General features: G+C 37.0%; 5 protein-coding genes across 6 annotated transcripts; all 5 read left to right on the forward strand.

The window, feature by feature from the left end:
- The first annotated feature begins 7,361 nt into the window (after window positions 1-7,361).
- Window positions 7,362-12,407, forward strand: LOC136224682 (UDP-galactose/UDP-glucose transporter 5B). The gene is made up of 11 exons (XM_066013090.1): window positions 7,362-7,812; window positions 8,164-8,277; window positions 8,429-8,521; window positions 8,709-8,774; window positions 9,880-9,978; window positions 10,109-10,188; window positions 10,704-10,816; window positions 11,278-11,366; window positions 11,682-11,768; window positions 11,870-11,938; window positions 12,029-12,407. Exons 1-11 carry the CDS (start codon window positions 7,705-7,707, stop codon window positions 12,143-12,145), a joined length of 1,035 nt encoding a protein of 344 aa, XP_065869162.1. The 5' UTR covers window positions 7,362-7,704; the 3' UTR covers window positions 12,146-12,407.
- Window positions 12,408-18,441: 6,034 nt separating this feature from the next.
- Window positions 18,442-20,557, forward strand: LOC136223446 (11S globulin seed storage protein Ana o 2.0101). The gene is made up of 3 exons (XM_066011442.1): window positions 18,442-18,845; window positions 19,466-20,186; window positions 20,269-20,557. Exons 1-3 carry the CDS (start codon window positions 18,647-18,649, stop codon window positions 20,420-20,422), a joined length of 1,074 nt encoding a protein of 357 aa, XP_065867514.1. The 5' UTR covers window positions 18,442-18,646; the 3' UTR covers window positions 20,423-20,557.
- A 3,060-nt stretch (window positions 20,558-23,617) lies between these two features.
- On the forward strand, window positions 23,618-29,579 carry LOC136224442 (DNA repair protein RAD51 homolog 4). Of its 2 annotated transcripts, XM_066012777.1 has the most exons (11): window positions 23,618-23,706; window positions 24,214-24,311; window positions 24,481-24,560; window positions 24,651-24,766; window positions 24,872-24,953; window positions 25,207-25,341; window positions 25,422-25,514; window positions 25,599-25,689; window positions 28,053-28,123; window positions 28,428-28,583; window positions 28,848-29,579. In XM_066012777.1, the coding sequence occupies exons 2-11, from the start codon at window positions 24,224-24,226 to the stop codon at window positions 28,884-28,886; spliced, it is 951 nt and encodes a 316-aa protein (XP_065868849.1). In that variant the 5' UTR covers window positions 23,618-23,706; window positions 24,214-24,223; the 3' UTR covers window positions 28,887-29,579. The 2 variants fall into 2 exon arrangements, with proteins under 2 accessions (XP_065868849.1, XP_065868848.1); XM_066012776.1 differs by lacking the exon at window positions 23,618-23,706 and having other exon boundaries at window positions 23,951-24,311; window positions 28,848-29,578.
- Window positions 29,580-31,228: 1,649 nt separating this feature from the next.
- On the forward strand, window positions 31,229-33,028 carry LOC136224441 (cytochrome P450 93B2-like). Its single transcript, XM_066012775.1, has 2 exons — window positions 31,229-32,141; window positions 32,420-33,028. The coding sequence occupies exons 1-2, from the start codon at window positions 31,251-31,253 to the stop codon at window positions 33,026-33,028; spliced, it is 1,500 nt and encodes a 499-aa protein (XP_065868847.1). The 5' UTR covers window positions 31,229-31,250.
- A 20,802-nt stretch (window positions 33,029-53,830) lies between these two features.
- LOC136221628 (pentatricopeptide repeat-containing protein At1g07740, mitochondrial) lies at window positions 53,831-55,685 on the forward strand. Its single transcript, XM_066009022.1, has one exon. The coding sequence runs from the start codon at window positions 53,923-53,925 to the stop codon at window positions 55,315-55,317; it is 1,395 nt and encodes a 464-aa protein (XP_065865094.1). The 5' UTR covers window positions 53,831-53,922; the 3' UTR covers window positions 55,318-55,685.
- The last annotated feature ends 16,062 nt before the right edge of the window (window positions 55,686-71,747 follow it).

Below are 71,747 nucleotides of genomic sequence, written 5' to 3' on the forward strand. Positions count from 1 at the left end.
GGGTCAGGCTCATTCCGTGCAAAAAAACATAAATTTCAGGTCCAATCCAATCCGTTCAATTTTTTTTTTAAATAAGTCTAATAATTTAATGGGTTGGAACTAAAAGTTTAAAAAATGAAAAAACAGTTAATCCAAAATATTAAAATCAGTGTATAATTAACTAACGGTGTTCACTATAAGGCTTATTACTAATTGTTAACTTATTATAAATTATGGATCAGAATTGTTTCTGTTGGAATGAAACAGGATCCACCTAAACGGTATTGAACCCCAATTTTGATAAAATTTTGATTATAACAAAAGTTATAATTAAGGAATTAGATCTTTCATGGTATTAAAATTAATTAATTCAATGAGTTTATGTGCTAACAATTTTATTTAAGTGCTTAAATTGTTGAATAAGGCATTAGAAGCAATATACACAAATTAGCTAAAAGTCCTTAAAGAAAATAAAGGCCCAACCGAAAAGCCCAGAAGCAAAACCAGAAGCCCATGTTGTAAAAAACCAGAAGCCCATGTTGTAAGTCAAACAAAAGACTTTTCTAATCTGGCAAAGTTTCAGAAGAGAGAAGACTCCGTCAGAAACCCATCTTGCTGCATTCACCAATATGGAAACGCCTAGTCTATAACCTGAGGATTCAAAATTCAAAAGAGATCACTGGACGCGGTTCTCAACGGTCAACAATTCTTTGAATTCAGAAACGGCTAATTTCCTTAAATGGCAATATGGGCACAACAGTAAGAAGCTGCTGAGAAGGACAGAAGTTGTTTCTTCGTAACAACTATCTTCTGATTCAAACAACTAATTTGAATGCTCCACCTATAAAAACCAAGTCCAAGCTCCAAATTCACAACTGATCATCAAGCTTAAAAGAGATACATTGGAAAAGCGAAAAACAAGAGCAAAGAGCTATTGAGATTTGATTTTTTTTTATTCAAAGTTTTTTTTTTTTTAACTAAGTCTTGTTTAGTTGTTCTAAAAAAATAAGTATTTTATTTTGGGATAAGGTACCAAAATAGGTCTATGGTTTTTGAAAAGTATTAATTTAGGCTCTACGTACAAAATAGCACCAATATAAGCTTAATGTTTAATAAAGGGTACCAATTTAGACCTCGATAACTGAACAAGGCACATCATTGATATTATTCCGTTAAATTATGTCAATTGTACGTGAATGGAGAAATCAGAACTTAACGGAGTAATAAGAATGACGTGTTCAATCTGTTATCAATGCCTAAATTGGTACCCTCTTTTAAACGTTAAGTTTATATTAGTGTTATTTTGTACGTTGAGCCTAAATTGACACTTTCTCAAAAACCACATGCCTATTTTTGTATCTTACCCCATTTTATTTTTGTTACTGGGATAGTAGTGGCTAACAAATAAGATTTTATTGTTTCCTTTACAATCTTTTTTCTTATTGCATTGTAAGCCTTAAAAAGACAATCAATTTGTACGTTTTCAAATGTGCAAAATATTGACAAATTCAATAAAATCTTTAACACTATTTTTCTTATTATTTCTTTCATATTTTTTCTTAAAAAATCCAACAAGAGCAAATACACAAAGCGCTTTCATATTCGTGTAATCATGTAGAGAGAGATTAGTTCAAGTATATTTCATATCTGAATCTTTCTATTGTAAATTCAGAAGCTCTGTTGTTGCTTCGGTTATAGGCATCAAAGAGTGTTGTAGTAAAGGACATTACCTTACTCAAGCTTAGACTATATTGTAAAAGGTTTGTGCTCTACCTCCGAAAGAGTTCTATAGTGGATTGAAGCTCAAAAGAAGGTATTCTGAGGATTGAACGTATGCAGAAGGCCGAGCCAGTATAAATCTGCTGAGGAACTTCTTTTCTTTCCATTGCTTTTTACTTTCTCTGAATATCGCATGCTCTAACTTTTATCTCACATTTTATCGTTGTGAATATTTCGTCCATATCGTAAATATCACCTGCCTAAAAGATCTTTAAAGCCTCTATTAAAAGAGTTGTCCTCTTAGTGGAATTATAAGAAACAAAATCAATCTTAGTAGATTGAAAACCTCAGTAGACTGAAGTTTCCTCTGATTCCGAGAATTGCTCTCTGTGTTGCAACTGACTTAAGTAAGAAAAGGTTTAAAGGTTTAAATTACCCATTATATTCATCCCCCAACAGAACTAATCTGTCGTATTAAGGACTAATAAGTGGTATCAGAGCAAGTGCTCTATCTCTAAGATACAACTATCTTGAGCTAACGATCCCCTAATGGCTATCAATAGCACACGTAACCTGCCTGGTAATGAGACAACACAAATCCTTCTAGGAAGTCTGTCTATTACCAGACCTCCTCTGTTCTTCGGTTCAAACTATACATTCTATAAAAAATAGAATGAAGAACTTTGTCCAGGCTCAGAGTATGAGTGACTGGTTGGCAATAATCAAAGGCCCTCATATCCCTACTGAAATAGTGGATATTACTAAGTTAGAAGAGAAATGGAATGATGATGATCTAAAAAAACTCCAAACTAACACTTCAGCTATCAATATGCTTCACTATACATTAGATGCTATAGAATATAACAAGATCTCAGGATGAGACTGCACAAGAGATCTGGAATAAGTTGGAGATTACCTATGAAAGAACCAACAAGATTAAGGAGTCCAAGATCAATCAAAATATGAGGATGTATGAGCCATTCGAAATGTCAGAAAGTGAAGGCATTTCATATATGAATGCTAGATTCACTAACATCATCAATGATCTCAAACATCTAGGAAAGGCGTTCTAAAAAAAAGAACAAGTGAAGAAGATCCATGAAACCTTTCGAAAAGCTGGTAAGCCAAGAAGATGGTTGTTGAGGATGCTCAGAACTTGACCACCTATAAATATGATGAACTCATATGATCTCTTCTCAACCATTGATATTATTCCGTTAAGTTATGTCAATTGTACGTGAATGGAGAAATCAGAACTTAACGGAGTAATAGGAATGACGTGTTCAATCTGTTATCAATGCCTAAATTGGTACCCTCTTTTAAACGTTAAGTTTATATTAGTGCTATTTTGTACGTTGAGCCTAAATTGACACTTTCTCAAAAACCATATGACTATTTTTGTATCTTACCCCATTTTATTTTTGTTAGTGGGATAGTAGTGGCTAACAAATAAGATTTTATTATTTCCTTTAAAATCTTTTTTCTTATTGCATTATAAGCCTTAAAAAGACAATCAATTTGTACGTTTTCAAATGTGCAAAATATTGACAGATTCAATAAAATCTTTAACACCATTTTTCTTATTATTTCTTTCATATTTTTTCTTAAAAAACACAACAGGAGCAAATACACAAAGCGCTTTCATATTCGTGTAATCATGTAGAGAGAGATTAGTTCAATTATATTTCATATCTGAATCTTTCTATTGTAAATTCAGAAGCTCTGTTGTTGCTTCGGTTATAGGCATCAAAGAGTGTTGTAGTAAAGGACATTACCTTACTCAAGCTTAGACTATATTGTAAAAGGTTTGTGCTCTACCTCCGAAAGAGTTCTATAGTGGATTGAAGCTCAGAAGAAGGTATTCTGAGGATTGAACGTATGCAGAAGGCCGAGCCAGTATAAATCTGCTGAGTAACTTCTTTCCTTTCCATTGCTTTTTACTTTCTCTGAATATCGCATGCTCTAACTTTTATCTCATATTTTATCGTTGTGAATATTTCGTCCATATCGTAAATATCACATGTCTAAAAGATCTTTAAAGCCTCTATTAAAAGAGTTGTCCTCTTAGTGGAATTATAAGAAACAAAATCAATCTCAGTAGATTGAAAACCTCAGTAGACTGAAGTTTCCTCTGATTCCGAGAATTGCTCTCTGTGTTGCAACTGACTTAAGTAAGAAAAGGTTTAAAGGTTTAAATTACCCATTATATTCATCCCCCAACAGAACTAATCTGTCGTATTAAGGACTAATAAGTGGTATCAGAGCAAGTGCTCTATCTCTAAGATACAACTATCTTGAGCTAACGATCCTCTAATGGCTATCAATAGCACACGTAACCTGCCTGGTAATGAGACAACACAAATCCTTCTAGGAAGTCTGTCTATTACTAGACCTCCTCTGTTCTTCGGTTCAAACTATACATTCTATAAAAAATAGAATGAAGAACTTTGTCCAGGCTCAGAGTATGAGTGACTGGTTGGCAATAATCAAATGCCCTCATATCCCTACTGAAATAGTGGATATTACTAAGTTAGAAGAGAAATGGAATGATGATGATCTAAAAAAACTCCAAACTAACACTTCAGCTATCAATATGCTTCACTGTACATTAGATGCTATAGAATATAACAAGATCTCAGGATGAGACTGCACAAGAGATCTGGAATAAGTTGGAGATTACCTATGAAAGAACCAACAAGGTTAAGGAGTCCAAGATCAATCAAAATATGAGGATGTATGAGCCATTCGAAATGTCAGAAAGTGAAGGCATTTCATATATGAATGCTAGATTCACTAACATCATCAATGATCTCAAACATCTAGGAAAGACGTTCTAAAAAAAGAACAAGTGAAGAAGATCCATAGAAGCCTTTCGAAAAGCTGGTAAGCCAAGAAGATGGTTATTGAGGATGCTCAGAACTTGACCACCTATAAATATGATGAACTCATATGATCTCTTCTCAACCATGAGATCTCTATGAAGAACTTCGAGGTGAAAGAATAGTCAGAAGACAGAAATCAAAAGTCAATAGTACTGAAATTTGACTCAACATATGAGAGCTCAACTCATGACGAAGAAATGGGAGTGTTCACTCGAAACATGAAATGAATGTTCAAAAAGAGTGACAAGTAAAAGAAGAAGACATTCAGAAGGTCTAATGGACCTAAGAGACAGTACAGTTATAACAAGTTCAAGAACGAATCCAGCAAGCCTGCCACATGCTTTAAATGTAATCAACCAGGGCACATAAAGTTTAACTGCCCAACTCTCAAGAAGGAGAGGAGACATGCCAAGAAGGATATGGTAGCCACATGGAGTGATAGTGAGGAATTCTCATCCTCCAATAATGAAGCCTCTAAAGTTGCTAATATATGCTTCATAGCTATTGAAACTGAAGAACCCAAAGCCTCTAAGATAGGTGGGTCATCCAACACTACAGAAGATAAAGAACTTGACCAGATTATTGAGGTAAGTCCCTCTTCTGAACTTTGAGAAAAAATGGTTAACGCACTTTGTGATCTTTATACATTAATGAAGAAATATAACAAAAATATTAAAGTGTTAAACTAGAGATGTGATGAAATAGGAAATGATAAACTTGCTGATATCTGATACCTTTTGGAAGACAGTTCTCAACAAGATGAGAATGTCAAGGTTCTGATGAAGAAAGTGAATCATCTCTCTGAGGAAATAAAACTCTCAAAAGAGACATCACATTACTTCAGAGTCACCAAGTGACTCATAATGTTAATAGCCACCATAAGTATTTCAAAAAGAAACCTTCCAGAGGATGGAAAATCAAAACTATATGTTGCCTGCAACTTCTATAGAAAGAGAGGTCACACTATTGAATGGTGTTGGAAAAAAGGTCTATTATGATGAATATGATCTAAAACCTGCTAAAACTAACACCAAAGGACCCAAAAAGATTTGAGTACCCAAGAAAGATTGATTGCAATGCAGGTTGGCCTAAGATGTGCACAAAAGTCAAAGATGTGGTATATTGACAGTAAATGCTCAAGGCATATGATTGGAGATAAAACTCAATTCATCAAACTTGAGCATAAAAGAGGTGGAAACGTAAAAACTACTTCGTGGTTATGAGCTTTCTTTGTGGGTTTTCCCCAATCGCGAAGATTTTGCTTTGCAATTGGCGAAAATAAACTCTTCACTATCATTTTGAACTATTTCTAAGTCTTATTTCGTAAAATATAGCTATAGGCTAGCCAAAAAAACACAACAATATACTAAATCTTAAACCAAAATTGCAAAAACTGGAAAACGAGAATACATAACCCTAAAACCTTTCAAAATCATACAGTAGATACATACCTTCTTGCCGCTTTTTGCCATTGAAATCGAAGAGAAGAAACACACAAAAGAAAGAACTTCGATTTCACAGAGAATCAAACACTTCGAATTCGCAAAGAGAGAGAAAGAGAGGAAGAAAATTCTAAGTGTTATATATATGAAGGGTATTATGGGTAATCCCTAAATGAAATAGTCTAGATATGTAGTTTATTGTGTAATGAGTTTAAATATATAAATTGACCTCCAAATTAGTCCAGTTTTGTAATTTACCTTGAAAAAATTTCATATGATTTGTTGGAATTCCGGTTAAAAACTTTTAACCCTTGACTATGTTTTTTCCGGTTTTATGAAATATGATCTGTCTAGTTTTACAGAAATTATTAGAAGCACTCGATTTTCCATATATATTTTGACATGTGTAATATGAACCCACATATATTATAAGAAACATTATTATTTTATTTATTCAGTGGAGTCATAGTGCAAGTGTCTTGATATGAATTGAAGGTACTCCAAATGATATGAAAGATCGTGTGCTTAATATAACAACTCCTACTCTTATTCTTTTATAGGCTTAATACATCACAAGCTCCCTGAACTTGTCCATAATAGTAGATTGACTCCCTGAACTTTGCAAGTGTCTCACTAGCTCCCTAAACTTGTCCATAAAAATTGATTAGCTCCCTAAACTTTGCAAGTGTCTCACCAACTCCTTAAACTTGCTTATTTTGTAACAACTAAATACAAAAACCATAATACTAACTCGGGTTAAGGTGCAAAAATACCCCTAACGTTTTGGGTCAGGAGTAATTTTACCCCTAACATCTAAAGTGGTATAATTTTACCCTTAAAGTTAGTAGACAAGAGCAAATTTATAAAAGATTCATGATCGAGAAAACAGTTTGATGAATTATTTATCAAATTAACCTAATTTATCAATGTTAGGGGTAAAATTGCTATTGGCTACTAATATTAGGGGTAAAATTGTACCATTTTAGACGTTAAGGGTAAAATTACTTATGATCCAAAACGTTAGGGGTATTTTTGCACCTTAATCCGAGTTAATATTATGATTTTTGTATTTAGTTGTTACGGAATAAGCAAGTTTAAGGTGCTAGTAAGACATTTGCAAAGTTGAGGGAGCTAATAAATTTTTATGGACAAGTTTAGAGAGCTGATGATATGAAATAAGCAAGTTTAGGGAGCTGTCGAGAAACGTGTAAAATTTAGGAAGCCAATCTACTATTATGCCAAGTTCACGCTTTTTTTATAAGTTGACCATCACTAAGTCTGCTGACGTGGCTTTCTTATTTCTTATTATTATTGTTTTATCTAATTTAAAGGAGAAAGAACCAAAAACAAAACAGAGAAGTAGTCGCCGGAGAAACCGAGAGTCTCGCCATCTCTATCTGTCATTCTGTCTCATTAATCACCCACACACTTCACTCTCTTCCCTTTCCTTTTCCCGCTCCAGCTCCTTAGTTCCTCCTCTCTCCCGCCATTCTGATCTAATATCTCCGCCTCCGTACCCCCTTTCCGTCACCCCTCCGGCGACCCTCCCACTGCTCCGCTTCTCTGCCTTTCTTTCTCTTCCTTTTCTCCTGTCTGTGATAGCCTTTGTTGCTTATTGCTATTTTCTCTGTTTGAAAAATTCCTTCAGATGTTGTGTTGAATATATATTGGTGGATGGGGCAATGGCCGATTCGTTATCTTCCGCTGGTGTTGCTGACAATAAGCTGTGGAAAGGGGTTATCGCTGTGACTGGAATCATGAGTACTCTTGTGATCTATGGTGTTTTGCAGGTATTTTTATCTTTATTTCTATTTGGATATTCTTTTATATATTTTGTTCATATGCAAACGAATTAGCTTTTCTGCTCAGAGAAGTATGCTAAATTAGTGACAATTTTTTTTTTCTCAAAAAATTGTATTTCCCTATTGGTGGGAGATTTGTAATGTTTTGTGCATTTAATCTTTGGATATCCGATGGTTTGACTATTGAAATCACTTCGGCCATGTAGAAGTTTGGAGCATGTTCTATGGTATCCAGATTTTCCTTCTTTTTGTTATGCTATGACTAGGAGTGATTTTGCATTGTTCAGAATCAAGATACGATTTTATTTCAAATGTGTTAATTGGAAATTAGTTGTGCAGGAAAAGATCATGAGAATCCCCTATGGGTTAAATAAGGAGTTCTTCAAGTACTCACTATTTCTTGTTTTCTGTAACCGCATCACAACCTCTGCTGTCTCTGCCATAGTTTTACTGGTGAGAAGTTTCTATTGCTAGATTATTGTCTTATATTATTACTGACTGAGGATGCTTTAAGTTGATTATTATCAGACATTCTCCACTGTATTTGTTAGGCAAGCCGGATGGGTTGAGTTAGAAGCTTATATTTTCTTACTTTGTCTTCTAGGGAAGTAAAAAGGCATTGAATCCTGTTGCTCCAGTTTATAAATATTGCCTAGTATCAGTATCCAACATATTAACTACAACATGCCAGTATGAGGTATGGCATACATTTTTATCATCATTACATCAACTTGTAATTCTGTGCTTATTCTGCAAATCAGCAAATGCCTTCCTTGTAAAATATAGTCTGCTAAACATACTTAAGTCATACATACAGTAATGAGATATCAGAATCCTGAAAATATGTTTATTTATCTTTTGTGATGAGAAGAGCTTGTTCGCAGGCCCTCAAGTATGTCAGTTTTCCAGTTCAGACACTTGCAAAGTGTGCTAAAATGATTCCAGTCATGGTAAGTTCGATTTTATTTGATTATGTAACTTATCTGCTATGTCAGTTATTTCAAATCATTCTATGTGCAAATTGTTTTATTTTTCTCTCTGATTAGAGAGAGAAGCACTTCCTGTTATTCCATTCTTCGTTTGAGTTTGATCCAACTTATCCTGATCAAGAGATGCAGAGTAAGGTTTTTGGGGTGCGGGAGAAAGGGAGCCTTGGCATCCCTAAACCATCAAACATTCTACACATAAAATATTAATTAGGAAGGGAGATTTTTTTTTCTTAGTTCATTGAGCCTTTGTCCTGCAAAAAGCAGAAAATCACTTCAGACTTTGTTGAATATTTCATATTGCTTAATGAGGGAGCTATATGGCTCTTTATGTACCCTAGGCAATCCTCCTCATTTGAGATACCTTTTGGGGTGATTTAAGCCTTTGTTTGCATGGTATTAGAGCCTTGTAAGTTGTATGTAATCTTGGGTCATCCACTGATATTTGCTTCACGCTCCAAATGATTTGGGCGTGAGGGGCTGTATTAAATATTCCATATTTGCTTAACGAGGGAGCTATATGGCTCCTTATATATGTGAGGCAATCCTCCTCCCTTGTGGTACTTTTTGGGGTGAGTTAGGCCTTTGTTATAGACTGTCCATGATGAGTGCTTTGAGATAATGGAAATTGAATGGGTTGTGTTCTTGTAAGTGTAATAGACTAGTAAATTGATGAATCGATTGTAAATTGATTTCTTATTGATCAGATGGAAGCTAATGCCAATTATTAGGATAAACAACAACAACAACAACAAAGCCTTAGTTCCGAAATGATTCGGGGTCGGCTAACATGAACCATCATATAAAACCGTGAAATTAAGTCGTGTCAGCGAATTATTAGGATAAAATGCTAGTTAAATTCAAACAATCCTCCACTACCACATATGTCTTTCATCTTGGTTTTTGTAAATGGGTCTGCAGTTTTACTGTTAGAGACACGGTTAGAACATTTGGTAATGATATAGAATTTGCACTATTCAGTCATGGCCTCATAAATTGTTTTTATATATGCAGTGGAGGAATGTTTACGTCCTTTGCCTTTTTTTTTTCTTAAATAATTCTTTTACAGATCTGGGGCACTGCCATTATGCAAAAGAGATACAAGGGAATGGACTACTTGGTAGCGTTCCTGGTTACTTTGGGTTGTTCCATATTTATTCTATTTCCGGTAATAACTCGAGTCTTTATCTCCATGTCATTTTTGTTATTAATTATTGTAGCATCTGTTTATGTACTGTTCTTCATTTTTGAATTCCAGAAAATATACTGATCTCCATTTGTTTTGCTTTCAATTTTAGGCAGGAACTGATGTTAGTCCATACAGCAGAGGAAGGGAAAATACGGTCTGGGGTGTTAGCCTCATGCTTGGTTATCTTGGGTAATGATTTGAAATGCTTTTCTTATTATTACGAGTATGCTGAATTTATCTCCGTTGCTAAGTTGACTTTCTGTAACAAAAAGATACAAATCAATTTATTCTGGATCAATCAAGTATATTAATTGATCCTGCATGTGAATGCTTTCCCCTCTAGCACTAAATGACATTTTTAAGTCTAGCATGTTAATGTCTGATGATTTGGGAATGAATAAAACCTATATGCTAGATTGCAGAAAATCAATGGGAAATTGTTTGCCGTGTTGCATTATTACAAAAAAGACGATACAGTTTCTTTGAAATGCATAACACCTTGGGTTTCACAGATGTAGAGAATTTACCTTTCTTTGTGTATTTTCTATTCAACTAATTATTGTTTTGGATGGACCAGTCATAGTTTCTTAGGCTAAATAAATAGAGTTCATAAGCTTATCTTTTGAATGGTTCAAGGGAATGATCTAGGAAAAAGCAGATACCATGATGTATTGCACATTGACATTGTTCTTGATGTCCAACAGGTTTGACGGTTTCACAAGCACATTCCAAGATAAGCTATTTAAAGGTTATGATATGGAGATACATAACCAAATTTTCTACACTACATTATGTTCTTGTGTACTGAGTTTCACAGGTGAGCTTTTTCTATGATGCCCAATCTTTGTCTCTTTTTCGTAATAATCAAGTATGTCTTTCATTTATGTCTATACCATAATCATGTTATGGCTATTTTCATGTTTCTAATCCTAACAGTGATCCCACAACATTGTTTTGCACATAAACCTGTAGATTCATTCCTCCGTATCCAATTACATTTCATGGTATAGGTATAATGATAAATTATCATTAGGTTTGGTCGAGCTGCAGTAATTTGTCTTTGAATCTATTAGTTCATTCACATATTCAAATTAGAGCCTTCATTTAAATAACTATACAAATGCCACCTTAAGATAAAGGGCTCTGGTATCATGTTAAACTTTGATTTCAAGTGTATAGTTTTTCCCTTTGGGGAAAGTGTGGTATTTATATTGCATTTACATTGAGAAAACATACTTTTGTTCTGTGATGAATGTATTCAAGTTATTCCATATGTAGGACTTTTAATGCAAGGGCATCTACTTCTAGCTGTAGACTTCGCTTATCGCCATAGAGACTGTTTCTTCGACATTGTGTTGCTTTCCACTGTGAGTAACCTTTACTTAGCTTGGGTATTTTGGAATTTGAACTTTGAAGCACTCCTACCCTTTCTGCAACTTGTGTATGCAGGTTTCCCTTGTCTTCCCCCATTTTTGTTAAATATAAGTCTTAGGAGCGGCCTCTTGCCAATTAAATTGGCAAGGGAAGGCTTGCCCCCAATACACCCTTGTGGTGGGACCCCTCCCCGGACCCTCGCTCAGCGGGGACGCGTAATGCGACCGGGCCGCCCTTTTTTTTTTATAAGTTACTTAGCAACCTTATGTTGAAGGACCTAATCTGAGATCTGATGTCTTTCCTCACAGGTAGCAACAGCTAGTCAATTCTTTATTTCTTACACTATTCGCACATTTGGTGCTCTTACATTTGCGGCCATAATGACTACAAGACAGGTAGAGTAAAATATTCCAAAACAAATTTGTTTTGTTCTTTTACTCTTTACAAATATGCAGTTCTGACAAATGGTGCCTTGTGATTCCTGCTTGTAATCCAGTTAGTGAGCATTATGCTGTCGTGCGTGTGGTTTTCCCATCCATTGAGCTGGGAACAATGGATTGGAGCAGTAAGCTCTTATTCTGAGCCTTGTTTAAAAATTATCGTTGTTAGTTATTAGTAGTCTTTAGGTACTGATTTTGACACAATGATGAATCAGGTCATTGTCTTTGGTTCGTTGTACGCCAAGACCTTATTAAAAACTGCACCTGCAAAACCCCCTCATGCAGAAAATACACAAAACGGAGCTTCGAGTCCTGTAAAGTTGAATCCTTGATGGCCGGAGATTTCATGTATTTTCAACTTAGTTCAGCGGCAGCCTCTAATTTTACGGCGATTGTCGGTTGTTGTTTGTTGTAGATGTGAAACATTGATGATGAAAAGACTGAATCCTAATCTAGATAACATCATATTGATATGAAGAAATAGAGGTAGCATAGTTGCAATTTACTAGAAAGGAAAATACATGAAACTCCCATTTTTGTGTAGGGAGGGAGAAGAACAATTTTTATATATTTGATCAAATTCACATAAACTTTTTCCTTTCCTTTTTGTTTCACTTTGAAATGTAGAATGAGATTACCCAATTTTGTTTTGTTTTCATTTTTAAGTGTATAAACATTACTTGACATTTTTACATTTATCCTTTTTCCATTTTTCTTTATATTTTGATTCCTGGTAAAATCAAATAATGAACATAAAAATCAGTGAAACCATGAAAGGCAAAATCAAGAAGTATCTAAGATTAATATTTTGAAATTCCATTCGATTTGTTTTGTGTTTGAAGGACGTCTATCAAATTATTAAGTAGGTACAAGCTAAAAAGGCATAGATAAAACGTGGAGAGGTAGATAGGGCTTTGTTTATTATGATGTTACATTATGCGGTAGGTTTGGTAAGGTTGACACATCACATGGCTTAATTATTCTTTTTTCTTCTTCTTCTCTACGTTATGATGGATGACCATGTGATTCTCTTCATATTTTTTTAGGCAAGCAAAAATAATAATAAAAAAATGATGAAATTCATTATTTTGATTTAGTAGCAAAAATTGCATCAAGATTGATTCATGGGGGCTAAAAATATTTCATATGCAAGAAGGTTTACAATGGAGGTACTCTAAGTATCAGATCTTTAGCTTACAATGGAGATACTCTATCATATCTTTAGTGTAGTTGTTGTTAAGGTATGCATCTATTCGGTTTAAACCACATATCAAATCGAACCGGTTGAATTCAGTTTTTCGGTTGGTTTTTTTTTGACATTTCTGTTCGGTATCAGTTTTAATTTTAGGGGTATTTTGATATTAGGTTCGGTTTGACAAAAAAAAAAAAATGTAAAAAATCCGAACGGCACCGAATTACCCATATTCTCTCGCACACCTCGTGAATTGACACTCCCATGTATATAAACAATGCATTGTGAACAGTTAAAATGAAGTTAGCAAGTGTTTTCCATTTAAAGCAATATAATATAATGTGAGTATGATGAGATTGATGAGTCATAATACCCTTCCAAGGCTTTGAAGAGCATAGTTCAAGACAATGTTTTCACGATCCTACATTATTTCGGAGTATTGTTGGAAATTTACAATATCTCACGTTTACTCGGCCTCATATAGCGTAGTTCAAGGCAGTGTTGCAATTGGGAGATAGTCCGTGTTTTGATGATCCTACATTATTTCAGAGTATTGTTGAAAGTTTACAATATCTCAGATTTACTTGGCCCGATATAGCGTTTGCGGTAATAAAGTTTCACAATTTATGCATTTGCCTACTAAATTACACTGGGTAGCAGTTAAACGCATTGTGTGTTACACATATGGTCATGGTTTGGCATTGTGTAAAGGACCTATGGGGAGGTGGCACTGTTTCTCGGATGCAGATTGGGGAGGTGGCAAGGATGATCAAAAATCTACAACTGGCTATACCGTATTTTTGGGCTCCAATTTGTTGTCATGGACTTCCAGGAAGCAGGAAACAGTTTCCCAATCATCTACGGATGCAAAGTATAGATCGATTGCCACAACAACTTTTGAGCTTAGTTGGTTACAAATGTTGATGAAAGAAATTGGTTATCCCATCAATCAACCGCTGATTTTATGGTGTGGTAATTTAAGTGCAGTTTATCTGTCAGCGAATCCTGTGTTTCACAATTCTACCAAGCATTTGGAAATCGATTTTTATTTTGTTCGAGATCGTGTCTGTTCTAAGTTACTGGTGATTTGATATATTTCGACTACAGATCAAACTGCCGATGTTTTTACCAAACCATTGGCAAGAGGGCGTTTCTGTTTCTTAAAGATAAGCTTACAGTTCGTGCCCGACCTGTACAGCTTGAGGGGGTAATAGAATGTAATTGTATAGGAAGTAAACTGTTAAGAATTAGACTTGTAAGTTGTATAGGGAGTCTTAAACCTGACTTAGACTTGTATAAGGAGTCTTAATCATATTCCATGTAGGAGTCGGCTAGGGTTAAAGTATGATCGGCCGAACATCTTTTATATAAATACATGTGTAATCTTCATTGTTTAGATCGAGATAATATATTTCCCCCAATATTTACATTGTTTACAAATAATATATACGAATCCTATAAAATTCAGAAGGAAGCAAGAACATCTCACACATGTGGTCAACCATGTTTCAATATATTATCAGAAGCGTGCATCCTTATGGAGCCACTTTTGGTATATCTCTATCCTAACGTCTACACACTTAGAAGTAGTAAGGGAAAGGCGGGGATAGCTTGCTCGAGCTTCCTTCCACTTTCAAGATTGCTCTATGGATTTTTGCTACTTGATTTCGAGTCATATAATTCATCATCTTTTTCTTCTTCTTCTCCTTCTAAAATTGCCTTTCCTTTGACTAACAGATCCCCCTTAGTAGGGGCGAAGCTAGTCCAAGGTCTGGGGGGCCGAAGCCCCCTCGGTCTTCGACACCACCCTTGAGGAAGGGTAGTGCAACCTCTGAGTAGCCCCCCTAAGAGAGTTAACTTCCTACATATATAATAGGACGTGATATTATTACAGAAATTTAGTTTAGAAGAGTTGGTTTATGTATTTGTTAAGATCTAAGTAAGAGGTGCATGCCTCCCATATTTTTCTCCCTAGTTTTAATTTTTTTTTTGTTTAAATCAAAATCTAATTTTTTTCTCCCTAATTGTAATTATTTTTGTTTAAATTAAAATCAAAATTTTATTTCTCCCATTTTTAATTTGGGTTTTTTTTTTAATTCAGGGGTTTTGATTTTAACTTTTTGTTTTCTTTAAATCTAAATCTAAATTTTTTTTTGTCATGTTTTTAATTTGGGGTTTTTTTTTTGTTTTTAATTTAGGGGTTTTGATGTGTTTAAAATTAGGAGTTTTGATTTAAGGGTTTAATTTAAAAATTAAATGTGTCTATGCTTTTCACGTTGGTCATTTTTATTTTTTTAGTCAACTCATTTTGAAAAATTATCCAAAAATGTAAGGCTAAAATTAGCCCCCCCCCCCCCCCCCCCCCCCCACCCCATATATGAAATCCTGGCTCCACCACTGTCCATCACTTGAAAGAGAACTTTATAACAACTCCGAGTTCTTCAAGCAACTTTACCTTATCTACGGGAAACTCTTCTCCTCAAGCACTTTTGCTATAAGTTGCTAGGGAACCTCCATCCATTCCATATCTATTGGAACTCATCCACGAACTCATCAAACTGATCCTCTACTGATTCTTAACATGGATATGGCTCACGCTTGACACTCAATAACCACTTTCTAGGTCTTATTTTCAGCTTCAGGCAAGGTCATTCCTTACTTGCGAGTGCCCTAGTCCAAGGGAAGAGGTTTCTAGTTTGTAGGAAATATGAAAAGTGTTATATTTTTAACGATAAAAATTTATTTCTCCACTTGAAGAGTTTATTGACGGGTTTTGAAAGGAAGGGGAAACTTCATGTCTTACAGTGTAGATGACACGAGTTGGTGTTCTTTGTAATGGTAAACACTCTTTTTATTAGGGCGAAAGTGAGCATGTGCCCTGCACTCCGACAATGTTGATACACAATTACCAGTTGGACCAAGAGATAAGTCTTATTTGGCTCAGGGCTAAATCTAAATCCCAAAGAACTTCTCAAAAGAACACAACAAATGAACTCAAAATCTGCATGCGAGGTGTGCCTTATTGAGAATGAAGGTGTTATTGGGCATTCGATTATTCGCTTAAATCTCAAGCACAAGAGCCTCATGTGTATAAGTCCCTCTAACTCTGTATACAATGGATATTAAGACCACATCCTTTAGCGTTAATATGCTAGCGACTTTGTCAACACGAAAGAGTTTTTTCGAAGGTGTAAGGCAATGCTAGTGTTTGAATATGCTGCCAAGAATGCTTTAGGACTTTGCTTCAGTCCACAATTGCCTCTTGGTGTCTTCATATATTGTTATTAGATCAACATCAATGTCTTTAAAAGCTCGAGAGGTGAAGAATTCTTTGGTATACTTGACCATGGTTGGAAAGGATGCCTTTGGATGTGGGTTATGACTCCTAATTTCTTCGGTTTTTCAACAAAAGGATTCTTATCTTCCTCGCTGGAATCGTCAGTCCAAGAGATGTATAGAGAGGAAGAAAGTTTGGACATCTCCTAGAAAAGGAGAAAGGAGAATAAAGTCTAAGACTCTAAACCATGATGACTGTCCAAGTAAGCTTAAATTGAATGCGATAGAAACAAGCAAAATACCAAGAGAAAAAAAGGAATTAATAAGTGAAACTAACCAGAAGAGGAAAAAGTTCTTTTGTAGTGGGATTCAAATGCCAATGTTAGTCTAAACATAAGTTGAATTCATCTTTTGGAATCCATCCAAATCTAAGAAGCCAATTGATAAATGAGAAGCTCACAAGATCTAGTATGGTGGGAACCGTCCCGCTCCCACTGACCAGCCTTAGGGTAGAATATTGCTTTCACACTAATAGCAACCTATAAATGAGTAATATCTACTTTCTCTATCTTCATTATTACGTAATATTCCACTTTCTTCACTCTAATTAGTCATTGACTTTAACATCAGAATGTACTCAGGAAGATTATCACAAAGCAAATAAAAGAACATCTACGGAAGTCATTTCGAATGTTGGACAAGATCCAAACATTTTTTTTTATGAAATGGAAGTGTTTTTTTATATATATAAAATGTCACATATCATCTCATCAGATGAAACATTATAAATACAATAATAAAGTAGGAGAAATACATCCATATAGGCAACAAACAAAAATAAAAAAAACTACAAAGACCAATTAAAAACCATAAAAATACAAATAAAACAAAAAAAATATAAATACCTTATTATTATAATTATTATATAAAATAACTAAGTTTTAAGTGAAATTATAAATTAATCACCAAAAACTTTTCATGTTAATGGTTACAGACAAACATATTACAAAAAAAAAAAAAAAACAATTACAAATAAAATAAAATTTCAAATTATATTAACTACATTTAAAAAAATAATGTATTAAATAAAAAAAAATCTTTCTTTCTATAGGTCGGATTATGGTTAATCAATATTTTTCAAAGTGGATTGTTATTGACCGCCTCCAAATTACTTATCACCATCCCCTCTTGGACATTTTTGCCCTTTTCATTTTTTAAACTCAAAAACTGAAATTCTCTCAAATTTCTTCCGAATTCAAAAACCCGAACAACATTCATGGAACTTAAACACGATAAAGGAAAAAGACTAATGATTTCCCGGATAAGTATTTTTATTTGAAAATTGAATCGAAAACACGAGTTTCATCTCCAGATTTAGGAAAAAATTCATCGAAATGTACTAAACGGTTGATTCACACCATTCCACCTAGGTAGAAACGGATGAACTATCCGTTTCTGCCTGCCTAGGCAGAAACGGGTGGATCACCCGTTTTCCGTTTTGCCTAGGTAGAAACGGGTGCAAAACGGAAAACGGGTGATCCACCCGTTTCTACCTAGGCAGAATGGTGTGAATCACCCGTTTAGTACATTTTTAATGAATTTTTTTATATATATATATTGATTAAATCGGTTAGTTTTTGGAGACGAATTTCAATTAGTGTAAATAGGAACTGCAGTTATTTGATTTCGTCGACGTTTTCGGATCCATTTTTCATAAATCCAATGTTTGGCTCGGGAGAGAGAATATTAAGTTTTTGAATGGAAAAATGCAAAGGCAAAAATGTCCCAAAGGAGCGGTAATAAGTCATTTGGGGCGGTGAGAATAGCAAAACCCAAAAAAAAAAAAAATGTTAGTGCCAAACATTCATGAATGAAGATATAATTATATCTTTCTGTCTGTATTATATTTGACTTTGAACTTAATGGGTAAATTTTAATCAAAAAAAAAAAAAAAGTAATGGGTAAATGATGATGAAGATGATGAATAACAAAATAAATCATCATTATTTTCATAATCAAATAAATCATTATTGCATACAAATTATAATTGACTGTATGAAAAGCATAATGTATTGTGGATAATCATTTAGATAAGATTTCTTAAAAAAAAAAAAAAAGATAAGATACAATTATTATGTTAATGATAATTTATTTATGATGTTTCTTGTATAATTCGATATTTGGAAACTATTATCTCGGATTCAATGCGAATAAAATCCTCAAGATATCTAATTTCTGTTTTTTTAGTGGACTGGATTCGCTTCTAAAACCCTATAAACATTATTACTTTCCTTCAATTACACCAAAAGGCATAAACCAAAATCTCTCTATTTCCTAATCATCTTCTTCCAAGTAATCAATCAGAATGGCTGATATTGATCTTTCACCAAAATTGGCAAAGACGGTGTACGGCGGAGATGGTGGATCCTACCTCGCCTGGTGTCCTAATGACCTTCCAATGCTAAAGCAAGGGAATATTGGAGCAGCCAAGCTTGCTCTTCAGAAGAATGGATTTGCTCTTCCTCGCTATGCCGATTCCGCGAAGGTCGCTTATGTTCTTCAAGGTAACGCTTCATTTTAGTCCTTCTATATTTGTTTAATCTTTATGCTTTTGATGTTTTGTTGTTTTCTATTTTGTATTTTAAGATCGTTTTCTTTGTTTGATCCGATTGCATATATTCCAAACAGAGATATGACGTCTTATGACTGAATTAGATGTTAAATTGCGCCGAGACGTTTCATCTCTTTCTGATCCATATGAGTAACGATGTGACTGAATTGGATTCTAGTTTAATCGATCTTATTAGCCGAGTGAACTTGTTGAATTTGTTAATTACTAGTAAACTTGTTGAATTTGCTAATCAGATGACGTCTTTATAGAATAAAATAAAAATCAGGATAACGCATTGAGATCAAATTTCATAGAACTTGAATTAGATGTTGATTTTGATGTTAAATTGCGGCCAAGTTTTTTCACCTCTTACTGATCCGTATGTTTAACTTGTTAAGAATGTGATTAATTTGGAATCTAGTTTAATCGATTGAATTAGATGTTGATTTTGATGTTAATTTGCGGCCAGGACTTTTCACTTCTTATTGATCCATATGTTTAAGGATGTGACTGAATTGAATCTAGTTTAATCGAGCTGATTAACTGAATAACCTTGTTGATTTTGTTAATTAGGGACTGGTGTGGCTGGGATTGTTCTTCCTGAGAAAGAGGAAAAGGTAATTTCAATCAAGAAGGGTGATGCCATAGCCCTTCCTTTTGGGGTAGTAACATGGTGGTATAACAAACAAGACACTGAATTAGTTGTTCTGTTTATGGGTGATACTTCCAAAGGACACAAATCTGGTGAATTCACTGATTTCTATTTAACTGGAACCAATGGAATTTTCACTGGATTCTCTTCTGAATTTGTCGGCCGAGCTTGGGGTGTAGATGAAAAAACTGTGAGTTCTCTTGTGGGAAGCCAAACCGGGAAAGGCATAGTTAAGCTTGCTGATTCATTTAAAATGCCTGAACCAAAGACGGAGAACAGGAATGGTTTTGTGTATAACTGTGAGGAAGCTCCATTAGATGTTGATATTAAGAATGGTGGAAGGGTAGTTGTGTTGAACACCAAGAACCTGCCTCTTGTTGCTGAAGTTGGGCTTGGTGCTGATCTTGTAAGATTGGATGGAGGAGCTATGTGCTCTCCTGGATTTTCTTGTGATTCTGCTTTGCAGGTTACTTACATTGTTCGGGGCAGCGGCCGTGTTCAGGTTGTTGGAATCGACGGCAAGAGGGTCCTTGAAACTACCGTTAAGGCTGGGAATTTGTTCATTGTTCCAAGGTTTTTTGTTGTTTCAAAGATTTGTGATCCTGATGGCATGGATTGGTTTTCTATCATCACTACTCCTAAGTGAGTTGTTTGTTTTTCTTATCATTTTTAATGGGTGTTTGCAAATATTGATGGAAATGTTGTTTGTTGATTGGAATTGCAGCCCAATTTTCACCCATTTGGCTGGAAGGACTTCTGTGTGGAAAGCATTGTCGCCGGAAGTGCTTGAAGCATCATTCAAGGTGTCTTCTGAGGTGGAGAAGCTTTTCCGGTCGAAGCGAACTTCAGATGAGATATTCTTTCCACCACCAAACTGAGGATTGGAAGCACAAAGCTAGCTTTAGCTTTGTTTAGTTCTTTGATCTCTCTATGATAGAATAAAGAGCTGTTAATAGTTCTTTCAATGACTTTGCTACATTTTCAGAAAAGTTTTATCAAAATAATTTCCTCAACATTTTTTCTGAAATTTTCTTAAAGTAAAAATCGAACACTTCTTACTCCTATCCCAAATATCAGTCATGAATTTTATTTTGGAAAGAAGCTTGGAAACCATGGAATTGTTATGTAACTGATCCACAGTTGCCACTTTGAAGCCTGGAGTCATAAGTGTTCGCCGCTTCACCTTATATCTAGAAGCAGTGGTACATCCAAAAATTTATATTTGGGAGAGAATAATTTTGGCTTAGCCACTAGTATCTGAATCAGCTTTATAGAGTTAAGAGAAATTTTCTAAAGAGCATCATGTTAATATGCGAAAGTTTTAATATTTTATAAATCCTGCTAATTTTTAAAAGTTTTATGTCTAAAAAGAGTAGACATTTTTAATGTTTTGTAAATTTAATGCTAATTTTTAAAAATTATACAACTTTTATTTTTTATTTTTTTTATTTTAATTTTGAATTTCTTATAATTTTTATACATTAAAAATTAATTTAAAAATCATGTTTTTTAGTCTCAAAAAGTAAAAAAAAAAAAAAGAAATTGATTTTGAATTTTTTTTTAGTTCAAAAGGTTAAAAACATAAAGAGGAACATATAAAGTAATTAATAATAATAATATAGTTATGATTTAACCATTAAAAAGATATATTTTATGATGTAAAATACATTTTAATCAATTCAACAAATCTATTTTAAAATAATACTATAAATGTACCAACATAAATCAAAATTAAGAGAGGATTCCAGGTACCAAAGTCACTCCTACTCAAGAGTGAAATCGGCATCCAGGAGGACCGAATTCAGGCACATATAATCTCGTCTCAATCGACATTTGATCGACTCATCTAAAAAAAACCATCACGCATTTGTAGGGGTGAAACCAGCCCAAAGTCTGGGGGATTGAAGCCCCCGACCACCAGCTCCACCTTTGAGTAGCGTTGGTTTTGCTCATTGTAGCTCCCTAATATTGGTTTATATTTACTTATCTAGTATTATTTCAATATTTCCAAGTGATTGAGTTAGTTTAAGATGCATGCTTTAATATAAAAGGTCAAACGATACCGTTTGTTAGGAAAGATGTTCATGCCCTTGAAATACACGACGGTGAGATAAAATTAAGAAATCATAAAACAATAGAGTAAATTGAATGGACAATGATTTTTGCTATTATTTTAGATATAGTTAGACCTAGTTACTGATTGTAGTTCAGTTGACACTGTATTCGAGTTTGTGGAAGGAATTCTCAAATTTGATTCTCACAAAACACATTTGCAAAAAGGGGAAACATGTCTTAACAGTGACTAAGCTCCGATCAGGATTATCTCAATGAGAATACATGTGGTCTTCAAAAAAAAAAAAAATTAGACCCATAAATGGATCAGATTCATTCAGGTTTGGGGCAAGTCATACATGCTTCCACCTACTCCAAAATCTAGCCCTGTCCAATGTAATTAGGGGTTCGGACTTGACTAATCTCGGATTTAAAAATCAAATATCAAGGCCAATCCAAATAAATCCATTAGAATATATATTTTAATATTAATAAAGTAGGCCGGACCGTGCTAGACCAGCCAGTCCTATTTTTACAAATTCCAAACCCGCCATAAAACTTGGGTCAGGCTATATCACATGTCTGGAAGATTGGACACGTTCACGGCCTGACCCATAATAAGGTTTATATATATATATATATATATATATATATATAAAATTAATAGATATTATTATTTTTTTTTTAACAGAATAGATATTATTATATTAAAGTTGTAGTTCTCTGTAATGATCTAGAGAAGTTGATGAATTCTTTTTGGTGGGGATCAGATGGTTCGAGTAAAGGTAGTTTACACTGGAAATCGGGGGATAAGCTGTGTTGTCCAAAAAAATTTGGTGGAATGGGGTTCAGAAAGTTGCATAATTTCAACTTAGCTTTATTGGCTAAACAAGGTTGGCGACTTTGCTCGAATCCTGAGTCTCTTGTGGCACGAGTTTTTAAGGCTCTTTATTATCCAGATAGCTCTTTTCTTGATGCATCGTTATCTGATGGGCCTAGCTTTATCTGGCGTAGTATTATGGGTGCTCAGGAGTTGTTAAAGTCAGGTATTCGCAGGTTTGTTGGGGCGGGTGGTGAGGTTCGGATTTGGGATGACCCGTGGCTCCCTGATGATCACTTTCCGTATATCGAAAGTGAAAAATTGGATGGTTTAGGGGTGGAAGTGGCAGCTGATCTTATGGAGGAGGGACGGCGGTCATGTGATGTTGGGTTAGTTTCGGGCATTTTTGTTCCTCGGGATGCAGAACTTATTCTCCGTATCCCTTTATCTAATAGGGTCGATCATGATGTGTGGTACTGGAAAGATGATCGACGGGGCAACTATACAGTTAAAAGTGGGTATAGAAAGCTTATGTCTGAATTTGGAACAAATTGGTTCATTAATTCTCCAGTATGGAATAGAATTTGGAATTTTAAAGTGCCCCCTAAGGTTAAGAATCTTCTTTGGCGGGTTCTTGCTAACTGTTTCCCCTCTAAAGTTGCGCTGAAAGCTCGGATGGTTCCAATCTCAGATTTATGTGAGCTTTGTCATGGGGCGGTGGAAGATTCTTATCATATTTTTCTCAAATGTACTATGGCTCGAGCTATTTGGACTCTTTCGCCTATTGGGGATGTGGGAACTCAATTTCATAACATTTTTTATTATTGGGGCTGGATCTTCGCTAAATCGGTGGAGCTTGTTGAGCTTGTAGCGGTATTATGGTGGATTATTTGGTGTTATAGAAACGACATTGTGTGGAATCAGAAGGATTCACAAGCCTCGATCCTGTACCATTCGGCCGGTTCCTTTCTGCAGGTCTGGAAGAGAGCACAGGCGTCGGTTTCTCCTTCAGGCATTCCGACTGTGTCAAGCCCGACGGTGTGGCAGCGGCCTCCAGCAGGCTTTCTAAAACTAAATGTGGATGGTGCTTCGTTTGCGGACGAGAATGTGGCTGGCTTTGGGTGTATCGTTCGGGACGAGTTGGGCCGGTTTGTTGCGGCTAAAAATGGTATCTTGCAGAGTTATCAAGATGCATCGTTTATTGAAGCGCTATCGGTCCGTGAAGCTCTCAGTTGGATCAAAGACCGTGGATGGAAGGATGTTATCATTGAATCAGATTCTTTGATCGTGGTACAGTCTATGACCTGCCCGTTAGAGGTTTCATCTCCTTTTAACGCCTTAGCCAATGATTGTCATTTTTCATTGAACGAGTGTTTTAACTGCTCTATTCGATTTGTCTGTCGTTCCGCAAATTCTGTTGCTCATTTGTTAGCTAGAAGTAGTATTTTACCTTTACATCGGGGTGAGTGGTTTTCTGTACCCCTGATTTTATTTGTAATACGCTTCTTCTTGATTCTTAATATATGCTTCATTGGTTGTCAAGAAAAAAAAAAAAAAAGTTGTAGTTGTTTAAGAAAAATATATTAAAGTTGCAGTTGGTTGGTACTGTTAAAGTAAATTCTCTAAGGTTAAATTTGAAAGTTTGAAGAAAGGTTGAGTCCAATTGCAATTTTAGCAAATCTGGCCTAGTGGATTCCAAGCTGGGCTTTAGTGTTTTTGAGAAGTGGGCTTAAAATTCCCCACTTTCTTGCTCCCAACAAAGAAAGAAATCAAAGAACTCTTCCATTTTGATGTCAGAGCGAAGAAGATGGCGCCATTGAAGTCTCTTGAAGCTGATTATTCTATTTTTGACTCCAATTTCCAGTCTTATTGTGCTTCTCACGGCATTTTCACAGGTTCGATTTCTTCCTGATTTCTTACATTATCCCTTAAATCCCTCTCTCACAGTTTACATGCTTCCTTTTTCATGGTGGCTGTTGGTTTAATCGGTTCCTGAACATATTTAGTTCCCCTGGAAACTTTAATCGGTTCCATCTAATTTGTGATTTTGTTTTTCATACTTAGTCGAGGATTTCCTCATACAAGACCTCAGCTTGTTGGCTGCATTTGCTGAAAAAGAACCCAAGCCAAACAGATTGAACGAGGTGGTTTTAATTTTACTGCTTTTTTAGCTGAATTACTATGGTGCTCTTTGTTAAGTGCATCTTTAACCAATTGCTGCTTCGAGCAATCAGGGGATCAGCCAAGTCATTTCTATCATAGACAGGTTACACCAACCGTGGGTGAATGGTTTGCAGTTGTTGGAAGATGCTCAACAGAATAAGCATGTTTTATCCACTGGATTGGAAGGGTATTCTTGTTTATCCACCTGATAGGCTAATGCTTATGTAGCTCTTCCTAACAAAAGATTGTTCTTTTGATTTTTAATGTATATGAGGTGATGTGTATATATCAGGATTGATTTTCTTCTTGGAGGTGGAGTTCGGCAGGGACAATTGACAGAATTGGTTGGGCTATCATCATCTGGTAAAACACAAGTAAGAACTCTTCATTTCAAATAGCCAAGTATTTTTTGAATGCTTGTGATGAGTTTTCTAGAATGTATAAATTTTAGGCCTTCTGTGTCATGACTGAAATAACCACATCATCTTCCATGATTGAGCGAATTTCAAAAAATCGGAAGTGCTTTTGGCTGTGAAGAAACAAAATGATACCCCGAGATCTTTTACAATGCTTCGAGAGTGACTTATCTGTATCTAGTATCTAAGACAAATTCTTGGTTATGCTAAGGTTTGCCTACATGTAACTGCAAATGTTGCAAAGCAAGAAACGGGTAGCGTTATTTTTGTGGACACGGGAAACTCTTTTTCTCCTCAACGAGTTGTGCACTTTGTTGGTCAGAGTTCGGGTTCTGCATTTAATCAGGTTAAATACGTTTGGGTTCATTTATTTTCCTCTATTGTTTGTTTGAAAAGCCAACCTCATCATGTCAATGTCTTCTTCAGAGGGTAATGAGCAACATACTTTGCCACTCTGTGTACGACATATTTTCCTTGTTTGAGCTGCTACATCAGCTAGATATAAGTTTAAGATCCCAGGTACCCATTAAAAGAAACAATACTTTCTGTTGCTTTTGGTGGACAATTTACTTCCTTGTTGTTCAACATTGATTGCTCATTCAGGGAAACAAAGGAGATTCTAAGGTGCAATTATTGATTGTTGATTCAGTCTCATCATTGGTTTCCCCAATCCTTGGCGGAAGTGGCTCACAGGGTATGCAATCTGTATGTGCAGCACAATTTTCTTGATTTATTACTGATAAGAATCAGACTGGTAAGGTAGACGTGCTGGCCCATCTTACCCATGGGCCAAAACTTTGGAATTCTATATGAGAAGAGGAAATAGACAAGTAGATGGATAGTGAATTGGCGGTTGGCTTGTGATACAACTTAAATGTTGCAGGGCTGTGGTAGGGGGAATATAGGGAGAGAGGGAGCAGTTTGCAGGATGTCCTTTTTGCTTTTAGTCAGATAAGGTGTCTTGGCTGGTATTTGGGCAAGGGGGGAGGTTTCCTTTCTTGAGTCTCTATATTTTCATTTTTACCATTCATCTGTATGTGCAGCACAATTTTCTTGATTTATTACTGATAAGAATCAGACTGGTAAGGTACAAGTGCTGGCCCATCTTAATCACAAGCCAAAAATTTGGAAAGTTTATACGAGGAAAGGAAAGAGACAAGTAGAGGGATAATGAGTTTGTGGTTGGTTTTTGATACAACTTACAAGGTTGTAGGGGTGTGGTTGGGGGAATATAGGGAGAGAGGGAGCAATTTTCAGGGCCCTTAAGGTGTCTCGGCTGACTTTTGGGCAAGTAGGGAAGTTTCCTTTCTTGAGTCTCTATTTTCATTTTTACCATTCATCACTCAATAAGTTTCATCCTACCAGTAGGGCTGTATCTCCTATGCTTTGCTGGTATTAATGAAACCATGAGTTTTCTGTGAATGTGTGTGATCAAAGAGGGGAGCAGTAGACGAAATGAGATGGTTTTGGCCCAATTGTCTCATGGCCCAAAATATGGAATGTTTATACCGAGAAAAAGATGACATGTGAGGGATAGGGCTGATGTATGAGCTGGAAATGGTTTGACTTTGGAGAAAGTGCAGGACGGGCTGGTAGTTACATTGGCAGGCTGTCTATTCTGAGCGTATCTTTTGTATATTCTTCTATTTTCCCTATAAGAAAGCGTGTGTGGGGGGCTCTTATGAGTAGCTAGAGATAGGGGGATTTTCTCCTTCAACCAGAGTCCTACATTTCTATTTCTGCTTTGTCATGTTTCTGTTTTTGAACGTTGATTTCCTTTCATTCAGTTCCTTCATTGTTGCATAAACTATTGTGTGGTGTTCTTGATTCTGATTTTCTGTTTTTCTTCCTGAGTTGTGTGGGTTATTGCTGGTATGATTTTGTTTGGCTAATCTGAGTTTTTAGTTTCTTAACAGTGTGCTTCTGATATATTGCTGTTGTGCGTGTGCCGTGTGGCTATCTGTTGCTGTGTATTGAGTTTCTATCAATTACATTATGATTTGGTTCCCTTCAAAAACTTATTCCAATTTCCTACATGATTTCCATTTTTCCTTCCCTAGGTAGGAGTAAGTCATCCTTTTCTCTACAAACGTGCTTTCAGCAAGTATAAATGAAGAAAACTTTAAATTTTTTGGCTAGGCTTCTTATCAATTTATATAATGTGTTTGAACTTGGAACATACAAGGTCTTACTATTTGGTTGAGCAGTTGAAGTCATGGAGTGTTTTAATGTTTTGCAAGTTCTGAATTCTTCACACGCTACCTGTTCTCTCTGAGGAATTATCATTGTTAACTAAATCAGTACAATTGATTTTTGCATTTTCTCGACTTCACTACTAAGATCTAGCATGCTTATTTTTGCCTTTGTTTGCAATGAAAAATGAAAGAACTTAGTCAAAGAGCTGTATTTGTACTTCAGCTCAATGAATAAATGGGTTTGGGGTAGCAATTGATCAGACTACAAGTTCAGATCTTGTCCTCAGAAAGGAGAAATAAAAAAAATGAAGCTTAAACTTTGGTGCTATATGATTGCTTTGGTATCATTCTGCATTATTGCAAACTATCCATGTGGTTTATGTTATTCTTGCAGCAACGAAATTTGCAATTTCTTTTGATATTTTCAGAACCATTTCTTAGTTTTGAATGATTTTGAAATGATAATGCTTCCTAGTCGTTACCCACTATCCACTTCAAATAATACATTATATATTCTCATTTGTTGAAAGGCATAGTTGCTTTTACCTTTCTAATTAATACTAAAGTTGATATCTTGGTCGACCACAAGCATCAGTATGGTCCTTGGACACATAAAATCGGTGTCCATATGATAATATCTTAAGTTCTATTCAGTTATTTAGGCAACTATTTGAAAGGCTTATTCTCTATATAACAAATTATCCCTCAATAGATTGTTTTTTCTCTTTTGAAATTGCTCGGGATCTTAGCCTTTGTTTTTTTCGTTATTTGTCTTCTCTATTACAGTTGATGAAGTTATGTTTATATGCATCATGTTTCTTTGTTCATTGGAATAACTTTGTGATTGATGGGGTTATTGCAGGACATGCTTTGATGACGTCTGCTGGTGTCTTGCTTAAGAAGTTAGCACATGAGCATAATATTTCAGTACTGGTAAGTCTTACTGTTAAACAATTTGGAAATTCTAATTTTGATTTGCTTTTGAAGGAAGTTAATTGAATTGAATTTTAGTTTCATCAAATCTCTTGTTTGAAGAAAAATACAAGGAAAGAACCCTATTATTTTCTTTAGAAAACAAGCTGATTTTTTGAAAGAATTGTAAATCATGTAGGAATCTTCGAGTTTATTGATTTCAAATGATTTATTCAAACAACGCCTTTATGTTTGGCCTCTCTAATTAAAGTATTTCTCTGCCTTTTGGATCGCTGATCATTAACTTTCGGATTGTTTGTTGAAGTTGACGAACCATATGGTGGGTGGAGAGGGAGGTCATCCAAAACCAGCTCTTGGAGAGAGTTGGAAGAGCATTCCACATGTGAGGCTTCTGCTCTCCCGTGACCGTGATCGTGGAAACAATAACTGCAACATTTCCATTCTCAAACACCCTTCCTTGGTAACTTCTTTCATTCATCAGTTTGTAATGTAGAAAAAAAGATCAGCTCTTGCCTATTTATTTGCCAAACGGACTATTATGTCTTGCTCGTGGGAAAAAAGGCCGGTTTCGTCCGAGTTTCAATGAGCTGCTTTATATATGTTGTGACTAAGTTGATGCTGTGTTTCCACTTCATGAGGCAATTTGATGTAACAACTGCTGAATTTGCTTCTGATTTGCATAAAAATGTACATTTACAAGTATGATTCTGATATTTGTTTTCAGGCCTCTGGCAAGGCTGCAAACTTTAATTTCCAAGACTAATTGGAAGATCGATTGAACTACAATTCCATTCTAGGATAACATTTGGGCTGAAGAATTAGATGTCACATACATCTTCTTACTATAAGCCGTGGCGGAGCCAAGATTCTACATCGGGGGACTAATTTTATTCTTGCAGCTAATATCAGAATTAGATGTATAGAGTTGAGGGAAATATTCTAAAGTCCAGAGAGCTTGGTTATTTGGTATATTGGAGGCTAAAAAATTAGAAGTGGTCAATCTAAATCTAAAAGGGGTAGACATCTTTAAAGGTTTACAAGTCTAATGCCAATTTCTTAAAAATTATACCATTTTTTATATTTTTTATTTTTAGTTATAAATTTCTTAAAGCTTTATATGTATAAAAAAAGAGCGTTCATGATTTTTTATATTAAAATATATATTTTAACAAACTCAACTATTTTAAATATTCAAATAATGTTTTAATATACATCAATATAAATCAAAATTGAGGGCTATTAAGATTGAAATCACCGCTATTCAGGAGTGGAGTCGCTAGTCGAGGGTCGGAGCCTCTTGAGCTCTGGCTAGATCCACCGTTGACTATAGGTGCGTTTAGTTTTGCTACTCTTTGTTTTTGTTGGTAGCTATTAACTATTTATTATTGTTACCAGTAACTCTAGTAGTCGAACAATGTTTATTTATTTATTTATTTATTTTTATAAATACTGTTTTTCAATCTTAAATCTTAATAAAATACTGAAGGTAGTATTATGTATGCAAATTATGTGCTTGCATGGTTTTTTTTTCTTATATTTCAAACAATGTAATAGAAATGTTTGATTATGATTGAGAGACAATTGTTTTTAGAGTTAAAATGTACCACCAGCCAATGAAGTTGGAGCTAGGTTAAAAAAGGTAACTGAACTTTATTTTGTTTCAATATAGTCATTAAATTTGTGTATTCATTTAAATAAAGTCATCCTAACAGATTCATACAGAAAAAATTATTGGAATAATGATGTGATTACCACGTTGGAAAGATTTTACTTATACGTATAACAATGATAGTCACGTGGCAACTATATATATGCCACGTGATAGTCAAATAAATAAATAAAAATAATTTTTTGGTTGCTATGTGACAATTTCAAACCGTTAAGTAAATAAAAATATGTTTTTTTTTTGTGTTGTCATGTAACTATTGTGTTATACATAAGAGTCAATCATTTTCAACGTTAATATTTCATGTTTTTTTTTGGTCTGAAATGACCATAATAGCTTATATCCCTACAATTTAACTGTATTTAATTGTGAGATTTGCTTATTTTGGCACCTCTTCTAATATTCTGTTTTCATAATTTGATACTATATATCCGTGTAATTGGCACCTCTATATATGATTTTAGAAACAAGGTACACATGTGCTATTAATATTCTAATGTAAGAAATGATACCATTTTTTCTTTGATGTTTTCAGCATGGACCCATTTTGTCCAAAGAACTACGGACTGCTTTGTATCAAATTGAATTACCGTATTTACATCGGATTATCCATGCATTATAAGGATGTAGCAACTCTAAGGAAAGTCCGAATCTACACCAAATCATCTCATAGGATAGTGTTCCTAAGAAAGATTACGTCCCTATTGCCAATTGTCTCATAGGATACAACAGATTACGTAAGCGAACTTTTATCGTGTGTACAGAGAACAATATGAACGTACGGAGAACATAAAAATTTCAGAGACTATTTGTATGGAAATTAATAAAAAATTCGAACTCGAATGGACATGTCTTTTCAGCTATGAAGCACGGAAACTCTTCATGACATGCGTTTCCCCGTTTCCGGCAGATGTGGGAAACGGAAACTCTCGGAAGCTGATACGAAACGTTTCCGGGCACGTTTCCGTAACTACCCAAAATAGTTTAACATTTTTTCCTACCTATTTCGATTAAAATTCTGGAAATTCAAACTTTCTATTTTGCAATTCCTATTCAATCTAAAATTGGGAAAATAGAAACTTTCTATTTGAAAGATAATTCATTCCTTGTATCCTTCAATTTAAAGAACTTACCCATATTTCCTTCTCTTATAATCTTCAATCTCTTGAATCTCGATTGAGCTTGAACTTTCTTTCTCTTGTTCTTTAATCTTGTTTTTTTAATGTATTATTATATTTTTAATATTCATAAATATACCCCTATATTTTTAATATTTACACGTTTCTCCCACGTTTCCGTTTCCTATGTTTTTCAGAAATTACTTTTCCAGTATCCGTTTCCGTGCAATATAGCTTTTCAGAAATGAACACTACTGCTCATGTATTAGCCAAACCAACCAAATAATTGATATGTGCTATAATCCTCCATTACACATACTAAACTCATTGCATAAACATCAAAATGATAGTTGTGATATTATCATCCTTGGCTGCAATCTTCATCTCTCTAATTTTCTTCAACATCATCAAGAGAAAATGGCAGAAACTTCCTCCAAGCCCTATTCCCTTACCAATCATAGGCCATCTCCATCTTCTCGGACCTCTAATTCACCAAACATTTCATAAACTCTCATCCAAACATGGTCCTTTGATCTATCTGAAACTCGGTTCAGTTCCCTGTGTTGTTGCTTCAACTCCAGAACTAGCCAAACAGATCCTTAAAACTCACGAACTCACCTTCTCTTCTCGAAATCAATCATTCGCCATTGATCACCTTACCTACAATTCATCCTTTGCCTTCTCACCGTACGGACCTTACTGGAAATTCATCAAAAAGATCAGCACTTTCGAGCTTTTAGGCAACCGAATGATGAACCGTTTTGTTCCCATCAGAGAAAAGGAATTGAAATCATTTCTTAGAAATTTGTACATGAAATCGAGAAATGGGGAAAGTGTTAATGTGACTCAGGAGTTGATTAAGTTGTCTAATAATGTAATCTCTTTAATGATGCTTAGTATGAGATCTTGTGATTCTGATAATGAAACTGAAATTGCAAGATCTGTTGTTCGTCGGGTGACTGAGGTTTTCGGGGAGTTTAATGTTTCTGATTTTATTTGGTTTTGTAAGAATCTGGATTTTCAGGGGCTTAGGAAAAGGGTTGATAGTATACACAGGGATTATGATGGGTTGCTTGAAAAACTTATTACAGAAAGGGAAGAAATAAGGGAGAAGAAGAGAAATCAAGTTGAGAAATTTGAGGGTATGGATTTTCTTGACATTATGTTGGATGTTATGGAGGATCAAAATTCTGAGATCAACTTGACTAGAAATCATATCAAGGCTTTGTTTTTGGTAAGTTCTACTTTATTTTGGTAACTTTTCATGACAGCAGACAAAAACTCTGGGAAACTGGAAACTGATATAAAACATTTTTCCAAAATAGCTACTAAACATTTTCAGATTGTTTCTGTAGTTACCCAAAATATGAAACCTGTCTCATTTTTTAAATAGGATCTCTGTCTATTTCGATAAAAATTACGAAGATTCAAAATTTCTATTTTGCAATTCCTATTCAGTCTAAGATTACTAAAATTGAAACTTCATTTTTGACTGATAATTCCGGTTTTCAGGATTTCTTCACAGCAGCAACAGATACAACAGCAATAACACTAGAATGGGCAGTTGCAGAACTGATAAACAATCCAATTATTCTCCAAAAAGCTCGAGAAGAAATCAATAGAGTTGTTGGAAATAACAGAATTGTTGAAGAATCAGACAATTCCAATCTGATTTACATTCAAGCAATCCTGAAAGAAACTTTCAGGCTCCACCCACCAGTTCCTATGATAGCCAGAAAATCAACTGGAGATTGCGAAATCAATGGCTACAGAATTCCTGAAAACTGTTTGCTTTTTATTAACACATGGTCAATTGGTAGAGATCCCAAAAATTGGGAAAATCCATTAAAGTTTGAACCTGAAAGATTCTTGGAGTCTTGTTGGGATGTTAAAGGGCAACATTTTGAGTTGTTGCCATTTGGAAGTGGGAGGAGAAGCTGCCCTGGAATATCTTTGGCGATGAAAGAATTGCCTACTACTCTTGCTGCTATGATTCAGTGCTTCGATTTTAAGATTAATGGGGATGTTCTTGATATGACTGAACGGCCTGGATTGACTGCTCCTAGAATTCATGATCTGGTTTGTGTTCCTGTTTCATGTGCTCCACATCTTCTTGCTTGATCCCATTATATATTAATTGAATTCTTCTTTTGTTTCATAATTCTTTTTTATTTCTGTCCATAATCGGAATGAGCTGGATCTACGTCGGCGCCTCTGTCCCTCTTTCAACGTCTTAGTTTGTATACCAATTCGTTTCTTTCCTCAATTAACATCGTCGTGGTCATAATTGTTAAATCGAGAGATATAAGTATCTAAATCATAACCTCAAAATATGTATCATAAACATATTAAATTATAATTTGTATCATACAAATAAACCTTTATATTAAATCATAACCCAATTAAATCTAAGATGGAAGACTTACATAGAAACTTTCATAAAATAAACTTCGACATAAAAAACTTACACCACACCAAATTAAATCTAAGATGGAAGACTTATATGTTGTCGTGGTTTATTTATATTTATCATTGTACCATTTGAAGGCTTGGAAAAGTGACACACATGAGATTCTGCTTAAAATGTGGGCCTTAATATTGTTTTGAGGTGTAATTTATATTTAGTTGGCACCAATAATTTGTTACCATCATTAGACATGCTCTAATAGATGCAACAATATTATTAATATTTGAATTAGCCAAAACACGAAGCAAGGAGCTAGTGTTAGAAGCAATAAAGCAAAAAGTTCCAACTGAGAAATTTTGAAGAGGGAGAGAACGCAACACCCCTAACCTTTCTATAAGGATTAAACCGATATTGATTTCTAGATAGAGCCAATATAATTCTATTGTTTTGTTAAGAAGTTTCAATTATCATATATCATCATGTTATAATTTATCTAATTTTACAAACAATGAATGAATTTGAATAATAATAATAACAATAATAAATAAATAAATAAATGCAAAGTTGAATCTGAATATCTCTTAAAGAAAAATTAAAATTAAAAATCAAACATTATTAATGCAGTTATGATCAAATTTTGACTCTTTGAGAGAAACAATTACAAATTTGTAACTTTGAAATTCTGAATTAGTATAACTCTAACCATTAAAATAAAATCTTTAAATTAACATGATATAATTATTCTATTAACAGAAAAACTTTATTGTTGATAACTTTCTTTTAAAAGAAAGTGAAACTTTATTTAATAGAATGAAGATAGTTTTTGATAAAGCCTCTCAAACCAAATAGGCAAAACTACACTATCAAAATTAGTATTGGAAAATGAATGCTTTGCAATAGCATGAGCAACAATATTCATTAATCAATCGAGAGGACAAAAAGTCCCTATGTTGCTTAAAAAGTTCATCACAATCCTCAGTAATTTCACCAAATTCCGAAGCGTCCTCCGTAGCATTTTTTATGCTATTAACAATACTTAGAAAATCAGATTCGAATATTACTTTATTTAACTGGAGCTGGCATACCCATTGCATACCTCATAACAGAGCCGTAGCCTCTATAATCCGAATGTCCATCTGCCCATCCGCTACCGAGCTGTACAAATTCAGCGCCCTTGTTGTCAATGTTGATTGTTCGTAAAACACTCTAATCTACCTTTGAAAAATTAAATTGCATAATAAATGGAAATTGACAAAACTCTATTTTGGATAACATTTTTCTTTGGATTTCCGTTAATTTACCTCAAATCTTATCTAGACTTTAGTTAATATGTGATTTTCAAATGTACCAAAATATATATGAAAGGTCAAACTAAAACTAAAGAAGTTGGTTTTATTAATTAATGTGGTAAATAGTATTTTGGAGATATATATGAAATTGACATATTTTTATAATAAATCAAAATATTTATTGGGTTTGATATTGTTTCCATCATATTTTATTCGGGTTGGATTTCTCGGGTCAAGTTCAAAGCACGAGCTATCCAGAAGGATATTTATGTAATTTATATTTTCATGTAAAGGGAATTTTTGTTCGGAGGTACTTTTATAATTTCTTTTAACCATTATTTCCACCTCGGAAATTAGTAATTAAAGGAATATAGGGAAAATAGAAAAAGGGAAAATGGAAAAGGTTCGGAGAAGTTACAAAGAAAGTGGAGGAATGAACTTGAAAGAAGTTACTACTTACTGCAAGTGGTGGAAAAAATTGCAAGTACATATTCCAGGAGAAGTTAATTCTCAAAGCTATAAATAGAGGGCTATGCCATCATCCATTTACAACATCAACTAATCAACCAATCAACATAACACTTATACCTAACATTTATATATCAACGAGAGATCCCACGATCTTCAATATCAATTTAGCTCAAACAGTTATCCTTTACTGTGTCTTAACATCAATTCTACATCGAGTTAAGCAATATTTTACAACTACTTTATTTTTCATTCGGAAGGTACTCCTCGAGTCATTTTTCAATTACCACATTATAAGTTTCTACAACTTTATCAATACAACTTTATCAATACAATATTATTATTTTAACGTTCACGTTTGTTTTTAATTAAATCTCATGCAGATGTGTTACTAATTATGACTCTTATGTCATTTTCATCCTTTCAGTATTCATAGTCCTCTGATTGGAAGTTAAGGCGATGTGCAACCCAATTAGAAAGACTTTTCCAGAATCAAATTTCCAATTTTTTATCATTTTCAATAATTTTATATTGGAAAGGCATTCCCCGAACCAAATTTCCAATCTGCTTTACATTTTCATTTGGAAGGCATTACCCGAATCAAATTTCCAATCGTCTTTATATTTACATCTGGAAGGCATTCCTGTAATCCAATCTCGAGTTCTCGTTAACATTTACTTTTACAACAAAACAAATCCTGAAATACATTATTAGAATCAATTTCCACATGTTTGAGATTTTGATACAAAAATCTCTGGCACGTTGGCAAATCTCATTTGCATAAACAATTTTTAACACGCTTGGTGAGACCAACATAGACGTGCACCCTTTTATTCTCCAAGCTTTGACAACCCATGTGTCAACGACTAATTTTTGCACCCCACTAAAAGACTGTTTCTATTCCAACTAAAAATATTTCTTTTTGCTTTACTTTACTATTTCAACACTTAGTGTGTATGCAATTTAACACATTTTTGGTAAAACAGTTTCTAACAAACTAGAAATGTTTTGTTTTACTCTCTAATTTTTTAGTGTCCATCACAGGCCACTTACACACAATTTCTACCAAACAGAAGTAATGCTCGGTGAAGCCACCACATGGCACCTAGGCGCCCTAAAAATAAAGATAACTAGTATGCATCCCAAGATGCAGAAGATGTACCTGCTAAGTTAGGACATGTCGTCAACATTGTTAACCAAATTGAAGGAGGCAACAACGCAACTTCAAACCCAAATACGAAGAACATTCGTCCATCACGACAAGATGGATAAAGCTAACCTCTAGAGGACTCTCGTTAGATTGGAAGATTTAAATTTATTGGAGAGATGATGACAATGATGCTGAATCGAATGGATCGAAAAATAGATCAGTTGATTCAAGTTTGTTGCTGCAGGAGTTAGCAGGCATGACACTTTCAAACCTAATGTTGCCTCCAATAATATGACTCCTACTCAGCCATCAAAAAAGACTGTCACTATCAAAGGTGCAGGCAAAGACGAAATTGATGAGACTGAGGTTGGAGCTAGTGCTGAAAACTATGACATCTTTCCCAAAAAGGATGACACTTCAAAGCTTGATATCGATAAAGCTTATATATGATTGTGTAGACTGGGTTTTTTTGAAAGTTGTTCTTATCCGTATGGGGTTTCATAATATATAGATAAAGTGGTTAGTCCTTTGTGTTATTATCTCTAGTAATGGCATACTGACTGACCCTATCAGTCCTAGGAGGGACCTTAGATAGGGAGAACCTTTTCCTCTTATCTTTTTATTCTAGATTCAAAAGTTCTTTCTCAAATGATTTTGAAAGCTGAAATGGATGGTTGTATTCATGGTTGTAAAGTCCAGAATGGTGCCCCTAGTATTACCCATCTCATATTTTGTGATGACAACTTTTTATATTTATTTTGAGCCAACTTGGTGGAGTGTAACATTAGTGTTGACATTCTCAAAGCTTATGAAGCTGTTTCAGGACAAGCTCTCTCTTATAATTATAGGGCGATCTAAGAAGCATATTTTCAGTTTTTGAGGCATAAAAAGTGGGATTATTTTAGTAGTCGGAGTTTCAGGTTTTTGTCTAATGCAAGGAAAGATTTATCGTTGAAGTTTGTGGCTTAGACATTAGCCACTTTTTGGCGGGGTTTGAAGGAAAATGACAAGCATAATATCCACTGGTTTAGTTACTCTAAACTCTATAATTACAAGACTAATGGGGAGGTCTCAATTATCATGATTTACATAATTATAATATTTCCCTTCATGGGAAACATGGTTGGAAGTTCATAAGTAATCCTCACAGCAAGATCTTCAAAGCTAAATATTTCATGCATGCTACTTTTCTTTCCTCCAGATTGGGCACTAATCTTAACTATGTCTGGAGGAGTGTGTGTAGTGCAAGGATGTTCTTTCTAAAAGGGTTGAAGTGGAGATGGGTGATGGTACTTTAATAGGGGTGTTTGGAAGGATCCCTGGTTTATCAAAAAGGGCAATTTTAATCTTGTTACTTGTGAATAGGGGTCTAAAAATATGAGGGTGGCAGAGTTGTTCATGCTAGGGACACGAGTGTGGGATAACAGAAAGCTTTAAACTTGCTTCCTCCGATGAGAAGATGATCTTATTTCTAGTATGGTGCTTCCTCTCTGATTGTGCAATGACAAACTGATTTGGCACTACACGAAGAACAAGTGTTGCTCTGTCAAATCGGGATATGTGGTACTTGAGAACATGAGGAATTCTCAAGATGTAGTTGATGGATGGTATGGTTTATGGAACCTTTCTCTTCCTCTCAAGATTAAATTTTTTGTTTGGAAGTTGTGCTCTAGGATTCTGTCTACGAGCTATTGTCTTCATGGTAAACATGTCTCTATTCTATTCAGATGATTGCGTTGTTCGATGGATATAGAGTATGATTATCATCTATTTTTTGTTGTTCTTCTGCTATGTGATTATTGGGAAGCGGGTGGCATTCTCGTACTAAGTTGTGATCTTGAGGAAGTGGGCGACTTGTTTCTTCACTAGTGCTCGCTTCCAGGGACTGTTATTATAAGAAACTATGTTATTGTCTTGTGGAACATCTAGCTACAACATAATGCGACTTTGTGGGATGATAAATGTAGTTTGCCTCTCATCTCAATTAACTAAGCTAAAGCATGTGCCTGTGAGTGACAACAAGCTCAGTTCAAGAGTTCCCTTATAGTGCGTCTTCCAGTCGCCAGTCCTCCGGAGGAGCTGAGCTGATGGATTTGTCAAATGTAATTTAGACGCATCTGTATTTCGGGAAGTTGGGAAGTATGGCCTAGGTGCAGTGCTCTGTCACAACAACATGAACTTTATAAATATGCTTATTTCTTCCTACATTGGTCCTCTTGATGCGAAGTTAGTGGAAGATATAGCTCTTCAACAAAGCATGAGTGAGTCATCTTTCTGCAATTGCATAATATCTTGTTTGAGTTCGACGCTAAGTCTGTGGTAGATTGTCTCACCTCCTCTAATCATGATCATATTGAGTTCGATATTATTATCCAAAATTGTCAGGACCTCGTCCTTAATGGATCAAATCTTTCATTATCTATTTTCCTTAAGTTAGCAATATGGTTGCTCATTAGGTTGCTCGCAATGTCTTTTTGAATTCTGATCATTTTATTTTCTTTTCTATGATTAGTGCTTTATGTAATGACATTGATGATAAGAACAAAGATAAGGGGAAAAAATAGTTTGAAAAAGAAAAGATAAAAAATATTTTGGAAACAATATTAGTATTTTTAGAGAAATGGTTCCAGCACATAGTATATATGATCATATTTGATGGTACAGTCTTGATCACATGCACTTTAATGAACATGTAGAATTTGCTCATTCACCGTTAGATCTAGACTTATTAGAATCCTAAGGTGGAGATTCAAAGCATCTTGAGGCTTAGCTTTAATAAGCTTATATCTAAAAGGGAGGGAGGGTAGGGAAGGGTTAGTGGAAACCTTTGTTTGGAAGATTAAAAAATATGAGGGTAAGAGTTTTGAAGGGTTAACGAAGGGTTTTGAAGGGTTCAAAATCAATAAGTTTTTAATAGATTTTCAACCCACAAAATCGGTGGGTTGGGAAGGGTTTTGGTGAACCCGGCCATTCTCCCAAAGAAGGGTAAGGGTAATACTCTCTCTCCTCCTCCTTCCCCTTCCCTACCCTTCTCTACATTCCCTTTAATTACCCTTCAAAATCTCTCATCCAATCAAAGCCTAAGGTGCATGTGAAAATTTAAATTATATATAAAGCAAATGTGGAGCCTGGCTTGGTTTAAGAAAAGAAAAACCAAGAAAAAATCCAAGCTCAAAGAATATGCAATTGACATTAATGGGATTGGGCCCGAAATATACCTAGTATGAAAATGTATTATTTAGAGGAGACTTGGGCAGGCTAAGCAGAGCCCAATACAATAAATGTACATTTGAATAAATATTTATAAAAACATACTATCAATTTTTTAAAACATACTAACCATTGAAAAGTATATCATATTAGAAAGTCATATATTGTGTTTATAAAAATTTAAGAGGTTGAAATCATATTTGCAAATAATAATAATAATTTTATTATTTTTATTAATAAAGTTACATAAGAATATGAGAGAGTATAACAATAATTTTAAATATTCGTTTCGTTTTCGGGTTAACATATCAACCTAATCCAACCTAAAAATTTGCATGTCAATTTTGTATCAATAAAAAAAAAACACATTATCTACTAAGTTAAATTCAAACACTAAAATTGTATCGATTTCATGTCGTGTATCTTGCCACCTCTAACTATTTGATACGATATTAGTTGAATGGACCAAACATTTGGCCTTCGATTGAGGACCGAATCTAGCATTTGGACCCAAGGCCATGAAAGAATATATTTAGTTATAGAATGGAGGAATAAAGCTTGGGTTGGGAGCTGCTTCAAGAGACATGTGGACTAATAATCACTCTAGATCTCAAAGGCACGTTCCCCCATCTCATATTTAACAAGACCAATCAGAGCTAAAAGTATGTGTTTGCACCATAATTAATTTTTTGGCTTTTAATTATTTTTAATTTATTAATTGGCCTAACTTATGTCTAAGTAGATTTTTTCAAGAGTAAACATTGGGGTAAACCAATTTCCTAAGGTGAACCTCAAAAGAAACTTAAGGGAAATCATAAGGCCATTTAATATTTTAACGTATATTTTGTGAGCCAATTAGAATGCAGGGAAGTTAGAAACCGTCATAATCCATTTCACCGTGAAAGTCAAAGTGGAGCAGTTATTCAATACGTGGGCTGAATGTAGAGAACGTGACTTGTGGAAGCAAGTAGGAAGGAAGTTACCTCCAACATCTATAAAAGGAAGAAATCACGATGGAAAAAGCCTGATCAACCAACTCAACATATACAAGCCAAAACTCTAGCAAATTATCTCTAGACTTCAGCAGTTTTACAATTCCTAGTTGTTCACTTAGATTTAATTTTCAGATCTAAAGTCTATTCATTTCCCAGTACAATTTTTATTTTATTTGTTGTTCAATCATTTTCTGTAAGGTCGGTATCGTTTTGATAATCGAATCTTTTAGGAATTTTTCGGTCTCTTTATTCCATATAATCGTTTTGATAATTAGAAGTTAGAAAGCGCACTCAATTTCATTCCACAGTTCGAGAATACTATAATTCTCTGGCACGCCCGCAATTTCCCACAAAAGAGCCAAACAAAAATTGGCACGCCCAATGGGACCCAATCACAATGCCGCCGAAGAAAAGTGATAAGAGCAACAAAGATCCTGTAGTTGCAAGTTCTGAAGAAGAGGAGGTCATGGTAACATGCAATGTTCCACAGATGGTGGGACGAATCGAAGGGGAAAAGGTTACTAGCCCCAGAGGAGAATCATGGATCTCTACAGAGATCCAAAATTCACCATTCTTGGAGAGGCGTTTCAGTTCCATCGAGAAGAATATGGAAGCTCTGCGGGGTGACATAGATCTGAAGATGGATAAAATACTCCAGAAGCTGTCAGAACCAGGGGTAATCAAGAATGGAGAAAACCATGGTCCTCAAAGTTCCCCAGATTCCAATGGGGGACGTGGGTTGTCCGGCGCTGAGAAGTATCAAATTCCACCCTTGAGGGACGATGTTGTCTTGCAGAAGGCCGCTAGTTCAGCAGGCCGAGAAAATAGTGGTAAGTCACCTGTTTCTCAATATTTTGGAAACACTAATCCTACCTCCCACACAGCTTCGTATCATGAGGAGGCAGGAGGCCACCATATCACTAGGGACATGGGGGGCAACTATAGAGGCAATGGAAGGAACACTGGATTTCTTCATATGCCTTACGGTCACCATCAGAATGGCATACCTCAACAAGTTCCAGCATTCAATATGGAGGCTGTGAGAGAAGTTGTCCAAGAGCTGTATGGGCCTGGCCTTCGTCAAGTTGGCCGCCCTGAGTTCCACAAGCCTTACCCTCATGCGATTGACATGGAGAATCCTTACCCAAGGGGATACAGAGTACCTGACTTCTCCCTATTCTCTGGGGAAGATGGCTTGTCAACTTTGGAGCACGTAGCAAGGTTCACAATCCAGTGTGGAGAACTTGCCAACTACCCTAACTTCAACTATCTCAAGTTGAGGCTCTTCCCAAATTCTCTGACAGGACCAGCCTTCACTTGGTATGCTACTCTCCCTAGAGACTCCATCCATGGTTGGCAAGATATGGAGAGGCAATTTCACACTCAATTCTTCAGAGCAGAGCCAGAAGTGTGTGTTGCAGAACTTTCTAGGCTTACTCAGAAGGAAGGTGAAAGAGCAGACCAATTCATTGCTCGTTTCAAAAAGATGAGGAACAGATGCAATGTCTATCTCCCAGAGGTGGAGTACGTAAAGATGGCCCAAAGGGGACTTGACATTGAGCTGAGGAAGAAGTTCCAAGGGATGGAGTTCAGAGACTTTTATGAGTTAGCTGCCAAGGTGACAGAGTACGAAGATCTGTTGAGGGAAGAGAGTCACAGAAAGAAGAGTGCCATGGGAACTTACTGTCAAGAAATATACCATGAGGTTGCAGTGGCAGATCTTAAAAGTACAGGGACTCATGTTTGCCCCTTACTCCACTCCACCGGAGGACATGATGCAGCAAAGAAATCTTTTAATGATAAACCTCCGCAATTCAGCTTTGATGTGTCCAAGAGTGATGCTCTTTTTGACTTTCTCTTAAAGGAGAAGTTTATTACTTTGCCTGCAGGTCATAAAATGCCAACAAAAGAAAAAACCAAAGGGAAGACATATTGCAAGTATCATGATTCCTGGAATCATGCAACCAACAATTGTTGGGGTTTCAAGAATGCAGTTCAGGAAAGAATCAACAAGGGAATTCTTAAGTTCCCAGAGAAGAAAGAAGCAATGTTGGTTGATGAAGATCCTTTTCCACCGGTGGTGACTATGAACATGGTGGCAGTAGATATGCGAGATGTCCTCAATAGGAAGAAAGAAGACCTTCGTTTGAGACTTACAGAGTCCAAGAAGGAGAAAGGCAGAAGTTACCATACTTGGATCCCTAAGGAGTATCTCAGAGGTCCTGATGAACTTCAAGCTAACATCAGGGAGCAAGGGGGGCAGAAGTCAAAAATTCGAGTAGAAGTGAAGAGCATCGGGGGGAATCACTATGAAAGAAGGGTTCAGATTGAGAGGAATCAAAAACCTCTAAAAAGTGAATTTCACCGAGAGAAGTATTCCCCAACTGCCAATCAGAGGAGACCTCGTTTTGTGGTGCCTCAAGTAGAAACTTCTGGTAAGTGGCACGTGGTGCGCCATAAAAAGTTCCCCCAACCTCTTACAAGAACACAGAAGAGAAGGATGCAACGTAAGAGGGCAGCTGTTGAAAGACACCATGATGAGAAAGAGGAAGTAGGGGAACCGGCACAGAAAGAAGAAGTGAAAGCTGGTGAGCCAGAACCAATAGTTTCAGAGGAGGAACCAGAGGAAATCATTCAAAATGTGCGAATAGGTGACATGGTGATACCTATCAGGTGTGCAACAGCATCAGTGACATTGCCAGCTGATTTCCTAGGAAGTTCAAGGGATCATCATGTTGAAGAGGAGAATAGTTCACCTATTCCTGAGAAGAGAGATTCATTCGCCAGTGGGGTCACAGTTCAATCGAGTGGCCCAGGAGAACCAAAAAGAGTGGTTTTTGAGAAACCTGCAGATAGCATGACCAAACATATCAGGCCTCTTTACATCAAGGCACATCTAAATGGCAAGCCAGTATCAAAAGTGCTGATCGATAATGGCTCTGCAGTGAATATCATGCCATTTAGGATGATGAAGACCTTGGGGAAGTCAATAGAAGATCTAATTGCCACAGAGGTTATGGTGTCAGCTTTCACAGGGGAAACCACCAAAACCTTAGGAGTTCTTCCAGTAGATATTACTGTGGGAAGCAACACATCTATGGCAGCATTCTTCATTGTTGATTCAACAGCAAGCTATCAAATCTTGCTAGGGAGAGATTGGATTCATGCCAATTGGTGTGTACCATCCTCACTCCATCAATTCTTGCTTTTTTGGAAAGGAAATAAAGTAGAAGTTGTCTGGGCGGATGGGAAACCATTTACAACTCAAGCTGATTCCGTGGAGGCAAGGTACTATGATGGAGCTGTGGGTCCAATAGAGTTCAAAGGTGAAAGCAATAGAGGAGGACCCAAAAGTATCACCTGGAAGAAGCAATGTCAGAACAAAGGGAAAGCTATCCTCCAACCATCAGCCATCGTTCCATCCAAATCTTGGGGAGCGTTGGGAGAACCGATCATCGAAGAAATCGATGATTAGTAAGCATAATGAGAAAGAAATGGCAGTAGCTGCCGCTGCCATACAAAAAGCCCAAGTGCAGCAGGTGTTGGAGGAATTGCAGAAGGAAGAAGGTCTGGAGGCTCTAGGTGCTGAAGTAATCTATGAAGAAGAGCCTCTGGAAAGTGAAAACGTTATTCAGATAGATGAATTGAAACCAGCTCCTTCACCACTAGAGGATGATATATCATTGGCCAGAGATCCATTGGAGGAAGTGAACTTGGGAACTTCTGAGAACCCAAGATGTACATACATCAGTAGTCTTTTGGATCCACATATCAAAGAGAGACTCATTTCATTGTTGCAAGAGTACAAGGATTGCTTTGCATGGGAGTATCATGAGATGCCTGGACTTAGTAGAAAGTTGGTGGAGCATCGTCTGCCAATGAAGCCATAATTCAAACCTTATAAACAACCTCCTAAAAGAATGTCCAAAGAGGTAGAATTGAAGGTGAAGGAAGAAATTGAAAAGTTGCTGAAAGCTGGATTCATAAGACCCATCAGGTATGCTCAATGGTTATCTAATGTTGTACCGGTGGTAAAGAAGAATGGCAAGCTACGAGTTTGTGTGGACTTCAGAGACCTTAATACATCAACTCCGAAGGATGTGTATGTGATGCCCATGGCAAACATGTTGGTGGATGTAGTAGCTAACAATGAGCTTTTATCTTTTTTAGATTGTGTGGCAGGATATAATCAAATTGCCATTGCTGAAGAAGATACTTCAAAGACCGCCTTTCGATGTCCAGGCGCTATTGGGACATTTGAGTGGCTGGTTATGCCTTTTGGATTGAAGAATGTAGGTGCTACCTACCAAAGAGCCATGAATGCCATTTTCCATGATATGATTGGAAAAAATCTGGAGGTTTACATTAATGACATCGTCATAAAGTCCAAAAAAGAAATGGAGCACATAGATCACTTGAGATGTGGTTTTCAAAGGATGAGGGAGCATGAACTGAAACTTAATCCCTTCAAGTGTGCTTTTGGGGTGAAAGCTGGAAACTTCCTCGGGTTCTTAGTGCACCAAAAAGGCGTGGAGATAGATCAAAACAAAGCCAAGGCGATCATGGAGTCCAAATCCCCTCAAACAAAAAAAGAGCTTCAGCGGTTCCTGGGGCAAGTGAATTATCTCAGGAGGTTCATCTCCAACTTGGCTGGAAAGTCTAAGATATTTTTTAATTTGCTGCGGTTAAAGAAGGAAGATGAATTTAAATGGGAGGAACACCATCAGCAAGCCTTCCAGAGTATCAAAGAGTATCTATGCAAACCTCATGTACTTATGCCGCCAAGGACAGGTGTACCTCTGAAACTTTATCTATTTGCCGCTCATGATTCCATTGGATGCTTGTTAGCACAAAACAATTCCAAAGGATATGAGTAGGCAATATATTATTTGAGTAGATTCTTGAATGCAATTGAAGTAAAATATTCACCAATTGAGAAACTCTGCCTTACATTGTATTTTGCTTGTACCAAACTGCGTCATTATATGATTGGGGCAAGGGTGTTGGTGGTATCTCAAACTGACTTGATCAAGTACATGTTGAATAAGCCGCTCATAACTGGGAGGATTGGAAAGTGGTCGCTGGCTTTGGCAGAGTTTACTCTGGTGTACTATCCTCAAAAATCTGTGAAGGGCCAAGCACTTGCAGATTTCCTTGCAGATCACCCTTGTCTTGATGTGAAGGATGAAAATAGATCAAGATCTACCAATCTTCAGTGTTGAAAAATCCCGCTGGATTTTGAAATTTGATGGATCTAGCACCGAGACATCTGCAGGAGCAGGAGTAGTCATTATATCCCCTATGGGAACCAAAACAACAATGTCTTTCAACCTGGATTTCAAATGTACGAACAATCAGGCTGAATATGAAGCTGCGGTCATTGGCCTGGAGATCTTGAGGGAGTTAGGAGCAGATGAAGTCTTGATCCAAGGGGATTCCCAACTTGTGCTGAGGCAACTATCAGGAGAATACAAATGCACTAGTCTCAGCTTAGCTCCATATTATATGGCCGCTGTTCAACTACTGCAGGAATTCAATGATTTCTCCTTTCTTCATGTTCCAAGAGAGATGAACTGGGAGGCTAATGAGCTAGCTCAAATAGCCTCTGGTTTGAAAATGTCAGAAGAACTCACCCATAAGTTGATAATGATCGAGAAGCTCAGACATCCTTCCATCATGGAGAGGGGAATTCAAGTGGAGACATTTAATACAGATGTCAATCTAGCTAGTGACTGGAGGAGTCCCATCAAGGAGTATTTGTCGAACCCAGGAAGACGAGTACCTTATTCCCTCAAGATTAGAGCATTGAACTTCTTGTTGATGGAAGGTGACTTGTACCGCAAAAATGTAGATGGACTTTTGCTGAAATGCTTAGGATTTCCAGACAGCATGGAAGTTATGAAACAAGTCCACGAAGGAGTATGTGGAGCTCATCAGACAGGCATCAAGATGAAGTGGCTCATCAGGAGATATGGGTACTTCTGGCCATCTATGCTGAAGGATTGTATGTCTTATGCAAAAGGATGCCGCCAATGCCAAAGATATGGGCAGATTCAAAGAGTTCCTGCAGATGAGATGTACGCAGTCGTCAAGCCATGGCCCTTCAGAGGATGGGAAATTGATTTGATAGGGAAAATTTATCCTGCATCATCAAAAGGGCACAGCTTTATGATCGTGGCAACAGACTACTTCACAAAATGGGTGGAAGCCTTACCAATGAAGAAAGTGGACCAGAGAGATGTTGTGAAGTTCATCAAGGAGAACATCATTCACAGTTACGGGATCCCTCAGTCAATTACCACAGACCAAGGAACCATGTTCACCGGAGATGACATGAAGGACTTCATGAAAGATTATGGAATCAAGTTGTTGCACTCTACTCCTCATTATCCACAAGCTAATGGTCAAGCTGAGGCCTCCAACAAAGTTCTCATCAACATCCTTGAAAAGATGATCGAAGATAACCCTAGGGAATGACACGTCTTACTTTCAGAAACTTTATGGGCATACAGAACATCAAAAAGGAGTGCCACATGCGTCAGTCCTTTCTCATTAACATATGGATATGATGCCGTGCTTCCTATGGAGGTAGTAGTACCGTCCCTCAGAGTAGCCAGAAAAAATGAACTCACTCCAGCAGAATACACAGAGGCTATGATGATGGAACTTGAAGGATCTGATGAAGCTAGAATGCAAGCACTTGATCGAATGATCGCCCAGAAAAAGAAAGTAACCAAAGCATACAATAAGAGAGTGAAGAAAAAGACCTTTGAAGAAGGAGACATGGTTTGGAAACTCATCTTACCAGTTGGGACTAAAGATAGAGCATATGGAAAATGGTCTCCAAATTGGGAAGGACCATTAAAAGTCTTCCAAGTTCTGAAAGGAAACTCTTATTGGTTAGCCAGCTTGCAAGGGGATCCACATAAGAGGTTCATCAATGGAAAGTACCTCAAGAAATTTTATCCCATTCTTTGGGAACTGAGGGAGCATCAGCCATAGGATATAGGCAATATGTATTTGATGTAACGCAAAGCAATTTCACTTTGAAAATTGTAAAGCTGGCTTATAACCGCTATTCTGTTTGCAATAAAATAATAGCAGGCCTCAAGGCCGCAATTTATTCATCAAGCAATGTTTATCAAATATGTTTAACAAAGAAATCTATCTAGAAGGGAATCAAATCAAACATCCTCTAAATCTATGGTCTTCAGATCTTCCCAGCAAGCCCGAGAAGCAGATCGAAGTTTTTGACGTTCGGCAACCCATGCTTTAGCTTGGTCATAGTTTGATCTCAAAGAGTTTGCCATGAGTCTCTTTTTCTCCCACCTATCTTTCTGGAGGTGGCGCAACTTTTCACCTTGGACTATCCAGCTCATCAGTTCATCTTCAACTGTCTTCAACAGTTTCTTGACTTCTTCCATCTTTTTATACCTTTGGTCGATCAATTCGATGGAAGACTCAACTTCTTGGTCAGCAATAGAGTTACTTTCACACAACTTCTGGTAAAGGAGGTGATCGGAGGCACATGAATCTAACTTGTCACTTAAAAGGGCTAACTGAGGTTTCACAGCAGAGTAATCAAAATGCCACGAGTGAACTTGAGTCTTGAAGCTAGTCAGGCGTTTCTTAAACTCAGCAGAAGAGGAGCGGTGAATAAGATCATCAATAGTTGAAAAGAGCATCGTCAAGTGTTGAGTACAAATTGAGGATATATCGAGATCAAGTATCGTTCGTATCATATTCTTAGAGGCAGAAGTATGGTCTTTATCAGGTGCATCACTATGAGTGTCATCCTCAAGAAAGGAGAAGTCGATGTTAGAAGAAGGATCCTCAAGGGGAAAAGCTTTCACTCCAACAATTCTATCTAGAAGTGCCTGATCAAAAGTAAATAAATCTTTAGGAAAAAAAAGTCCTAAAGTTGGAAGTTGGTTTCATTTACCTCAGATCTAGAAACAATGGGAGTGTCATTCTCTGATGGAAGTTCCCCTACATGGTCTATGATGGCTAGATCAGAAGAAGATGGAGGTTGAGGGATATTGACCACAACTGAAGCAAGAATCTCACCTACTGATGGTGAAGTACAATCAACTTGTGCTACAGAGAGTACGCCATCATGCTCTACTTGAGTGCCTTCATCACCTAGGTCAACGGTGTCAGCCGGAATATCAGGGGACTTGTCCATTCTTTGCCTTTTTAAAGGAGGAGAATCATCTTCCAAGAGTCTCTCATCTGAATCTAAATCTAAATCTTCAAAGTTAACTTGAGCAAGGAAAGCAAAATCTGCTTCAGGGAAGTCGTCGAGGTCCAGAGATTCAGATTCATCAGGAGCAACGTCGGCTACGTCGGCTTCAACGACATCGTTATCTTCGTCTCCATTGACTTTTTCCTCATCAACCACCTTCCCTGCATGAAGCATGTGTGAACAGTCTGGTTCAATCAGAGATGAGATGACGTAGAAAGAAGTGGATCAAGAAATTTACCTGATGCTTCTACTTGTTGTGGAAGGTGAGGAAGGCGCAAAGACCACCACTTGTCAAACTCAGCAGTAACAATCGAAGAGATCTTGCCCACTTTTGTCAATTTGAAATGAAAACCATCATTGAGAAGCTGACGTACACGAGGTTCGGATGCTTTGTAACGTTCGCCCAAAGGGAACAAAGGAGAAGCTGGAATGATCTGAGCAAGTCCAAATTGGCGAGCACACAATGCTGGCCAATACAACTCGAAACAGGCACCCGTCCCTGTGTTATTTGGCTTGAAAGTAGCACCGACATGGAGGAAACGAGTTGATAAGAATGACCTCCACATTGCATATGTCTCATCCAAGTTGATTGTAGAAGCTTTCATTATTCGTCCAGATTCTGGCAGTCTAGAGAAACAATAAGTGAACCTCAACGGAGGCTTATCTTTCAAAGAAGAGAAAAAATCGAAGAACTTCTTGGTCTGCGTTATTTTGGTTGTACAGCTTATCAGAGACCGACCAATGGGCATAGATGTGTCTAAAGGAGAACTTCTAAGTTGAGGAAAGTAAGCAAGAAGCCACAATTGAACGATCCAGATGTTTCCACCAAGGCGGGCGAATGGTTCAGTAGAGACCACGTGGGCAATGTGATGATAAGTGGCACCCAACAACATGGATCCTAAAGCCAACTTTTTTCCATTTGCAAGATCATATGCAATCTCCTTGTATTCCGCAGTTACTTTCCCAGATGCAGTGCAAAAAATATATCGGCAAACAAGAGTCCACAAAAAGAGAACATGATCAACCCGCTTGTTCCTTGGAGGATGACTAGCCATATATTCGATCATCACCACCGAATCCACAGATTTGTGAGTTTTGAAATATTCTGGAAGCTCATATCGAACTAAGGAAGGTATCTCAGGACCAACCACTACCAGACCTGTCAGCGCAAGCACATCCCTCAAGGTAACAGTCATCGGTACAGTCGGAAATAGAAAAGCATTGCAGTTACGTGACCAGAAACCCAAAGATGCATACAATAGATTCTAGTTTGCTGGAAGCTCTATCTGGGACATTTTAATCAACTCATTGATTCCAAGATTGCACCATTTTCTCTCATACGTTGGCTTCAATCGATTCACCCAGGTGGACCATGCTTTTGTGGCTTTTTCACTAGCCAGACGGGGCCAACTTTTGCTTTTAACATGTTTGCCAGTGAGAAGATTGGGTTTCATCAAAAGTTCTCCCTCGTGAGCTAATGGAAAAGGCACTGGAGGAGGCTTGTCACGACCAGCCGACAAAAGAGCATACAGTTCATCATCATTAAAACTTATCTTGATGGCGTTAGGTTGGTGTGCCTTTTCGAGTTCAGCCTTTTCGAGTTCAGCAGCACTTTGTCTAGGAGGCTTTGGCTGTGACTTCTTGATAGTTGGAGTGGTTGATTTTTTGACAAAATGGGTTTCTGCCAAATTAAAGATAAAAATCAATATGTTTAATAAAATTTCGGCAGCATTTCCCCTTAAATGCTAAATTCTCAAAAATCATGCCAATGCAAAATTGTTCTTTCAAGATTGTTTTCCATTCACCAAATATCAAAAATCAAACACATTCCAAGTCCAATTTTTTATTCACAAGTTTGGTGGTAAGCTTACCTTTGGAAGACATCTTGGAGATGATTTTGGTGTAAAGGGCACTTCAGTTGATTGATTCGGTCTCTACGCCTTGGCACCGATAAACCATTCGTCAGAACAGGAATTGGCTATGCACTTATGATCAGGGGCTCTAATCCCACGAACAAGTAAGCCGAATGATGGAATCTTTATCAACAAGAGTTGGTGATGCACGTACAACTTGGTAGGACCGTGATTAAAGGAACACGATCAATGATTGATCCGTTCTCTAATTTTGGATACTAGCAAGCTTTTCCGTCACAATAGGGACTGTACATGTAATATACACAGCAGCCCCAGGACGACTTGGTCAGAGAACACGATTCAAGAAGATGAAGCGGAATCTTCGATCTGCAAATTATCAAAAGAAAAAGCACAGATTATTACTCTTTGCGCATTAAAAAAAAAAAAAAAGAGAAAAAAGAAAAAGGAAAAATAATTGACAGAGAATAACAATCTGACTTATCGCGGGAATGGAAAGTTGAAAGAAAACAAGCAATAAGGCAAATTATGCCATCTTTGATAATGATTTGCTTAGGGTATGAGTTCTCGAGACGCAATCCACCGTCAAAATAAGTAAGTTTCAGAATCTTCACAGCAAGGTTTGAGTTCCACCACTTAGAAAGAATTACCGTCGCTTCACGGAGAGCTTTGGCCAAAGACAATGGGTTCTCGAAATGCAGTCCACCGCCAAAAAAAAAAAACAATTGCAGTCTCAAAGAAAAGGGTACAAATCATTTAAATCAGAAGAAGACGAAAAAACTTGCTCTGCAACAACTTCATCTGAGAACTGGTTCGTTAAACTAGGAGGGAAGAAGAGCTGCAGGTAAGCAGGTTAATATTTAACTTGTTTATTCCTATTCCAATTAAGTTTGTTATTATTATTATTATTTTATGTTTTCCGGATCTTTATCTTATGTCAAATAGTGTTTGAGTCCAATTAAATTTCTGTTTTGATTGCTTTTGTTTTTGTTTTTATATACTAAAGTTCAATTATCTGCTTTTTCGGTCCATATAGATATATTTTATAATTTATTTTTTAAGTATCCTAATGCTATTGAAAGTTGATTTTGTTTTTTGTTTTTAGAATTGGTATTTATTTTATAATTTAATCTTATCTTTTAGTTTTACTTATTTTTATTTGTATTTTGTTAATGGTTTCAACGAACAAATAAAATCATAGCTGTTTATTTCCTTTAATTTTTTTTAATTTGTTTTATTTTATTGTTGCATTTTCTGAATTTTCCGAAGTCTAAAAGATTTTATTGCGGGATTCAAGTACAAATTTTCGTCTCTCAAATCCATGCTTGTGGGGGGCAATTGTTTGCACCATAATTAATTTTTTAGCTTTTAATTATTTTTAATTTATTAATTGGCCTAATTTATGTCTAAGTAGATTTTTTCAAGAGTAAACATTGGGGTAAACCAATTTCCTAAGGTGAACCTCAAAAGAAACTTAAGGGAAATCATAAGGCCATTTAATATTTTAACGTATATTTTGTGAGCCAATTAGAATGCATGAAAGTTAGAAACCGTCATAATCCATTTCACCGTGAAAGTCAAAGTGGAGCAGTTATTCAATACGTGGGCTGAATGTAGAGAACGTGACTTGTGGAAGCAAGCAGGAAGTTACCTCCAACATCTATAAAAGGAAAAAATCACGATGGAAAAAGCCTGATCAACCAACTCAACAACTCAACACATACAAGCCAAAACTCTAGCAAATTATCTCTAGACTTCAACAGTTTTACAATTCCTAGTTGTTCCCTTAGATTTAATTTTCAGATCTAAAGTCTATTCATTTCCCAGTACAATTTTTATTTTATTTGTTGGTCAATCATTTTCTGTAAGGTCGGTATCGTTTTGATAATCGAATCTTTTAGAAATTTTTCGGTCTCTTTATTCCATACAATCGTTTTGATAATTAGAAGTTAGAAAGCGCACTCAATTTCATTCCACAGTTCGAGAATACTATAATTCTCTGGCACGCCCGCAATTTCCCACAAAAGAGCCAAACATTATGTAATCATATATACATTCTCTATCACTTAATTGCTTTGAAGTTACTTAATACTTCCTCAAGTATTATCTTGATTTAAACATTAGAAAGGGTTCGCCGAACCTCGACTTATTTTTCTAACCATTGTTATGGTTTTAGGTCACCGGAACCGGATAAAGTGCAGATTGCATAAAGGAAGATATCATGTTTTAAAACACATTCTCTTTTGTAAAAAATGTAAAATAAAAATATAATCCTTTATTTGCAATTAATAAATTTGGAGTTAAAAGGGATGTCGGTTTTAATAAATAGCTATTGCAGGAAGTAGGGATGGCAACGGGTAAAGTACCGGCGGGTAGTGTCAATCCCAAACTCTTACCCTTTTATTTTTTAATTATCCGTACCCTTCCCATTACCCTAACGGGTATATGTTTTGCATCCCATACTCTTCCCATTTAATTCACGGGTACCCGCGGGTACCCTTACCCGTTAAGAATCAATAAATAAAATAAAAAATATTACAAATTTAACAAAGTATAAATTTAATAAATCATCGATTTAAAAATTGAACAAATTGAACCTTAATCAATAAAAATAAAATAGTTTAGTGGTATCACTTAATGGTTAAAAAACAAAGGGTTAGAGCATCTCCAATAGAGGGTGCCCAAAAGAGTGACAGCTGATGTGGCATCCAGTTTGGCAACTTTTAAAGGGTGTCCACTATTGGAGTGATTGTGGGTGCCAAGAAAAGTTGCCAATTTTTAGCAACCTCTTGGCAATCTTGTTTATTATTTTTTAATATAAAATATGTGGTCCCTCTCCTATAAATAATAAAATCCGGAGCCTTTTATTTTTAATATTTATATTAAAATAATAATTTATAGGATTATAATGACAACTTTTCAAACAACCTCTATTGAAGCATTTTTTAAGTAAATGTTGCAAAAAGTGATATGGATGAAAAAGACAATAAAATATTATATTTTAGAATTATGTGTTAAGTTTTGGCACTCTTTTTGGCACCCTCTATTGGAGATGCTCTTAGTATTCAAATCTCACATTTTACATCTAAAACACAATAATATTTTTTAATATATAAAAAATTTATGACGGGTAACGGGTACCGGGTACCCTGTGGTCTTCCTATACCCGTCCCATTACCCTAACGGGTAATGGTTTTGATCCCATACCGGTCCCATACCCTTTTATACAGGGTACGAATAGTCCCATTAGAATCGGATAGTGCCGGGTACCCACGGGTAGAGTAGCCGCTGCCATCCCTAGCAGGAAGGAAGAGCAAGGAACAAAACTACTCAGGATTCGAACAAAGAAGCAACACAAAATTATCACAGTATCGGCTTCCATGATCATATCAAAACCCAAAACGATTCGAATTCGTAGTTTTCTCAATCTAACACAACATCAACAATACAACAATCATGCTTCAAACAAACCCAAACCCAAAATCACACCCAGCCGCAATCAAATTTCTCAAAAAAATTCGCCACCGGAACGCAGACCTACACCATTCATGATTGATGTGAAAGAAGTTCGGGATTCTGATGCAGCACTTTCTCTCTTTCACCATTATCATCAAATGGGATTTAAGCATGACTATACTTCCTATTCTTCCCTCATATACAAACTTGTTCATTTGCGCGATTTTGAAGCTATTGATACTGTTCTTGGTTATTTGCAGGATAATAATGTTCAATGCAAGGAGAATCTTTTCATTGTCTTGTTTGAGCATTATGGAAAACTTCAATTGGTTGATGAGGCCATTGAGCTTTTCCATAGAATGCCTGATTTTAACTGTGTTCGTTCTCTTCAATCCTTCAATTATTTACTAAATCTTCTTGTTGAGAATGATAGGATGCTTTATGCAAAAGAGTTATTTGATAACTCCTCTAAATTGGGGTTTCGTTTGAATAAGGTTTCGTTTAATATATTGATCAAAGGATGGCTGAAGAAAGGTGAATGGGATCATGCTTGCAAGGTGTTTGATGAAATGCTTGAGAAGGAAATTGAACCTACTGTTGTTACTTATAATAGTCTTATTGGGTATTTATGTAGAAACAGTGAGTTTGATAAAGCGAAAGATTTATTTGAGGACATGATCAGCAAAAGGAAACGCCCAAATGCTGTGACTTATTCATTGTTAATGGAGGGTTTGTGTTTAAAAGGTGAGCATAAGGAGGCGAAGAAGATGCTTTTCGACATGGAGTATCGAGGATGTAAACCAGGAGTTGTGAATTTTGGTGTTTTGATGAATGATTTTGGAAAAAGAGGGGAAATTGATGAGGCTAAGGCTATGCTGGTTGAAATGAAGAAGAGGCGGTTTAAGCCGGATGTTGTGATATATAATATACTGATAAATTATCTTTGCAAGGAAGGTAAAGCTGCAGAGGCTTATAAAGTTCTGTTCGAGATGCAGATCGGAGGTTGCGAGGCGAATGCAGCGACTTATAGAATGTTGGTTGATGGGTTTGCTGTTGTTGGGGATTTGGAGGGAGGGTTAAGGGTTATGAGTGCAATGTTGACGAGTAGGCATGTACCGCGTGTTGAAACGTTTAATCGGTTCATCGTTGGCCTCGTGAATTCGGGGAATATTGATGGTGCTTACTTTGTGTTGGAGGAAATGGAGAAGAGAAATATGGGATTGAATTGTGAAGGTTGGGAAGCTCTTGTTAAGCATACTTGTGAGGGGCATGGAGGTGCAAGTGAACTTGTTAAGGAATTACTGATCTCAGCTACATAATTGATGCGCTGTGATGTTGTCCGGGAGCATCACTGGGACCTTTTCGACGGAGATGGGATGTTTGTGATGGAGTTTGCAAGTGTGATCAGGAATGTATCCATGATTAAGCATGATTGGTTCATATACAGGAAGGGAGCCCTCTCATTTGGAAGGAAATAGGCAAGAAAATGCTCTGTGAAGATATAGAACATGAAGGGGGCTTGCAATTTGCATTTTTTGATGTTCAGTTTCAAGGCATGAGTGAAAAGATTATGGTAATTTGAAGATTTTATAATTGGTGATGAATTTTCATTATGAAAGGTTTAATCTAAAATGTGAAGTTCTACACATCTTTGAAATTGAAATTCAGGAAGCTAGTTTTGAGGTTATTCCTTTTGCTATGTTTTTGCTGAGAACATGATATAAAATTTGAAACTGCAAGCAACTACATAGCTTTACTTTGTGCTCGAGTGGGGTTACTTGCAGGGAAGGAGAGGGGGGCCATAAAGTTTCTTCAAGCATGTCATTTTCCCTTTTAGGTTTAAACCAATCAGTCACACAACACCCAAAACTTCTGACTGATATTTGATTCTACTCTAAAGCTATAGTTTCCTTCTCATCAAGGCACTCTACATGACACACTACATGCTCCAAAGTAGTAGGATTAGGTTTTCAGTTTATAGTTTCTTCTACTTCCTTTAAAGTGGTGTTGTAAAAAATAAAATTATCTCCATGGCTCACATTGATTATTTGTTTTTCCCAGTCCTTTGGTCTATTTAACTTTCTACTTCCTAACAAACTTATCCTCCAACACCTCTCCACTTCAGCATATATAACCTTCTACATCCATAAATAAATATTTTCTGTTTTTCTTCTCAGGACAAAGATCAATTTTAGTTTTACACTTCCCATGTTCAAGATTTATATCCACATCCTCTTTTAAGCGTAATAGTTAAATTACCTTTAGCGGAGGTTTTCTCAAGAATGTATGTGACTGTTGTGGCCCGTTTGTAGTGAAAATGAAATTAAGAGCCTGCCAACGGTTTATAGTATCCGCAAACTTCGGAATGCATCAAATTTGACTGTCATATGATTGTTAGGAATAAAAAGGACCGAATAATTCCTTAAGGTCCGGTTTATCAAGAGCTAAACCAAATAAAAATAAGTATTGCAACAACGCTGCCAAATTGTAAGAAGGCTGGAAATAAAAAGTGCAAGAACGCTGCCAAATTGTAATTGCTTGGATAAATTGAAAATTACAAGGAAAAGTATTGAAATAAAAGATAAGGAAAAGTATTGAAATAAAAGACAAAGGGCAGAAACTTGAAATTGAAAGTAAACTTGTTTAGAGTTTTGGGTTGGTTTTGGATTTTTTTGTTGGGTCCATACAAATGAAGAGAAACTTCGCATTTATAGTTTCCAATCCTTGGTAACCACCCTCCATAATGTCCACTTCTGAGTAACTACCCATGATCTTCGATTGCCACTTCTCATAACTTTCCACTAACTTCTTCATGTAATTTCTAGACCCTTCGGTAGGAGTTGGCTGGCCGAGACTTGGGGAAGTCGAGGCGCCACACGGGGCTTGGCTCGACTCAGAGTTACCCCCGTGACATTTGGTATCAAAGCCTAAACTAAGCAAAGGCCTTGTGAAGTATGTGGTAGTCTCTTAACTGGCAAGACCTTTGTGAGGTGGGCGAGTAAGCTTTAACTAAACGGGTTCTCCCTAAAGAGAGTGTGCCAGCTTTAACTAAGCGAGTTCTTCGTAGTATAAATCAACAGTGCTGTAACTAAACGAGTTCTTCGTGGTGTGAGCCGACATTGCTTTAACTAATCGAGTTCATCGTGGTGTGAGCGAAAATTGCTTTAACTAAGCGAGACCTTCGAGATGTGGGCTTGCGATACTAAAGATCCTTCTTCTTTTTAACGGTGTTAAGTCATTTTCCGTTTTTCGGATAACGGCGTAAACCACAAGGTTTTTTTTTGGTAAAAACAAACCACAGGGTTTTTTTGAAGCTACATGAAGCCACATGGTTTTTTTTTGAATTTACCCTTTAATTAAATAATTATTAATGGGTTGATATTATTTAATTAGTCTATCCATGTAATAAAAATTTAATTAAACTATACATTAAGTATAACAATAAATAATTAAAAATGAGTGTAAACAGTGACATTATTTTCCATGTAGTTTTTCCTAATCTCATCAAATACATACTCAATGCCACACATGCCTTCATCAATGAGAATTTCTTTCTCCTCATTTATGCAAACATCCAACTCCCTACTCATAATTTCATTATCCGTAACTTACCAATGAGAAATTGAAAATTTAGGGTTTACTTGTTGAGTTTCGGAATATATTTGAAGAGAAATTAACGACGAATTAATCCTTTACAGAAACAAATGAGTCTTCTTAGCTTGGTGAGAGAACTTCATTTGTCCCATAATTTCTTTGTCTCAAGAGTCGTTGGAACATTTCTTAAACATTGCTTTTCTCATCTTTTCCATGTAGTTTCTTATCTCCATCAACATAGACCGTTATTCATTTCTTATCTTGTTTCACATCTTCGATTTTTCTTCTCAAATACTCTATTGATGTGCTTCCAAACTTTAACATAATCAAATGCAGAGAGAGGTTTTAGGAGAAAATTAAACTTTGATATCAAATGATGCACAAAGAGGCTGAGAGAGAAATTAATCAAACTTTTAACCCTAAATGAATAAATATTTTTCAAGCTAAACTTTGAGGAATTGATAAATCCTCAAATAGTGGGCAATAACTCTAATTTCTCATCAAGAGAAATTTTGAAATTTGATTATAAAAATTTATCTTACAAGAGAGAGAGATAAATTTATACAATCTAAAACTTAAGGGGTAAAAATTACCTCCAAGACAAATACATAAAAGCTCAAAAGTACTAAGAAAAAAGGTTTAAACGTCAATTACATAATTAATTTAAACCTAATAGCATGTTATCGTCGTAATTTATAGCATTTTTAGTATTTAATTACTAGTTATTTTATACCATTTTAATAAATTTTAATGATGGTTTTTGTATTTTTTTCTTCATTTTATGTATCTAAGCCACTTTGTGTGTTTTCTAGGCACTTTCGCAAGGTTTTCGGTACAAATAACCAAGTCGGGGCTTAAGGCGGCAACTCGGGAGTAAAAAGGACAAGAAAAGAGGATATTTAGTGACACCCAGCGTGCACTTCGTCGCGGATAGGTGCTGCAAGATAAGAGTCTAATTGTTCACACTAGGACAGATTTGACACATTTTCGTATTTTCAACTTTTCTCCCTCATACGGACTCGGATTGAGGCGATTCAAAATGCGTTGGAAAGCTAAGAGAAAGATGAACAAATGTCTAATAATAATCATCTCCAAATTCGAAGTGAATCAGGCCCAGAAAATTAACCAAAGTTGATGAATATGTTGAAGCCTAAGATTCCTTTGACATTTCAACTCCTAAATTATTAAAATCTTCCCCCATGCTCTCTTAAATGCTAAATTCAGATGATAAGGAGTGGGAGGCCATAAGGATGACTTGTTCTTTGGAATTTTGTGTACCATTTTACTATAAAAGGAGGCTTTGGGTGCCATTTGAAGACACACCAAGCTTAGGCTTAATTCCTCCCTCTATAATGTTATTTTGTTGATTCTTCTCCTTAAGAATCAGTTATTTGTGTTGTTGTTATTGTTGTTAGAGTGTTGTTTGTGCAAAAGTTCATCTAATAAAAGTAAGTTTCAAGTTACCGAAGAAGTTCGTTCGGTAATCGTCATTACGGTTTCTTCTAAACTTTAATCTCTTTTATTAATATGAACTCTATTATCTATCTTTCTAAAGTGTGTTTTAATCTAATGATGGGCTAAACCCCTCTTAACTAAGGCTAAAAGTGGATCTTAACCTTAATTATGTGGTAATTACGTTTAACCTATTTAAGTTATCTTTATCCTTTTGGAGAACTAACTTATGATTCTTAATGCTTGTAGGAGATGGGCCAACTCTCTACTTGGATATAATTAATCGTTTATATTGACCGTGATTAAATTGATTAATCGAAATTCATAAGTTGGACCTAATGACCATTTAGTGTGGCTTATTGGTTTTCCAAGGTTTTTCATGAATCTTATTACAAATCTTTAATTTATTACTTGAGCCAGACCAAGGGAAAGTAATAAATCGAAGGTTTGGAAATAAGAAAACTTAATGCTTCTTTGGATTAATTACTTGAGCCAGACCAAGGGAAAGTAATTAATCGAAAGTTTAGAACTAATTACTCGAGCGGTTTTTCTTGAATCTTAAGTAATCACTTTAGCCGGACCAAGGTAAAGTAGGTTAAAAAGGTTTAGATTTAATCTTGTTACAAATCTTAGATTTATTACTTGAGCCGGACCAAGGGAAAGTAATAAATCGAAGGTTTGGAAATAAGAAAACTTAATGCTTCTCTTGATTAATTACTTGAGCCGGACCAAGGGAAAGTGACTAGTCGAGAGTTTAGAACCGATCTCGAGAACTATTAGTTAATAAGAAAAATCGCCATCTTAAAAAGGATAAAACAACTTAAAAGAGGTTAAGTGTTATTACCAAGCAAAGAGGTTAAGTGAAGCTAGAAGCCTTAGTTTCTTTTATTATAAGCAATCTCTCACTTAATTTGTGTAATTTTTATTTCATTTCTTGCTTAAGTCTTAGTTTGGTTGTCCAACAAACTCTACATTTCGGTTGTTTAAATAATAGATAGTAAGCAAAGAGATTAGTACTTATAATCACCATCCTCGTGAGAACGATACTCTACTTTCACTTTATTACTTGATACACGACTAAGATACACTTGCCTTCACATGCACGTATACGTAAAACGCGCATCATAGCACAACAGTATATAATGAAGAAAAGGAAAAGGGTGTCGAACCAATGAAATTAGACAAAAGGGGGAAGAAGGGGAGGGAGGGAGGGATTTAAGAGCTTCATTGGGGTCAGCAACCCCAATAAGGTTATTGGGGTTTAGTTTGGGGTCAGTTCGATTATTGACAATCTTAAAAATAAAAAATTGTAAAAATCCATGATATTTTAAACAACTTTTAAGGTATTGTTTAGTCAGGAGTGAAAATATTAATTTCTAGAGAGAGAAATCACTGAAAGGTAGGGGTGGAGACAGGGAGGGACCTGGGTGGTTTTCGGCTCCCCTGTCTCCATTGTTTAAGGTTGGGGTGCTGAATTAGCACCCCCCAGACTTGAGGCGCCTAGTTTTGGGCTGCCTCAAGTCATCCGTATTTGGGCAGCTCGGCTTGGTGTTAAATTGGCATCCCCAGCCGAGCAGTTCTGTATTCGCCACTGCCGAAAGGTGATTTTAACAAATCGTAAATGTGGTACTAAACAAATTTAATTTGTGAAATTTTCTATTTTGAAATGTGCAACGATAAAATTTATAGTATTCATTTAAAAGTTTTTGGTTTTGCTAATCTTAAAATTTTTTTAACAAAAAAACCCACATATACTAATATGCAAATTAGTGAAACAGAGTGTATTTTTTAGAATTATCCCTTAATATAAAATAAACTCTTAGATTTATCTATTTCTATATCATTATATCTACCTTATTATTACAAGAGTGAGAACTCCCATATAGTCATGTATAATTTGACAAGATGGTTTGTTTTCTCAAATTGTGAAGAACATGATGGTTAAAATAGAGATTTATGTCTGATAAAGGAGAGAAAGCAAACAAAAATATGGGTATTATTATCAATATTTCTGGGTCTCCTAATGTCCATCATTTTCAACTTTCTTCTTTTTCCATCTGCTGCAAAACTAGCCCTATTACAATTATACACATAATCTTTTGTTTGCCACTCTATTTGGTTCATATTTATTTTTCACTGTTGTAAATTTGCTTTTATTATTTTATTTATTTATGTAATTTGTCTCTTACTAACTAAGTTCAAACTTCTTGGATTCTATCAGAAAACCCAATGGGAAAAACTCATAAAAGGAAAAAGAGTACTCGTCATTTCCTCGAACTACTCGGCCTTTTTATATAGGCGTAGATTCTCTAGATTCCAGGTGCGCGGGAGCTTCTTTCCGCTTATTTCTTCTATTTCAAAAGTGGCTGGTCCCAGCTTCTTGGATACTTTGTATGGTCCGATCCAGTTGACGCCCAGCTTGCCTTTGCCATCTCTGGATTGTATTTTATCCGCTTTTTTCAAGACCAAGTCGTTCTCGTTGATTATTACTTTTCGCATTCTTCTGTCATGATATTTCTTGATTCTATTGCGGTATACTGCCATTCGCATGTAAGCTTTTTCTCTTCGTTCCTCCACAGAATCCAAAGCATCTCTAATGTTGATAGGATTTTGTGTGTCGCAATAATAAATTATCCGATCTGTGGGCGACTTGATTTCAACAGGTAGGACTGCTTCGGCTCCATAAACTAGCGAGAAAGGTGTTTCGCCTGTTGCTACCTTTACAGAGGTTCTGTATGCCCACAACATATGGGGTATCTCATCCGCCCAACCTGTTTTTTTGTCTCCTAGCCACTTCTTGATGCCTTGAATCATGGCCCTGTTGGTAACCTCCGTCATACCATTCGATTGGGGATGGTTTACGGAAGAAAAATGATTTTTGATCCCCATGCTTTCGCAGTATGCTTTGAACTTGGCACAGTTGAACTGGGTGCCATTGTCGGTTATAAGCTTTTGCGGCATTCCAAATCGCATGATAATGTTCTCTCGTAAGAACTCGATCATTCGCTCAGGTGTTTGTGCGGTTACTGCCTCCGCTTCTACCCATTTGCTGAAGTGGTCAACTGCGACTATCAAGTACTTCCTTTTCTTTGTCGTTTCTGGGAATGGACCCACTATATCGATTCCCCATGTTGCGAATGGCCACGCCGTCATTATAGCGATTTGTTCGGCTCCGGGAACATGCTTTTCATTCGCATGTATTTGACAATTGTGACATTCCGCAACCATCTTCTGGGAATCTTCCACCACCTTGGGCCAGTAGTATCCCATCAGTTTGACCTTTCTTGCCAACGCCGCCGAAGCTTCGTGCGCGCCACAAATTCCTTCATGTAATTCTCGCAGCACGTAGTCTCATTCGTTGCGACTAATGCATTTCAACCATGGATATGTGTACGATTTCCGATACAAAGTTCCATCCCGAATTGAGTATCGAGATGACTGCCCAATTAGCTTTCTGGCTAAGCTCTTATCAACCGGTAAATCTCCCTGCTCCAGATATTGGCGAATGGGCATCCGCCAATCTTCATCGTCTTCCAGTTCTTCGATGACCATAATCTGATCGACCTCGAATGCTGGTGCCGATTTTATTTCCAAATTGCATGCCTTTTGACTCCATGGTTCTCTACTTGCCGCTGCTTTTGCCAATTCGTCAGCCTTTGCATTTTGGCCTCGCGGAACATGCACCATCTCCCAAACGACTCCCTTGTGCGTTAACTCTTGTGTCAATCTGCCGACTACCTGATGGTATTTTACTAGCTCCTCCTGTTTCACCAGATAATTTTTTGTGATCTGGTTTATCATGAGTTTGGAATCGCTGTAGATTACCACTCTTTCTGGGGTGAGTTCATTGAGCAACTTTAATCCGCATATCATTGCTTCATACTCTGCGGCATTATTGGTAGTTTTGAAAGTTAATTTTGCTGCATAGCACAGGCGAATAACCTCCGGGCCCTTGATGAAGACTCCCAGCCCAGCTCCATCTGTAGATAATGCCCCATCTGTGTACATGCTCCACTCTTCTTTTTGTGCCTTCGGACATTCATCGTCATCCCAGGTGAATTCGTTCACGAAATCGGCGAGTACTTGGCTCTTTAGCACTGGTCTCCCTTCATAGCGAATATCGAATTCTCCCAGGCGAATTGACCATTCCATCAACCGGCCGGATGCGTCAGGTTTCTGTAATACCTTTCGCATTGGGATGCCAGTTCTCACAATGATAGTATGCGCCTGAAAGTATGGTTTCAATCTAGCCGCCGTGGTTATCACTGCGAGGGCCATTTTGTCCAACTTCGAATACTGGAGTTCTGCATCCTTCAGGACTTTGCTCACGTAGTACACTGGATATTGTTTCCCTTCTTCTTCTCGCACCATCACAGTGCATATCGCCATATTGGTGACGGATACGTAGAGAAATAAATCTTCTCCATCCTCCGGCCTACTCATTAAGGGCGGATAACAAAGTAATCGCTTTATCCCCTCGAATGCTTCTTGACAATCCGGCGTCCATTCAAAGGACTTGGATTTTTTGATGGCATTGTAGAAAGGTAGACATCTCCTAGCTGAGCATGATATGAATCGCCCTAATGCCACCAACCACCCATTTAGTCTCTGTACTTCTCTTATGCTCCTCGGCGTTTTCATCTCCATTACTGCTTTAACCTTCTCGGGATTCGCCTCAACTCCCTTGCCGCTAACAATGAAACCCAGGAACTTTCCCGCTCTTGCTCCGAATGTGCATTTCTCTGGGTTCAATTTGAGGCCATATTTGATTAGCACTTCCAGGATTTCTTTGACATCCTGCGGGTGGTCTTGCATTTTCTTGCTTTTGATGATCATGTCATCAACGTAGATCGAGAAGTTCTCACCGGATTTGTCTGAAAATATCTTGTTCATCATCCTCTGGTATGTTGCTCCCGCATTTTTCAATCCAAAGGGCATCACCTTGAAGCAATAAGTCGCCTGGTGAGTTATGAACGATGTTTTGATTTCATCCGCCTTCTCCATGGGTATCTGATGGTAACTGGATTTCACGTCGGTGAATCATAAAGCTTCATATCCTGCAGTTCCATCTACCAATATATCAATGTTAGGAAGCGGATACATATCCTTCGGACATGCCTTGTTCAGATCTTTGAAGTCGACGCACATTCTGTACGTTCCATTTGGCTTTTTGACTAGCACCACATTGGCTAACCACTCCGGATAGGTGACTTCTCGAATTGCATCTGACTTTAGCAAATCCGCCACTGCTTTTTCAATCGCCTTTTGCCGCTCAGGAGCATGTCCTCTCTTTTTCTGTCGCACTGGGGTTGCACCTTTGTCTACATTCAAACGATGGGTTGCTACGTCTGGACTTATTCCTTTCAGTATTTCATTTGGGGCGGCAAATGCCGACTCACATTGGACCAGCACCTCGGCAATAGCTTTCTTCGTTTCTTCGGGGAGGCCCGTCGCTATTCGCACATTTTTGTCGCTTGAGATGGCGAATAGTTCCGTTTCTCCCAATGCTTCCGCTGGCAACTTCTCCTCTACCCTATCTTCCTCGTCTGGCTTTGGTTCAAGTGACAATGTATAGGCCTGTTGAGATACAAGTTGATCACCTTCAACTATGACTCGCCCTTGGTGTGTTGGTAAATGTAATGTTAAATGCTTCATTGAGATGAGCGACTCCGTTTCTGACAGGAATGGGCGTCCCAGAATTATGTTGTAGGCCAATGGGAGATCAACAATTGTGAATTCTAAATCACCTCGCCATTTTAGCTTTTTATCGCCCATTTCTGCCTCCAACACCACATGTCCACTTGTTTGAGAGGATTGACCCCCAAAACCTGTTACATCCATGAATGTATGTTCCACTCACTCGTCATTAATTCCCAACTTGTTGAATGCAGTCCGAGTAATAACATTACAAGAACTGCCAGTATCAATAAGGACCCGCTTGACGTCCCATCCTTCTACAGCCATTGTAATCACCAAAGCATCCGCATGCGGCTCCGTGATTCGCGCGAATGAGTAATTGAGGGCATCCCCCCTATGAGTGTTGCTTTTTCGCTGTTCACGGCGAGCTCTTTTTGTTGGAGGCTCATAGATCCCGCCGGCTATCACGTTTATCACTCCTTTTTTCTGCTTCTTTTCGGGCCTTGCCTCTTCTTCATGTGGTAACGTTGCTTTCTCGTCACTAGTCTCCTTTCATACAAATTGATTCAGCTTGCCCCTTTCGATCAGCCTTTCAATCTCCTTCTTCAATTCATAGCAATCGTTCGTGTCGTGGCCGTTCAATATGTGGAACCTGCAATATTTGTTAGGATGTCGCCCCAAACTGGTTCGACCTTTTACCTCGGGGAACCGCACATCCTTCTTCAGGGGGCTCTTTTCGATCCAAAGTAACACCTCCTGGCGAGTCGTGTTTAATGGTGTCTGATATCCGCCACTTTGAAAGGGGCGATCGCCTCTTCGAACAAAATTACTTTTGGACTGGGTCTGGCGCCGATTGTCCGAAGTGGATCTAGCGGCATCTCTTTCTCGCCGGGTTTGAGCCCTATGTTCCCTGTTGACATCATCCACTTCCATGAATTCCTTTGCTATTTTCATGAGTTCGGCCACTGTGCGCGGCTTGTTGCGGATGATTTCCTCCCGCATACTCCAATCTGTGGTTCCATCTGCCATAATGTTGCGGATGCTCACGATATCCGGGTTTTGCAATCGCACCAGAATATCGTTGAATGCGACAACAAATTCCCTTAGGGAATTATAGTTCCTCTGTTTGATCTCCTTCAGCTGCCTATCCGTCACATCCGCTGCTTTACAGCCCACAAATTTCGCACAGAAATCCCGACTATATTGATGCCAATTGTGAATAGATTCTGCGGGTAAAGATCGAAACCAATCAGATGCGGCTCCGCCCAAAGTTGTCGAGAATAACCTGCAAATGATGCTTTCACTCTCTCCTGCAACATCCATTAGTTCTCTGTAGTTCCTGACATGAGCCTCAGGATCAGAATTTGGATCCCCATAGTATTTAGGTATCGCGGGCGCTTTGATTCTGTGATCTGGAATGAATTCCCGCAACGAAGGGGCAAAAGGTGAATCGCTCTGGACCTCTGCTCTCGGCCTAGGCGAGTACCCCATTCGCTCCATCATGCTTCGTAATTGATCTTCTAAGTCAATATCGGGTATTCGCCGGACTTCTTCCATTCGCTGCTGGTGAATTCTTGGTGACATCCACCCGCCCATCGGTGTTGAGACGTGTGCCTGTTGGGGGACTAACCGCTGTCCCGTTATAGGATCAAAGTTCCATGTGTGCTCTCGCCCAGGAGTCATCAACTCCGAATGTCTGTGAGGAAAAGGTTCCACTTGCTGTAGCGGAAGAGTGCCTTGATTTGGCGCCTGAGATGGCTGCGGGAGGGCCGATATGACAGGGATAGTCGGTGATTGTGTTGAGATAACCACAGGTTCTTGAGGAGCAGCCGCCACGGCGGTATTGTGTTCGGCGAGGGCAGTTAGTAAATTAATCATTCGATCTCCAGCCGCCTGGCTCATGTTCGAAGCCAAGACTTGTCCGGCCATCTGCACGAAATCACTATTGGACATTTCCATCTCAGTTTGCACTTGGACTTCCAATAAGGGACTCAATTGTCCCGAAGGACCCGATGAGCTAGGCACCACAGGTTGTGTACTTGCAGGTTGCGAATTCGCAATCCGTGGTCCCCTGGAGTTCATACTGGTTGATCTAGTGGTAACGCCGGTCGTTCGTGATGGTTCTGACATGTTCTTCGCGTACCTTTAACCAAATGTTGGTAAAAAAGGTCCACGTTCACCGCACCAATGATAACTTGCCAGATCCGATTTGATATTCTCTGCCAGAGTTACCTGCAAAACAGAACCGGAGACAGGATCTCCGGGAAAACTCTCCGACGATCAAGTCAGTTTTTGTAAGAAGGTTGGTAATTTGACAATAGTATTGCGGGGAAAATTGTGAGCGTACCTTTTTCCCTCGTTCTTAAGGCCTTTTATAGGTGTTTTTTAAGTAACCGCCGAGGGCGGTTACTCCTTAGTGGGCCACGTTCTGAGGGCGGTTCCCCCTTTTTAGGCCATGTCCCTTTCGTGGCTTTCATGGCAACGAACGTGGTTCTGAGTGGGAGTCTTGATGCTCCGTTTAGGAATTCGGGGCGGTTACTCGCTTCACCCGTTTTCGCTTATTCGGGTCCCATTCGGGGCGGTTACTCGCTGCGCCCGCTTCCTTTATTCGGGTCTCATCCGATCTTAGATCATAGGTCTAAGTGTGGGCTGGGCCTGCGAAATGAATATGACCCGGTTTAGCCTCACGGGTCATCATATATATATATATATATATATCATTTAGTTTTGTTTATTATTATATATCTTGGATAAGTTTTCTTGACCTCTAAAAATAATAGATAATTTAGTGGTGTATATTTCAGCTTTTAGGAACAAATTTAAGTGTTTTGTTCTAAATAGTAAGAAATATATCATTTTGATTAAAACAACATTTTTAGTTCTTTTTTGTTATATAAACGGTAGCGTCTACGAGTTTTGACGAAAAGCTCATTTTCAGAGATTTAAAAAATTATTTGTATTTTTTTAATTTTGACAATTTTTTTTTTATATATATTTCTAGAAAGCACGTTTCCTTTTTAACGTTACTACTATTTGATATCATGCAAAATGACATCACATAGATGACATTATTTGAGGTTAAGGGTCACATGACATCTAACGAGATCCATGACTAACGGCAGCGGCTCAGGCCCAACGATGAGTGGCCCAGTAACATCTAAACAAGGTCCGAGACCAACACACATGGTTTTAGCCCCAATTACAAGAGAAACTTCTAAAATCCTACGAGATAAAGGATTCCTCCCAATATTTAGACTAGTTAAGAGAATAGGAATCCTAAACTCATAAGGATTTCTAAAGAGATGACAATCTTAACCTAATCAAACACTACAAATAAACAAGTATGAACACAATGTTCGGTACGTTAACTACTATCTCTAAACTAGTTATTACCGTTCAATCTGATCCAATCCTAAACTGACATCGAAGAGGGTTTGCCAGACTCCGGTTTCGTCTGATATACGTCCTGTTTTGCAAATTCATTACGGCGTTAGATTGATCCAGCGGTTAAGACACGTAATCAAATTCAACTAACAAGTTATCACTATCGATATAATATTATTGACAAAAGAAATGGTAGTTTTAACCTGGTTTATGACTGACCAAACGAATTTAGTTAGTCACCATTACATCTAGGCTTATTAGATCTAAGCTTTACGATGATTTTAATCTCCATTCTAAAATTTAATAAGGGTCCGTTTGTTTTACCTACTGTTTGCTATTGTTGTTGCTGTTTGTTGTTTACTGTTACGGTTTGCTGTTACGGTTTGCTGTTTGCTGTTGGAAAAAGCTGCTTTTCCAAAAAGCAGAGATTCTCTGCTTTTGTAAAAGGCTGCTTTTCGGGTGTAAAAGGCAAACCGGAGACTAATGCTGCTTTTCAATTGTAAAAGGAAAACATGAGGTAACTAACCTAACACCTAAAACTCTCCATTTTGAAGTGAAAAGGCAAAAAGAGCCTGAAAAAGAGCAACCAAACACCCCCTAAACCTAGATCTAACACCAAGTAAAAACCACCAAAAGAGTAAAGTTTTTCTCTATTTTTTTTTGGTAGGAACAAGAAAATAAAACAAAACAACAAAAACTAACCCGGGATCAGCCTTGGGAAGTTAACCCCCACCACATCATCCAGGAGGAATGAGGAAAGAAAGACCGGAGGAGAAGAATAAGTAGTGACTCCCCAACTTCCTTCATGACCAGCTGCCGCCAGACGATCTTCCACCATGTTTTGCTCCCTAAAGATATGACAGAAAGATATAGAAACAAAGGCATGACAGAGCCTCTTGATCCCATTAATCAGATTCTTGCTATTCAACCCAATAGCTATATTGTTCGAGATTAACCTGATAGCTTCCTGATTATCAGATTCCACAATCAGATTAACTACCCCCAAACTCTTGGCCAGGGTAAGACCAGAAAAAATACCCCACAATTCAGCCAAAAAGGAAGAGCCTTTGCCAAGATTATGCGAAAAACCAGAAATCCAAGCACCCCCATCATCTCTCAAGACTCCACCTGCAGCAATATTACCATTGACAAGACAAGAGCCATCCGTATTAAGCTTTATCAAACCCTCCCAAGGTCTTCTCCAGCAAAGAAGGTGAATATCCTTTCTTTGAAGACATTTATCAAGTGAGTCCTCCTCAAAACTATTAATAACATGATAAACCTTTTTAGCAAAAAAGTCAACCAAGTTAGGAATATTAATACAATTAGTTTCAAAAATCTCCTTATTTCTCCAATCCCATATTTGGTGACAGACAATAGCAAAGAAGATTTCGCCATGCTCCAGATTAGAAAGCAAATTCCCACCCACTCCATCCTTAAACCACTCCAGATTGGAATGAGAGAAGAACATATCAATCATATGACCAGGGAGAATCTTCCTCCAAATAGCTTTACTTTTCTCACAATCCCTAAGAGCATGACAAATGGTTTCTTCATGCCCTCTACATCAGCTACAATCTCCAGGCTCCACCAAATGGCGCCTTCTCCTATCTGAATTAGTAAGAAGTCTGTTTTTGATCCCAAGCCACAAGAAACTTCTAACTCTATAGGGCACTTTCATTGACCATAACAATTTCCAAATCTCTGACTGAGGCTCTTCATCACTGTTGCTAAAAGCCTCAAAGGCAGACTTACAAGTATAAGCACCATTCTTGGTAGAAGCCCAACAATAATTATCCTTATCATCTTCCATGTTACTAATCTTCACTCCTCTAATTCGAAGGAGAGTATCCAATCTAAAGAAAGCCTCAAATTTAGCCCAAATCCAATCACCATTAGCATCCACCACATCAGCAATCTTCCAGTTGCGACAATTATCAGGAGGAAGGGAGCTACAAACTTCTAACAGAGACTTGTCACCAATCCACTTATCATACCAGAAGCTGATAGTCTTGCCATTTCCCACATCCCAACCAATCCCAGAACAAAATTCTGAAAAAATAGAACTAAGGCCTTTCCAGAGAAAGGAACAATTAACAACTCTCTCTTTCGGTCCTCCAAAAATGTTATCTTTTTTATATTTTCCACAAAGTAAGCGGACCCAAAGCGCCGAAGGATTTTGCCACATTCTCCAAAGAATCTTCATCAATAAAACTTTATTGTTATCTTTAGCTTGTCTAATTCCCAGACCACCTTTCTCTCTAGGTTTACAAACCTCCTTCCAAGGAACAAGATGAATCTTCCTACTCTCTCCTGAATTCCCCCACAGAAACCGGCGATTAATTTTATCCAGATCCTTGAGAACCGGCTCCGGCAATCTACAGGCGTGCATAATATGGTTAGGAGCTGCACAATTGACTAACTTAATAAGAGTAAGACGCCCCGCAAAAGACAAAGTCTTAGCTTTCCAATTAGCACATTTACTAGAAGTTTTATCCAGAATCTCTTTAAAAGAAGCTTTAAAGACTCTATCACTATGGAGAGGAACCCCAAGATAATTACCAAAAGAATTGGTTAAAGGAATACCCGAAATATCACTCAACTTCTTGCATATTCCTGTACTCATATTCTTAGAACAAAGCATTCTAGACTTCTGAATATTAAGTTTTTGATCAGAGGCTTCACAAAAACAATTAATGATTTTCATAATCTCCCCCATTTGATCCTCATTTCCCTCCACAAAAATCATAACATCATCAGCAAAAAATAAGTGAGTAATAGCAGGACAGAATCTATTAATAGACACTGGATTAAAAGTCCGATTATCAATAGCCTCCTGGATAAGGTGAGTTAATATTTCCATAGCTATAACAAAAATAAAGGGGCTCATAGGATCCCCTTGCCTAATACCCCTAGAAGAAGAGAAACCCTCAGACATGTCCCCATTAATCAAAACCTGAAAAATATGAGAAGAAATGCAAACCTCAATTAACCTCCTCGAACTCTCCGGGATACCAGCTCTATCAAGACTCTGAATTAAAAACCTCCAGTTAAGACGATCATAAGCTTTCTCCAGATCCAGTTTCAAAGCCACAATACCTTTTCTACCCTTTTTAATCTTCATATAATGAACCATTTCCAGGGCAATAACAACATTATCCATCATTTGTCTACCAGGAACAAAGCTACCTTGGTTCTGACTAATAATATCTGGAAGAATACCACGGAGTCTATTAGCAACCATTTTGGTGATAGTTTTATAGATAACATTACACAGGCTAATAGGTCTCATCTGTAAAAAAGAAGAAGGTTTCTCAACTTTGGGAATCGGAACAAGCAGGGTCTTATTCACAAGCCCAATATTCTCAGGATTAGTAAACACACTTTCAATAAACTTATAAATACCTTCCTTCACAGTATCCCAATGCTTATGATAAAAACCAGCAGGAATACCATCAATCCCAGGAGCTTTAGTGGCTCCCATGCTAAAAATCGCGTGATCAATCTCCTCCTTATTAAAGGGATGGAAGGCTTTCAGAAACTTATCCTCCTCAATCCTGGGATAAGTTATCGTAGACAGAGCTTTACTAAGATCAGTAGTCTCTTCTTTGAATAAATCTTTGTAAAAGTTAAGGGCAAGATTGCGAATATCTCCATCCTCATAGACCCAATTACCATTACA

Source organism: Euphorbia lathyris, chromosome 3 (assembly GCF_963576675.1).
Source record: "Euphorbia lathyris chromosome 3, ddEupLath1.1, whole genome shotgun sequence".
Taxonomy (NCBI): domain Eukaryota; kingdom Viridiplantae; phylum Streptophyta; class Magnoliopsida; order Malpighiales; family Euphorbiaceae; genus Euphorbia; species Euphorbia lathyris.

Coding starts and splice junctions, on each gene's coding strand:
- LOC136224682 (XM_066013090.1), top strand. CDS start 7,705: ATGGCCGATTCGTTATCTTCCGCTGGTGTTGCTGACAATAAGCTGTGG. Junction 8,522..8,708: donor CTACAACATGCCAGTATGAG/GTATGGCATACA, acceptor GCTTGTTCGCAG/GCCCTCAAGTATGTCAGTTT. Junction 11,769..11,869: donor CCATAATGACTACAAGACAG/GTAGAGTAAAAT, acceptor CTTGTAATCCAG/TTAGTGAGCATTATGCTGTC.
- LOC136223446 (XM_066011442.1), top strand. CDS start 18,647: ATGGCTGATATTGATCTTTCACCAAAATTGGCAAAGACGGTGTACGGC. Junction 18,846..19,465: donor GGTCGCTTATGTTCTTCAAG/GTAACGCTTCAT, acceptor TTTGTTAATTAG/GGACTGGTGTGGCTGGGATT. Junction 20,187..20,268: donor TCTATCATCACTACTCCTAA/GTGAGTTGTTTG, acceptor TTGGAATTGCAG/CCCAATTTTCACCCATTTGG.
- LOC136224442 (XM_066012777.1), top strand. CDS start 24,224: ATGGCGCCATTGAAGTCTCTTGAAGCTGATTATTCTATTTTTGACTCC. Junction 24,954..25,206: donor CATCATCTGGTAAAACACAA/GTAAGAACTCTT, acceptor GGTTATGCTAAG/GTTTGCCTACATGTAACTGC. Junction 28,584..28,847: donor TTCTCAAACACCCTTCCTTG/GTAACTTCTTTC, acceptor ATTTGTTTTCAG/GCCTCTGGCAAGGCTGCAAA.
- LOC136224441 (XM_066012775.1), top strand. CDS start 31,251: ATGATAGTTGTGATATTATCATCCTTGGCTGCAATCTTCATCTCTCTA. Junction 32,142..32,419: donor ATATCAAGGCTTTGTTTTTG/GTAAGTTCTACT, acceptor TCCGGTTTTCAG/GATTTCTTCACAGCAGCAAC.
- LOC136221628 (XM_066009022.1), top strand. CDS start 53,923: ATGATCATATCAAAACCCAAAACGATTCGAATTCGTAGTTTTCTCAAT.